Source organism: Carcharodon carcharias, chromosome 11, assembly GCF_017639515.1.
Source record: "Carcharodon carcharias isolate sCarCar2 chromosome 11, sCarCar2.pri, whole genome shotgun sequence".
Classification (NCBI taxonomy): Eukaryota; Metazoa; Chordata; class Chondrichthyes; order Lamniformes; family Lamnidae; genus Carcharodon; species Carcharodon carcharias.
In genome coordinates, this window is record NC_054477.1 from 111,536,190 (window position 1) to 111,598,512 (window position 62,323).

Below are 62,323 nucleotides of genomic sequence, written 5' to 3' on the forward strand. Positions count from 1 at the left end.
CCTAGCCCCCCGCCTCGGGTAAAATATCAATGGTGGCAGAATGAGGTCCTTAAGTGACTATTAATGCATGCCCTGTAAAATTTCAGACAGGGGCAGGTGGGTAGGCAGTTGGAAGGCCACCTGTTGGATTTTTTGTGTCCCCCTGCCTTCAAACCCTCCGGCGGCAGAATGTAAAATCCAGCCCATAACGTCTGTTTTCACATGTGCAATGACAACACCCAGTCTATCTCAACATCATTTCTTCTAACTCTGCCACTGTCACTAAATTATCCATGTATTTGTATACAGAAAGCTTAATTGGGCCACAAACTCTAACCTGTCCCTCTACTCCAATATTTTACTCATGTTTGTTATTGCTCAACCCTGGTTAATTGTGTTTTTTTTTTACTTTCCCTTCACCTGTAGTGCTTTAAGCACAATTTCTGACTGTTACTTCTACTCTTTTCCCTTTTATTTGCTTTCAAACTATTAATTGTAATACCTTCCTACCTGAGCCCTCCACACTATCCTGCCCCACCCCTTCATTTACTACTGGTCCTAGTCCACTTCAAGTGGAACCTGTCCCAAAGGTATATTCCCTTCCTAACCCAAGGCACCAGTGTCCCACGTTTTGTCCTTTTTCCACACCAATCCTTCAGCCTTGAGTTCACTTTCCTAATCTGCTTGTCCCAATGCTAATTTGCAAATGGCTCGAGTAATATCCAGGAACTATAAGCCTTGAGTTCCTGCTCCTAGTTCCTGGCACTCTCCAAATAGGGCTCTTGTCTACTTGTTGTTAAACCCAACATGGAACACAATGACTAGATCCTCCCCTTCCCTCTCCAATATTTTTTCAAGCAGGTTGGAGGTGTCCATTATCCTAGAATTGGGGAGGCAACATGCCATGTGGGATTCTCGATCCCACTTACAAAGGATGCCATCTAAGCTTCTAATTTGTGAATCCCCTACAACTACCACATTACACTTTCCTGTTTCCATCTCCTCCTTTGGGCAGCCTCCTGCCCCAATATGCCATGGTCAACATTCTAGCTTCTACCTGACACATTTTATTACTATCCACACAGGTGGCAAGTACATTGTATCTGTTGGATAAGATCAGCTTCTGTGGATTCTCTTTCTCCATCTCACCTGGGTTCCCCCTACTCTGTACACGACTGATCAAACCAAATACGCTCTGAACATGCATCTCTCTCCAAGGTGTGTTCAGAGAATTTGCCCCTTTCCTAATGTGTCAGAGTGATTCCAACTCGCACTCCAGTTCAATGACTCTGAATCAGAGAGATCTGAGACAGAGACATTTACTGCAGATATGTTCACTCGAGACAGACACCCTCCCACAAACTCCTACATACTGCAGCCCAGACACACAACCTGCTCAACCATATCTTAGCCTTGGGACAGAATTTTCCGTGCCCGTTTGTGATGGGTATGTTTGGCGGCATGAGCAAATAATATGGCGAGAAGGCCAAAATCGGCTTCACGACATTATAAAACCAGTTTGCAATCATCCACTCTGTCTGTCAATGGCAGACCACATTTCCTGTTGTTGGACATTGGGAACTTCATTGTAATACATCTGCATATCATTATAAGCCCAGCTTGCCAGAATCATCCCCCCATGCTGGATCATCTGAGCTTGTAGGCATGATTGCACACCGTAGTGTTTCACAACTGTACATAAGTGACACGCACCTGACAAGCTGGACTTTATTTGGGACTTCAATGTTTGCTTGCCTACCTTGCTTCAGGCAGCACTCGTGGTCATCAGCATCAGGCTTCGCAGGCATCACCACATCACTTTTAGTTGGGCTCACAGGCAGGTCTCTACCTACCAGACCAGCCATAAGGTGGGGGCAGCTTCTCAATGGCTGCAGGACTAGGGCTTGCTTGGGGAAGGGGGAGAAGTGGCCTCAGGCAAGGGAAGAGGCTGCAGGACAGGGGCTGTACTGGGCAAGGCAGGTATCCCAGGATGTGTGTGGGGGCACAATCTGTGCAAGTGGCCTCAAAAGGGTGAGGACTGAGGAGGCAGTCTCCAGAGGAGATGAGGCCAGATGGAGATGTGTGAGTGTATGCGTGGTGATGCCCCTTGAGCTGGCAGTGAGTGAGATGCCAGTGAATGTGAAATGGACTTGAGTGTGTGAGTTTAGAGTGATGGTTGCCATGCCCTGGCTGCACAGGTGATATCATTCATCCTCTTTCTGCATTGGATGGCCAACCTCTTCTGTGCAGCATTGGCACTGATCACCACTGCCGTTGCCTACCAAGCTGCAGTGGTGAGATTGCTGGACCTCCTGCAGCCAGAGCAGGGGTAAAGGACATCACGGTGGGCCTCCAAGCTATCCAAAAGGCATTCCAGGGATGCATCACTGAATCGGAGCTGCAGTATTCTTGCCTTTCAGGGCAATTATCTTCTGTGCAGCAGTCCTGGGCTGGAAGTACTGAGAGGTGTGAGCACAACTACACTTTAAGTATGGCACCTGGTGTGAAGAAGCAGTGAAGTGATGGGCAAATGAGAGTCTGTTCACCATCAAAACGGCATGTTTCCCAGGAATGCATGATTAATGAGGCAGGATTGGAAAGATACAGCATGAAAAGCTACTGACGCTGGCAGGTAAAACGTTCTTTTTCTCGCCTGTTACCGCACTCAAGGGCAAATCTGGGACAATTCCGCCCTTGATTATGTATATTACTTATATCTACTTTTTAGTCTGTTTTAAGTTTCTGGCCCATGTACTGTCACTAAAGCAGGAGGAAGGAAAGAGGGTTTGATGGTCCAGATGCCCTAAGACATATCAGCCTCATTTGTGCCTAAAGCCCCCTCAACATGTCCACTGAGCATGGGAGTTAACGTGAAGGCAGTTAGTGAAACCATGTCTAATGGCTCTCTCAATCCCACAACCACCACCTCAACCCCACCCACCAACCACTGAAGCCAGGCAAAACCACCTTTTGTACATTGGAGCAATCTGAACATTAATGAGATTCTCCCACAAGGGTCAGGGCTTTGGACAACCTCAAGTAGCTCTCTTGGGTAATACTACTTGAGATAACAAATCTCTTTTTATAAGCAGACATATTGAAGTACAATTCTCTAGGCTCTGTAACTGAGGAGTGACAAGCCAGCCAGTTCCTGTAACTCCACCAGCTTTACCTCCTGGTTCACGGGTCAGTGACTTATCCAATGCTCCCTCCCAAAATGTTACTACTACAGTACATATAATATTTAACTGTGCTGGCACTAGCTTCAGCTGGCTAGTTGGAGACTGAGGTGAAAGGCACTGGCATCTTCACTGTCATCAGGTATTTTTGCATTGAGCTTGGAAACACTTATGGAAACAAAAGGAATTACCTGGTTGCATGACACCCCAATATTACTTACTGGAAAATATACCATGCCTCATTTGCTTGGGTGCATGAATGAGTGAGGGGGTAAACAAATGTAAAGAAAATTCTTACAACAGGTGACTGATACTAATGAATGAACGAATAGGGGAGAGGGAGAAGAAATAAGAAGAAAGAGATTGTACTGGCAATTATTTTGATTATGGGCACAAAGGCTTAGAACTTTGTGGCATAACTCCCCTGAAGGTCTCTTCTCTTTATTATGTACCATCCTGCCTTGCAAGTCGAAAACTCGGCTAGTTTCTAACAATAGGAAATGTTATTGCTCAACCACATGTTGGTTATCTATCATTTTTGGTTCAATAATAAATTCGTCATGGTATATCGAATTTTAAATGTATTCTGGGCTTACAGTTCATATTACAGGAACGGGTATAACTGGAATTAAAAATTATATTGTTACAGTGAATCAATAATCAATGACTCAGTGAATCAAAGTTCTGATCTAATACATGCATTATATATTAGCATAACCTCTGTAGACTTGTATTCCACAGCTTGGCTCCATATCCCAAAAATGCTATTTTACATACTAACATATGAACGTACGAATTAGGAGCAGGAGTAGGCCACTCAGCCCCTCAAGCCTGCTCCACCATTCAATACAATCATGGCTGATCTGATTGTAGCCTCAACTCCACATTCCCATGTACCCCCACTAACCTTTCACTCCTTTGCTTATCAAAAATATATCTAACCCAACCTTAAAGATATTCAAAGACTCTGCTTCCACCACCTTTTGAGGAAGAGAGTTCCAAAGACTCACTAGCTTCAGAGAAAAAAATTTCTCCTCATCTCCGTCTTAAATGGGCGACCCCTTATTTTTAAACAGTGACCCCTCTTATTCCAGATTCTCCCACAAGAGGAAACATCCTTTCCTCAACCACCCTGCCAAGGCCCCTCTGAAACATGTAAAATCCTTTCAGGTCACCTCTTAATCTTCTAAATTCCAGTAGATACAAGCTTAGCTTGGGGTCCCAGAGGCCGGAGCTGATGGAGTGTAAAGAACATATCTTTTTATTTTTTGTTGGACTGTAGATTAGAATTACAATGACTGCAGTTTAAAGGACATGTCCACAGGAACATAATGAGGCATATATACAAGGTTGCAGCTCTGGAACAGAGTGTACTATGAAAGACAGGATGGTGCCAGACAGGAGTCCTGGACCAGGGGGCTGCCTGACAACAGCATTTTAATTGGCTCCTGGCCAGGTGACCAGGGTTTGTGTGTGGTAACAGTGCAGAAAGCTCCTGGCCTGCAAAGAGAAAACATCTAAAATCTTTTTTCCTCTATAGCCTGCTGTCTCTCTCTGAGGAAACCCTTGTGAAAAGGAAAAGGGGAAAATTACTGTTAGACACTTGAAAGGCAAGTGCTCAACCAGTGAACTAAATACTGAAAGTGCTGGATGACCACCTCATGTCATCAACAAGAACTGAGAGGAATTTGGAAGACATTGATCAAAATCAACTGATCGGATCCTGTGCTCCGCAACTGGTGCTATTGAACTGTTTTATCCCACCCTTAAATCCAAGATTTGTGTGTGTGTGTGTGTGTGTGTGCGCACGCGTGTGTGTGTATAGGGATTTAAGAAGGAGATAGAGTTCAAGTTATAGTGTTAGAAGTTAGCAGTTCATATTTCTTTCATTTGCCACTGGTTAATGACAAGTTGTTCAATAAACAGTAATTTACTTAATAAGTTTACAGACCTGGAGCTTGTATTCTGTTAACCTAAATTAAACAATTAGGTAGAATTGGGGCAATCTGGTGGTTTGGTCAAACTTTTCACATTTGTCGCGGCTCAGGGAACAGTAGGGCTTGATATTACAGTGCACTATCCCCTGTGAGTCATGACAGGGATCACAGGCAAAGGGGAATTGGAACAGCCAGGACTCTCAAAGAGTCCTGAGTGGAGGTCCCAGCAGTGTCCGCCTGACGTTCCTCCTCCCTTTGGGTGCCTGAAGGCACCTCCATGACTCCTTGAGGGAAAGGGCCACTTGAAGGGAGGTCAAGGTCTCCACCCCCCTCTCATGTAGCCACTGCAAAAGCTCACTCATGGCTACAGTGATAGAATGCAGGTCTGCGTGCATCTCCAGCAGAAACTGGGCATTCTGCTGGACCAGGTTCTCCATGGCGTCTGCCACCCTTCCCATAGAAATCTCAATGTCAGTACTACTTCATCTGCCAGTAGACAGACAGACTCCTCTGGCTCATATGCCACTCTGTTGAGGGCCTCTGACACCTCTGCCTGATGTCCCCCCGCCTCTCACTGTATCTTCAACATCTTGTCTAGGACCACTTCCTGAGGCTCGTCATCTGACTCAGACTTAGCTGAAACCTTTTCCCCAGCAGTCCTCCAAGTGCCAGTGACCTTGGCTGTCCCTGCCTCCTGTTGCTGCAGACACACTTCGGGAAGTGAGCACCAGTGTGTGAGAGCCTGCCTGAACTGGATCTGGTACCACCAAGGTGTGTCTCTGAGCTGGTGGAGGGTGCAAGTGACCGCGGTGATGGCTCTCCAGGTACAATATCTTCATCATCCTCTTCATCCTCGCTCCTCTACAGACTGGAACTGGCACTGCACTTAGTTTCAGGGTCAGGCTTCACCCTCTTCCTGCTGGCACCTGTAATCGAAAGAGGAGAGAGCGAGTGACTGCATGGGCTGCTCTCAACATGGCACCGAGCATAATCTTTACGTTTCTACGTAAAGACAGTAAGCATGGTTCCTTGATGGATGAAGGCCGGACATCAACCTTGCCATTTGCACATGAACGGCCCTGAACCCCTCCTGCCAGCTCGGAAGCCTGCTTTTCGAATGGTGTAAGGTGCCAGAGGTCAGCCATAGCCACTCCCATCCTTTTTCTCTTGTACTTGTTGTGCATTAACTTGTCCTGCACAAGGAGAGAAGATGGTTTGAGAGCAATTGGGATGCAGATAGTGTTCACATGATGCCAGTCTTCACTAATAACCCGTTGGCTACTGTGAGCCATGTGAAAGATGCACTTTGGCTATTCCACAAGGATTCTTTGACGGCACTCTTCAGAGTGGTGAGCTCATGCAAATAGAAGGATAAGGCCAACAGAAGCATGGCATCAGTAGCGAATGCTGGTGCTCTCTATATTAACTCACCCCAACAAAATATGAGCTCTCTGTGTGGCACAGTCAAAGTTCCGTAGACGCCTCTACCTGCAGACTAGATGGACTGCAGTGGGATTATGAGGCATCATTGCATCAGGTTGATACACGCTTTTATGCATGGGCAGTACAGATGGTGACCTTGCCACTGAGGCCCAAGTCCCACTCAGTGAGGTGAGTATGGGGAATAGAGGGTTCACTTACACTGACAGTGAGGATAAAGTCATTTATCTTTTTTCTTCATTGCAGGTCAATGAAGTTGGCACTCACCACACTGGCAACTGCATCCCATGCAGGGTTGGTGAATTGGGCAGTCCCCCTCCTTCCATCCCTTGGGTAGAGGATGTCCCGTCTCTCCTCCACTGCATTCACCCAGTGAAACATTGCTGAATCTGGGTGTCGGTGCTGCCTGATTTCTGTGTTCTATGTCCTGGTCCAGGCACCTTATAAATTAAGGCACATGGCCTCATGCCCGTCCTGCCGCAAACACTGTCGGGAAATCCCCTGACACATAATTAATGAACCCGGCATCGCACAATTTCCCCCGCCACAGGAATTCGGCCTGGAGCAGAAAATCCCGGACTTGGTATTTTTCTTGCTAGTCAAACTTAGACATAACGGACTTTTAGAGAAAAAAATGACTGTTGGCTTAACACAATCTAAAATGTTTAATAACCATACAAGTCTCTGTAATGTTTTAAACAATGCTTATTCAATCTTTCCTAATTGCCGCACAGGTAATTTCTTACAGTGGGAGCTTACTGTAACTCAGGTATATGATGATGCTTTTCCCTATGATCATTCATCTGATTTAGTATAACTCTGAAGCCCTTCTCTGAGATTCTCATGTGATCCACAAATTCCCAGATATAATCAGGGCTGGTTAAAGGGATCTGTGCAGAGTCTGTACCCAGAAACAGTTTTAACCATACTCAGGACTTGTTCATGAATGTTAATGAGGAAGGATTCAGGAATGTTATCATTAAAGTAATTCACAACAGCGGGGAGGGAAAGGCAGTTAAGAATTGGAGATCTGGCTCATTTTGAATTATAGAAACAGAAGTAGGCCACTCAGCCCTTCAAGCCTGCAAAACAATTTAATTAGATCATGCTTGATCTGTGCATCAACTCCATTTTCCTGCCTTTGATCCATATCCCTTGATACCCTTATCTAATAAAGGTTTATTGATCTCAGTTTTGAAAGTTTCAATTGACCCAGTATCCACAGCATTTTAGGGAAGATAGTTCCATCAATCCACTTATGGGCTATGGAGTGGGTGGGAAAGTGGAGTTAAGGCCGAAGGTCAGCCATGATCATATGGAATAGCAGAGCAGGCTTGAAGGGCAGTATGGTCTACTCCTATTTCTCCCGTTCTTACTAGTCTTAGGGTGAAAATGTGCTTCCTGACTTTGCTTCCATATGCCCAGCATAACTGTTGAATTCCACTTCCCACTACTACTAGTTTTCTGCTTGCCCTGCCAATGCCTAGGGTCAGGTGGGGGATCTAAATTTACCTACAGCTAGGAAGGCATCTGTATCACTCGGGAAGCATCTAGTGACTTTCGTGGAAACAAGAGAGAGCTGCCCCAGTCCTGCTTATGAGGGACACTTTAAAATTTTAGAATTAAAAAAACTCCATCTTTATTTGGCAGTCCACTATTTGGAGAGGACGACCAGAACTGCTCTCCTTTTATGGCATATCATTTTTGGGGTGGGAAGAGAATCCATCCCAACTGGCCAGGTCCATTGGCAGCTGCTTGAAATGAGAGCAGGCCTCATTTTGATACAAAAATGAGGCTCATTGACCGGTTTCTGTTCCTATTTATGACATTCATTTAAATTCATCAGAGCTTGCATCACCACAACAAAGATGGAATACACATATTTTTCAAGAATGAGGAGAAGCAATTTAAACTAAATAGTACAATTTTTAGCAGGTGTGACAAAGTGTAAGGTGAAACAGGAGTGATGCAACCTGCATATCTACTCAAATATATGAATTTCAGTTTCCTTTTACAAATGTCATCACTTAAAATATGTCATATTTTTCTAAAAGCCACAGGAGCCTAAATTCATTAATGTCTAAGTTTGATTCGTGCAGTGTGCAGCCAAAATATGTCAGAATTCACTGTCCTAAATTGACCCTTAAGTCAATTCAGCTTTGGGTATCAATTGGGCAGCTCAAGTTGGCTCCACCTTCTTTATCTTAAACCTGTGCCCTCTGGTTACCGGCAGTTCATGTGCACAAATCTTTGAATGTGGCAGCATAAGTTGATAAAGTCATTTAAAAAAGCTTAATTTTATAAATCGAAGTCTAGATTCCAAACGCAAGCAAGTTACTCTAAATCTTAATAAATCACTGGTTAGGCCCCAGCTCGAGTATTGTGTCCAATTCTGTGCACCATACTTCAAGAAAGATTAAAGACATGGAGACAGTTAAAATAATATTTTTTACTAGAATGATACATAGGATCCGAGACTTCAATTATGTTGAGTGACTAGAGGAGCTGGGATCGTTCTCCTTATAGCAGAGAAGGTTCAGGGGAGATTTAAAAGGTGTTCAAAATTATGAGGGATTTTGATAGCATAAATAAGGAGAAACTGTTTTCCCTAGGCCGGTAACCAGAGGGCACAGGTTTAAGATAAAGAAGGTGGAGCCAACTTGAGCTGCCCGATTGATACCCAAAGCTGAACTGACTCAAAGGTCAATTTAGGACAGTGAATTCTGACATATTTTGGCTGCACACTGCATGAATCAAACTCAGTTTCAGACATTAATGAATTTAGGCTCCTGTGGCTTTTAGAAAAATGTGACATATTTTAAGTGATGATATTTGTAAAAGGAAACAGAGATTCATATTTTTGACTAGATATGCAGGTTGCATCGCTCCTGTTTCACCTTACACTTCGTCAAAGTTGACAGCTGTCCAGCAACAATAGAGCTAATTCTGTTTGAAACAAGCTTTAAGTAGTGTCTTGCCCTGATCAGTCCCTGTGAAGCTGCAAACCTGACAGAACATGACTTATTTATCGTAAGTGTCAATTCTTTCAAAATAAACAGTATTGCTAGTGAAATCAGGACTTTTTAACTCCTAAGTTTCTTTTCCCTTTGCACAATGTGAAGCTTATTTATATTGTTATTCTAATATTTACGTGTTGATGTAAAAGGTTACTTGCAGTTTTGCAATAACATGAAATATAACTTTGGATTCAGAAGGCTAACTGAAGCTGGGAGCAAATAAGCTGTTTCTCGTAGGAAGTCTCGGCAATGGATGTGGTATAATTCCAGCCTAGTGAAAGGCAAAGCTTAAAAAGTGAACAGGCTGTGCATCACATGAAACAGCTTTTGGTCTGACATTGGTATCTGTGGTATAACTGTGTTTTTAATGTTGCTACCAATTGGGTTTAAACTGGACAATCCATTTTTTGGATGGCTGTCTATGATTTTCTCTTAAATTTAAAAAGCTCGGTGAATAAGAATAGTTCACATTGTGAAACACCGTGAGAGTTGAAAGTAGAAAGACCAGGTAAATCAGGAAATTGTGACTGAGTAATGCAAAGCTTGGATAACAAAACGGTAGAATGGAGTTGAGAAACTTATCAGCTATGATGGAATAACGGAGCAGACTCGCTGGGCCAAATGGCCTAATTTCTGTTCCTATGTCTTATGGTCTTATGGTCTAAAACCATGAAAAACATGGGAAAATAAACTGTTACTGTTTATCTGATTCATGATTAATACAATCCTTCAACTAATTTTCTCAGGAGCTCAGAACTAAAACAATGGTTGAACATTCTGAATGATTGCTTCCCCCAAATATTCACAAGGGAAGGCATAAGCAACATCCCTCCCAAAGCAGCAATATCAAAGCAAAATTAATGACTCAGAAACAAATTAGACACATTCAATTCCTAAACAGGCTAAGTGACTCACAACAAACTAATTCTCTGGCATAGATGGTATTTATCTCAGACCACTAAAGATAGACAAAGGAGTTATAAAAGAGTCAATGCATACTGGAGTGAAGACAGTTGACTGGAAACAAGCCAACCATAATGGTCAAGTTTTTTTCAATTAAAGATGACAAAGCAAATGCAGGCAAATACAGATTTCAGCCCTACTCTCAAAAACTCCATGCCTAAAACCCTTGGTCTCTCGAATTCTCTGCCCACTTTCTAATAACTCATCTTTTCAACAAAGCTTTTGGTCTCCTTTCCTAACTCTTACAGATGGTTCAGCAGCCACCTCTTTATTCCCCTTCTCTATTTCACCCTTTTGTCTATATAAAAAATTTCCTTCTTTAAATTACCTGGCAACCACAGCACAGTCCCAGTCTATTCCACCCAAGTGGGATGAGGGGGCGGTGGATTTTATGGAGCCTGCAAGAGCGGGAATCATGGTGTGCAGGGAGACTTCAACTGGCGGGATGTGAAATTTTGATTTCTTGACAGTGAGTTGACATGCAGAGATAAAGTCAGTGGCATGTTTGCGGCGTGTTGAGCATTGTACCAGTCTGTACTTGTAACATATTTGCATCCGTGAATATTCATTAGGGTAAAACTTTTTTTTTTTAATTATGTCCTACCTTCAAGATAAAGTCAGAGGTGCACAAGAATCGTGTGGCACCTGATTCATGATTGTTTAAAGGTGGCAAGCACCAGCTGGCTTTGTACAGTTATGTTTAAGGTCAATGGTTTTCTTTGTTTAACTCTATGGTACAAGGAAGGGGAGCAGGAAAATGCCAGCTTACATAGATGTTTGAGACTGTCAAGGGTGAGTGTCAGTGGCGAGGGGGATTGTGGAGTGTCGTCTGGGGTATGGAGGAGTGGAAGAGAAATCCAGGGGAGGCCAGAGGGTAGAGTTGAGGGGCATGGAGGAGTGAAGTGGAAGACACCTGGCGCCCTGGGTGTGATAGTCAGGGGGAGGGGTGTGGGGTTTTGGGGGTGGTCAGTCAAGGTAAGAAAATGAGGAGCCTAAAGGGCAGTATCAGTACTGTTCAAATTGTGTGTTCATTTCAGGTTGTTGGCTAGCAGAGTTCTTACAAAGCTTTGAGCTCACCTACAACATTTCAATTATCCCCACTGAGAGTGACCTCGGACAATGTCCTTTAAAGGGAGGGCCAGCTGAGCCTGCAATTCAGCCATGTCCCACATATTGGTGAGTACAACACTGAGCACTAACATGAGCACTCAATAAAGAGTGAACAAAAAAAAAATTGTTTATTCCACAATAAAAGATATTTCCCTAAATCCTCTATAACCATCAATGTGTACCATCCACAAAGCGTGCCAGTAAATTTAGCTTTCTGATTAAGCTAGTCTGAACTAATAACAATCATGCCATGTGAATAAAGTGAAACCAATGTACTGTGAAATATCGACAAACAAAATTTCATTTAGAAAAATACCTGTGCCACCTTTGCGCTCTCAAGTCTTATGTTAATGGCAATGGAATGTTTTAGCCTTGATGCAGAATATCCCTGTTTGACCAGGAGGCTGTTTTATAGCCCAGCCGTTCCTGCTGCCATGTCAGCTGGCAACGGGTCTCACCAATGAAAAACTTCCCCCACCATGCTGGCACTTAGAATTTTAATTGTAATTGTGTGAGAGGGAGAGCATAGTGGTGCACAGTTCCAGTTACAACTACAATAGGGAACGGCACGCTGTTGACAAAATCTTGGCCAATGTTTATGCTCCACATGAGCATGTTCCAACCTCTCTTCATTTAACCCAATCAACAGATCTTTCCATTCCTTCATGCATCTGCTTAAATGCAGCTATGCTATAATATCATAGACTTTGTTTTAATGCTTTCATGGGATGTAGACATCCCTGGCTGGACCAGAATTTACTGTTCATCCCTAGCTGCCCTTGAGAAGGTGGTGGTGAGCCTCCTTCTTGAACTGCTGCAGTCCTTGTGGGTAGGTACACCCACACCGCTGTCAGGGAGGAATTCCAGGATTTTGACTCAGCAACACTGAAGGAATGGCAATTTACTTCAAAGTCAGGATGGTGTGTAACTTGGAGAGGAACTTGTAGGCAGTGGTGCTCCCATGTGCCTGCTCCACTTGTCCTTGTAGGTGATAGCAGTGCAGGTTGGGAGGTTCTCCCAAAGAAGTCTTAGCGATTTGCTGCAGTATATAGAACCATAGAACACTACAGCACAGAAAAACAGGCCATTCGGCCCTTCTAGTCTGTGCCAAAATATAATTCCGTTAGTCCCATTGACCTGCACCTAGTCCATAACCCTCCAGACCTCTCCCATCCATGTATCTATCTAATTTATTCTTAAAACTTAAGAGTGAGCCTGCATTTACCACATCAGATGGTAGCTCGTTCCACACTCTCACCACTCTCTGAGTGAAGAAGTTCCCCCTAATGTTCTCCCTAAACCTTTCCCCTTTCACCCTAAAGCCATGTCCTCTCCTGTTTATTTCTCCTAATCTAAGTGGAAAGAGCCTACTCGCATGTACTCTGTCTATACCCCTCATCATTTTGTAAACTTCTATCATATCTCCCCTCATTCTTCTACGCTCCAAAGAATAAAGTCCTAACCTGTTTAATCTTTCCCTGTAACTCAACTCCTTAAGACCGGGCAACATTCCAGTAAATCTTCTCTGCACTCTCTCAATCTTACTGATATCCTTCCTGTAGTTTGGCGACCAGAACTGCACACAATACTCCAAAGTTGGCCTCACCAATGTCTTATACAACCTCACCATAACATCCCAACTCCTATACTCAATACTTTGATTTATGAAGGCCAGTATGCCAAAAGCTTTCTTTACAACCTTGTCTACCTGTGATGCCACTTTCAGGGAACTATGTATCTGAACTCCCAGATCCCTTTGTTCCTCGGCACTCCTCAGTGCCCTACCATTTACTGCGTATGTCCTACCTTGGTTTGACCTTCCAAAATATAACACCTCATACTTTTCCGCATTAAATTCCATCTGCCATTTTCTGGCCCATTTTTCCAGTTGGTCCAGATCCCTCTGCAAGCTTTGAAAGCCTTCTTCGCTGTCCACAATGCCTCCAATTTTAGTGTCATCAGCAAACTTGCTGATCCAATTCACCACATTATCATCCAAATCATTGATATAGACAACAAACAACAATGGTCCCTGCACAGAGCCCTGAGGCACACCACTAGTCACGGACCTCCAGTCTGAGAAGTAATCATCCACTACCACTCTCTGACTTCTCCCACACAGCCAATTTCGAATCCAGTTTACAACCTCTCCATGGATACCAAGTGTCTGAACCTTCTGAACTAACCTCCCATGTGGGACCTTGTCAAAGGCCTTACTAAAGTCCACAGCCTTTCCTTCATCTACTTTCTTGGTAACCTCCTCGAAATCTCTACAAGGTTTGTTAAACATGACCTACCACGCACAAAGCCATGCTGACTATCCTTAATCAGCCCTTGGCTGTCCAAATAATTATATATCCGATCTCTCAATTCCAATAATTTACCTACTACTGAAGTCAGGCTCACTGACCTGTAATTACCTGGTTTACTTTTGGAGCCTTTTTTAAACAACGGAATAACATGAGCTACCCTCCAATCCTCCGGCAGCTCACCCGTGGCTAAGGACATTTTAAATATTTCTGCCAGGGCCCCTGCAATTTCTACACTAGTCTCCTTCAAGGTCCGAGGGAATATCATGTCAGGCCTGGGGGATTTATTTACCTTTATTCGCTGTAAGGCAACAAGCACCTCCTGCTCTTTAATCTCTATTTGTTCCATGACACTACTGCTTGTTTCCCTTCTTTCTTTGTACACTATGCCAGTTTCCTGAGTAAATACTGATGGAAAAAAACTGTTTAAGATCTTCCCCATCTCATGAGGCACCACACATAGACAATCACTCTGATCTTCAAGGGGACCAATTGTGTCCCTTACTATCCTTTCAATATACTTGTCGAAACCCTTCGGGTTTACCTTCACATTATCTGCCAAAGCAACCTCATGTCTTCTTTTTGCCTTCCTGATTTCCTTTTTTAGTATTTTCTTACATTTCCTATACTCTACAAGTACCTCATTTGCTTCTTGTTTCCCATACCTGCTATACACCTCTCTCTTCTTCTTAACCAGATCGCCAATATCCCTTGAAAACCAAGGTTTCCTATGCCAGTTAACTTTGCCTTTAATCCTGACAGGAACATGCAAACTCTGCACTCTCAAAATTTCGCCTTTGAATGCCTTCCACTTACTGAACACATCCTTGTCGGAAAACAACTTATGCCAATCCACTCTTCCTAGATCCTTTCTCATTTCTACAAAATTGGCCTTTCTCCAATTTAGAATCTCAACTCGAGGACCAGACCTATCCTTATCCATAATTAGCTTAAAACTAATGACATTGTGGTCACTGGACCCAAAATGTTCGCCTACACATACTTCTGTCACCTGACCCGTCTGGTTCCCTAATAGGAGATCAAGTATTGCATCCTCTCTTGTTGGTACCTCTATATATTGATTTAGAAAACTTTCCTGAACACATTTGACAAACTCCAAGCCATCCAGCCCTTTTACAGTATGGGAATCCCAGACCATATGTGGAAAGTTAAAATCTCTTACCATCACAACTTTCTGTTTCTTACATCAGTCTGCTATCTCTCTACAGATTTGCTCCTCCAATTCTTTCTGACTATTAGGCGGTCTATAATACAACCCTATTAGTGTGGTCACACCTTTCCCATTCCTCAGCTCCACCCATATGGCCTCTGTAGACGAGCCCTCTGGGCTGTCCTGCTTACGCACAGCTGTGATATTTTCCCTGACTAGTAATGCCACTCCTCCCCCTTTCATCCCTCCCCCTCTATCACGTCTGAAACAACGGAACTCCGGAACATTGAGCTGCCAGTCCTACCTCACCTGCAACCAAGTCTCACTAATAGCAATAATGTCGTAATCCCACGTGCCAATCCACGCCCTAAGCTCATCGGCCTTTCCGACAATACTCCTTGCATTGAAATAGATGCACCTGAAAACATTTTTATCACGTACGGACCCTTGATTTCTGTCTATACATGCATTCCTCACTTGACCTTTATCCTCCTCCACCTCACTATCTGCTCTAACACTCTGGTTCCCCTCCCCCTGCAAATCTACTTTAAACGCCCCGGAGCAGCACTAGCAAACCTACCCGCCAGGATGTTAGTCCCCCTCCAGTTCAGGTGCAAACCATCCTGTCGGAACAGGTCCCAATTGTCAAGAAACATGAAGCCCTCCCTCCTACACCATCTCCTTAGCCACGCATTTAGCTGCATTATCCTCCTTTTTCTAGCCTCACTAGCACGTGGTACGGGTAGCACTCCTGAGATCGTAACCCTGGAGGCCCTGTCCTTCAACTTAACACCTAACTCCCTAAACTCTCTTTGCAGGACCTCCTCCTCCTTCCTATTCAAGTCATTGGTCCCTACATGGACCACGACATCTGGCTGCTCACCCTCCCTCCTGAGAACTCGATCTGAGATATCGCGGACCCTGGCACCAGGGAGGCAACAGACCATCCGGGATTCTCAATGTCTCCCAGAGAACCTCCTATCTGTCCCCCTAACTATCGAATCCCCTATCACTACTGCTCTCCTCTTTTCCCTCCCTCCTTTCTGAGCTGAGGGTCCAGCCTCGGTGCCAGAGATGCGACCACTATAACTTGTCCCTGGTAGGTCGCCCCCACCAACAGTCCAACAGTATACAAAACGGTATTCCTATTGTTGATGGGAACGGCCACAGGGGTTCTCTGCTCTTTCTGTCTACTCCCCTTCCGTCTCCTGACATTCACCCAGCTGCCTGCCTCCTGACTTTTAGGGGTGACTGTCTCCCTGAAACTCCTGTCTTTAACTGCCTCTGCCTCACGTATGATCCGAAGTTCATCCAGCTCCAGCTCCAGTTCCCTAACTCGGCTTCTCAGGAGCTGCAGCTGGATGGACCTTTTGCAGGTGTAGTCATCAGGGACAATTATGCTGTCCATGACTTCCCACATGCTGCATTCGGAGCACTCGACTGCCCCAACTGCTGCCTCCATTACCTACTCCTAATTTACTTAAAGGACTTTACCCGGACCTACCCCGCCGGGAGCAAGCTCGTCCTCAGCCTCTGCTCGCCAAAGCCTCTCGAGTCAAAGCCTCAAAGCTCCACTCCTTCACTGGGCCATTCACACGCTGGCCGCTCCTCTTCAGCTTCCCCTCCTTTTATTTTCAATCTCCACGCTCTTTTTCAACTGACCTGCCTTCAAGATCTGCGCTCTTTTTCAAATGTTGAGTGCAAGAGTCCTTCTCCTCGATTCCCTCCTGAGTCATGGTGACTGCGCTGACTTCTCCCAGAATGCTTCAGTCACTTTTCACCAGCGCCCTCTGTTGTATCTTGTGAAGGGTATTTACTGCAGCCACAGGCAGCAGTGGTGGAGGGAGTGAATGCTTAAGATGGTGGATGGCATGCCAGTCAAGCAGGCTGCTTTGTCCTGGATGGTGTCAATCTTCTTGAGTATTGTTGGAGTTACACTGATCCAGGCAAGTGTAGAGTATTCCATCACACTCCTGACTTGCGCCTGGTAGATGGGGGAATGTCTTTGGACCTGTACTTGCAACCACAATATGTATGTAGCTGGTCCAGTTAAGTTTCTGGCCTATGGTGATGCTCAGGATGTTGATGGTTGAGGATTCAACAACAACATCTACGTGCACTTATACTGCATCTTTAACATAAAGCACCTTGAGATACTTTATTGCAGGAGCATCATGGAGCAAAATTTAACATTGAGCCTCAAAGGGAGTTATCAGGTCTGATGTCAAAAAGGTTTATCAAAGGGGTGGATTTTAAGGAACATCTTAAAGGAGCAAAAAGAGGAAGGGAGCTGGTGAGTTATGGGAGGGAATTCCAGAGCTTAGGACCTAGGCAGCTGAAGCCAATGGCAGAGTGATTAAAATCAGGAATGCTCAAGAAGCCAGAATCGGTGAACCTGAAGTCTGAGGGGGCAGGGGAGGGGATTGCAGGCGTAAAAGATATTTGAAAACAAGGATGAGATTTTTAAAATTAAGGCATTGCTTTACTAGGAGCCAATGCAGGTCAGTGAGCACAGGGGAGATAGGTGAGCGGTATTTGGTGTGAGTTAGGACATGGGTGGCAGGGTTTTGAATGACCTCATGTTTGCAAAATGCAAGACAATTAGGAGTGCATTGGTATAATCAAGTCTAGAAGTGACAAAGGCATGAAGAAGGGTTACAGTAGCAGATAAGGTGAAGCAAAGTCAAAGCCATGAGGTTTTATTTTAGTCTTTCATGGGGCGCGGGTGTCACTGGTGAGGCTAGCATTTATTGCCCAACCCTAACTGCCCTTGAGGAGGTGGTGGTGAGCCACTTCCTTGAATCACTGCAGTTCATGTGTTGTAAGAACACCCACAGTGCACTGAGAAACGGAGGGAATTCCAGGATTTTGACCCAGCAACAGTGAAGGAACAGCAATATAATTCCAAGTCAGGGTGATGCATGACTCAGAGGGGAACTTGTGGTGTTCCTATGTATATGCTGCCCTTGTCCTTCTAGGTGGTAGGGATTACGGATTTGGAAAATGCTATTAAAAAAAGTTGACAGGTTACTGCAGTGCATCTTATATATGGTATACACACTGCTGCCACTGTGAATCAGTGGTGGAGAGAATGAATGTTTAAGGTGGTGGATGGGGTGTCAATCAAGCAGCTGCTTTGTCCTGGATGGCGTCGAGCTTCTTGAGTGTTGTTGGAACTGCATTCACCCTGGCAGGTGGAGAGTATTCCATCACACTCCTGTCTTGTGTCTTGGTGGACAGGGTTTGGGGAGTCAGGGGATGATTACTTGCCGCAGGATTCCCAGCCACTGACCTCCTTTTGCAGCCAGCGTTTAGATGGCTGATCCAGTTACAGAGGTGGAAACGGTGGTCTTATTGATTGTGCACATTAAGGCTGGAAGCTCTTCACAGGGTTAAGTATAACATCAAGGCAATGTGGTTCAGCCTCAGACAATTGCCAGGTAGAGGGATGGAGCCAGTGGTGAAGGAAGGGTGATTGTGATGGGGATCAAAGACAATGGTCCAGTTCTTCCAGTGTCATTAGCGAAGAACATTTAGATATTCGCTGCTATTGAGGGCTGCAATGGAATTGGAAGTTCCAGGGAGCCAACTTACACTAGAACCCTGAACTTCCGGTTTGCGAGAAATGGCTCCACAGGAGCCCCTGATGATAGACCCCGCCAAAACCCACACCACCACCACCAACCCCATCACCCCCCACACCCCCGCCCCCCCCCCCCCAACCATGCCAAAACTTCTCAACATGTAAACTTCAGCTGTTTTCCTGGTACTTAATTAGCTTTTACCCTGATTTGTTTAGCACTGTTCCTAGCAGACTTGGAGCTGGCAGAAGTAGCCCACAAAATTCAGAGTATTTTCACACTCCTGTCTCCCCAGTGCTGCTAAACCCGCAGCTGCAACACTGGCTCAGCCCCCATCTGTCACCCACCACATGCACCTTGGGCTCACCACCCCTACACCTGTCACCCACCACATGCACCCACAGCTTACCCCCCCCCCTCCGTATCCACACCCTGGCTAACACCCTACCACTGGCTCACCCACAAACTGACACCCCTCCTCAATCCCCCACTAACACCCTCCAGCTCAGCCACACACCCCCCGGCACCCCTCTCTTTGGCATCCCTGACTCCTTACTTCTGCTGATGGAGCCATTGCAAGGCTAAGCAGTGACAGGGGTTGAGATGGCTGATGACTTGAGGGGAGTGAGCAGCACAGGGGATGCCAGGATGGGGTGTGGGGTGAGCAGCAGCAGCAGGATTTGGGAATTGGGGTAGTGAGCAGCATGGTGGGAAGGGGTTGGTGAATAGTACTAGGAATGCGGTGGTGGGGGAGGGGGGATCTATGATTTTAAAAATTGATTAAAAATCAACTTTTAAAGACTTAAGAACACTGAACTGAAAACAGACATCAAAGGATGTGAGGAGTTGCAAATGGAAGTTAACATTATGAACTTAACATCACCAAATTTCCCAACGTTTGATCTTATAATTGGGGAAAGATCATTGATAACACACCTGATGATAGTTTGGCCTAGTGCACTGCCCTGAGGAAAGCCTACAATGATATCCTGGGGCTGAAATGATTGGCCTGAAGTAAGGAGTGTGAATGGAATACTCTTCACTTCAACACTCCAGAAGCTCAACACCATCCAAAACAAAGCAGCCCACTTGACTGGCACCCCAACTACCCCCTTAAACATTCATGTCCTCTGCTGATACATGGCTGTGATGTGTACCATTTACAAGATGCACCACAGTAACTTGCCTAGGCATCTTCTGCAGTACCTCTCAAACCCACAAATTCTACCATCTAGAAGGACAAGGGCAGCAGACGCATGGTAACATCACCTCTTGCAAGTTCCACTCCAACTCATGCATCACCCTGAATTGGAAATATTTTGCCACTCCTCCATTGTCCCGGGGTCAAAATCATGTAGCTCCCTACCTAACAGTGCTATGGGAGTACCTAAACAACATGAACTGCAACAGTTCAAGGAGGTAGTTCACCAGCAGTTTTTGAAGGGCAGTTAGGAATACATAATAAATGCTGACCTTGTCAGCAGCATCACATCCTGTGAAAGAATGAACAAAAATAATGTTCTAGGTATGACAACAACCAATGGAGAGTTTTTTTTGATCCCCATCAACTTCATTTTCACAAGGGCCCTTGATTCCATATTTGGTCAAATGCTGCCTTGATGTCAACGGCATTTACACTCACCTCATCTCTGGAATTCAGTTATTTTGTCCACATTTGTACCAAGTTTGCAATGAGGTCTGAAGCTGTGAAACTGGCAAAACATTGTTGAGCAGGTTATTGGTGAATAAGTGCTGTTAGACAGCAGTGTCAACAACTCCTTCCATTACTTCAAAGATGGGGTTGGCCTAAATAGCCAAGTGGTTATGGTACTGGGCTTGTAATCCCAAGATCAAGAGTTCAAGTCTCACAATGGCAAACTATGAAACAATGTAACTTCATCTGAAACAGATGGAAACAGGTTTGTACTCGAAAGATTTACTCCATTGATAATCTAGACTGATCGTATGGTAATTGGTCAAATTGGATTGGTCCCGCTTTCTGTGGACAGGACAGGGCAATTTTCCACTTTGTCGGGTTGTTGTTTTAGAAGAGGTAGCAAAAAGGAAAATTTAGGCCCCGATGCCAGGTAGTTCGTCACATGCAGGACGATCGATCCATGTTTGAACTTCGAGGTAGAGAAGCAGAGGTGACGAGATTAGATGCTGCAGTTGGAAAGCAATTTTTGCGAGGTGGATAATCTGTAGAACAGCTTGCCACCCTCAGTTTTTCAAATTTTGAAATGAACATACTTGACCTCAGCTAATACCCATGTGTGTGTTTTTCTGATCTCTCTTTTGCTCTGTTCAACCATGGTCGTTCCTTATGCCCTCATCAATTGTTGAAGAGGAGCCTCCTTGAGCCGAAGTAGTTCGGCAATGTCCGGAGGAGCGCGAGGCGCGGTGCACTGTGGGTGCAGGTGTCGAGCTCCTTTCCCATATTTACCCGAGCCGCCATTTTGTTGCTGTTTCCGCCGCGTCTCCGGGGCCTCGGGGAATCTGCGAGTTGGAAGCCACCGCGGGAAGCTCGAGTTGGCGGACGGGCTCCTTCCTCCGTTACCAGTAGTCAGGGTGGTGCCGTCCCGGGCCCCGACTCCTCTCTTCTCCAACCACCTCCCCCACACCCCCCCTCCTGTTCCCGGGATCGGGGGGCTGCGCCGGCAGCGATGGGCAGGTCTCGGAGTCGCAGCTCGTCCCGCTCCAAACACGCCAAGAGCAGCAAGCACGGCAAGCGGCGGACTCGCTCCCACTCGCGGGACAAGGAGAGGCCGCGCAAACGCTCCAAGTCCCGGGAGAAGAAGAGTCGCCGGCACGCGGCCAACCGGGAGTCGCGCTCCCGCTCCCGCTGCCGAACCACCCCGGAGCGCATCGACATCTTCGGCCGCAACCTGAGTAAGAGGAGCAGCCTGGATGAGAAACAGAAGCGGGAGGAGGAGGAGAAGAAAGCAGAGCTGGAGAGGCAACGCAAGATGTGAGTGGGGACAGGAGACAGAGCCGGGGCCTCGCCTTGTTAACACGCCGCGGCCTAGTCCGAAAGGAGGAGAGGATGGTTCTCCTTCCATAGGCTTTGGCCTCGATTTTAAATAATCCTGGGCTCGGAAAGGAGGGATTCTCGATAACTTCCTGACTGGAAAGGGGCCAGTATTTAAGTAGCGATGGTGGGGGGCGGGGGGGCAAGGAATGACACAGGCGGACTAATGCGGTGAATTTGGAGGTGGCCTAGGGCTCCGGATGATTGTGATGCTTTCTGTTTAGTTACTAATCTAAAATGGCAGCCTGGGCCATATCCCTCTTTATTAAAGAACAACATTCGCAGTCTATAGTTCTTGCCTTTTGACAAAAGTCTGACTCCACCTGTGTTGGAGAAAGCATTTATACATAGAACAGGAATAGTGCCATGCAACATCTTGCTGATTGTAGTTTACCTCCTCAGCTATTTCTGGTAATCAGTTGCAGATTATCACTGGCTAACCTTGCAGCGATTACATGAAAACCATTAACCCTTAGGTAAAGATTTTAACATACTCTACCAACTCTGTAAGTTATTAGGAGAGGTTTTCAGAGTGTCATTGTTAGTGAAAGATTATTTTGCACTGGTTGATGACAACATGATGAGAAGTTCAGGAAAATTGGATTGGAATGGACTCCATCAATTGAAAAGCTAACATGGGCATGTTATGGCTGAAAGGGCACTATGATTCCATGAGTGTTCTGGCACTTGTATTGAGTGACACTTCACAAATTACATACAAAAATGCTTTCTATTAAAATATAACCCTATGTATGCCTACTGCTCGAGTTGCAGTCTGCAGGCAATTCCAGTTTTATATCTAGGATCTTGATGTACACGCTGTCCTTTTGCAGGTTTGTGTGCACACTTCTATTTTAGGGAATAGGCCTATATCCCTTAGAGTCTAGAAGAATGAAGGGTGATCTCACTGAAATATATAAAATTCTTAAGAGCTTGATGGGGTGTGTGCTGGAATGTGCAGCCTTGAATGTGTGGTGGAGGTAGATTCAATCAAGACACTCGAGGAAATTGGATTATTATCAAAAAGGAAGAACATGCAGGGCTACAGAGAGAAGGCAAGGGATACATCATGGTAGGAATACATCATAGAGCAGCAGGAGGGATCTCATGAACAAGATGTGCTTGGAGTGCAGAACTGAGAACATAAGCAATGGGAGAAGTGTTAGGCAAATCAGTCCTTCAAGCCTGCTCCATGACTCAATGAAATACCTCAAATCGTACTTGGTGTATTGCTCGTTAGCGAGCCGGTGCAGACATGACAGGCCAAATGGCCGCCTCCTATGCTATAACAATTCTGAGATGTTGGGAGGATTTTCCCCTGGTTGAGGAACCTCTAACATTGGGGCACAGTCTCAGGATAAGAGATTAATCATTTCGGATTGAGATGAGAAATTTCTTCATTCAAAGGATTGTGAATCTCTACCCTATAGTATCCTTGAATATATTGAAGACCTATTGATAGATTTTTGGACATTAAGGAAGTCAAGGCAAATAGAGACAGCGTGCGAAGTTCGATTTGAGGTATATCATTGAGTCATGGAGCAGGATTGAAGGACTGAGTTGCCTACTACTTCTCCCATTGCTTATGTTCTCAGTTCTGCACTCCAAGCACATCTTGTTCATGAGATCCCCCCCTGCTGCTCAATGATGTATTCCTACCAAACTGTTGACCACTTAATTTCTTTTCCTGGCTTCAATGTTAACTGCTTTCCCCAGGTACTGATCCACTCCTCTTCAGATCTGCTATCGTCATCTCTCTCCTCAAAAAGCTGACCCCTGATACGCTGCCCTTTCAAACTACCACCCATCTCTATCCTCCCTTACTTCTCAAATACTTCAAATTTGTGGCCATCTTTCCAGGAACATGTTTGAATTACTCCAATCGCCTTTCCATCCCTGCCACAGTAATAAAGCAGCTCTTATTAAAGCCACAAATGACATCCAATGTGACTTTCACTGTGGTATATTATCCCTTCTTGATCTGTTTGCAGCCTTTGACATAGTTCACCAAACTTCCAATGCCTTTGTTATCCAGTTGATTAGGGCTGCACTCATCTGGTCCCATTATTCTCTATTCCATCATAGCCAAAGAATCATCTACAATTGCTTCTCTTCACACTCCACATCATTATCCCTGGAGTCCTCCAAAGTTTTATCCTTGGCCCCCTCGCATTTCTCATCTACATGCTGCCCCTTGGTGATATCATTGAAAATCACTCACGTTCCAAATGTACACTGACAAATCCCTCTTCCTCACCCCTCCCACTGTCTCTAAATTGTCAGACTGCTTTCCTGACATCCAGTACTGGTTAAGCAGAAATTTCCTGCGGTGAAATATTGGGTCTCTGTCACAAACTTCGTACCCTGGCCACCAACTCTATCTCTCTCCCTGGCAACTGTCTAAGGCTGAACCAGGCTATTTGCAACATTAATGTCACTTATGACTCAGAGTTAAGCTTTTGGCCACAACATGCCTGCTATCTCCAAGACTGCTGACTCCCACCTCCATAACATTCCCAGACGCCACCCTGCTTCAGCTCATCTGCTGAAACACTTATCCTTGCCTTTGTTACCTTTTGGATTTAATTATTCCCATGCATTCCTGACTGGCCTTCCACCCTCCATAAACTTGAGATTATTCAAAACTCAGCCTCTCGCATCCTAACTTGCACCAGCTCCTAATCAACCCTTACTCCTGAACTAGCTGACCAGTATTGGCCTCTGGCCTGACAGTGCCTCATTTTTAACATTCTCATCATTGTTTTCAGATCACTCCATGACCTGACAACTTCTTGTATCAAACTTCTCCAGTCCTAAACAACCCTTAGAGATTTCTGTGCTCCTTCAGTTTTGGGCTTTTACACATCCCCCTCAATCACTCCACCTTTTGCAGCTGTGCTTTCAGCTGCCTCAGCCTTCAATTTCAGAATTCCCTCCCTGAAGCTTTCCATGCCTTTCTCATCCAACATAGTCTCTCAGACCAAGCTTCTGATCATCTGTCCTAACATATAGGTCCCTGTTAAGTTACATTTAATGACGCTGCTAAGCACCTTGAGATCTTTTACTACATTAAAGGTGCTTTATGAATGCAAATTTTTATGTGCACATCCGCTGTTCATTTTTTGCTTTAAAAAAGTAGTGTTTAATGTAAAATTAGCTGTTTAATCTCAGCAAATCTGCCAGCTGTGTACTGAATTTGTGTTGTGTGTGCATTACAAATGCTGGCAGTCTGGACTGTAAGCAAAGCAGTGTTAAGAAAACGTGGGGTTGGGGGGAGTGTGCAGTGGTATGGTAATAACTCATAATTGCTAAATTTGACGTGTATACTTATTTCCAGGAGCTGCTTTTAAGCTGAGCAGCTGGAAGTTTTGTTGTATTGGAAGGCATCCCCACCACCCTGAGCCCATGCTATTGTACACAACCCTTCTCCTTCACTCCACCCTGTATTTGAAAAATCCACTGAACCCATTTTTCCATCTAGTAGTATCTACTGCCAATCAACCTGTTCTCTCATACTTTTTTCAAAAATGAGTCCATTGGTAAACAAAAATGAGACACAAACTGAGGAAGTGGTAACAACAAAGGGAAGCTTACAGAGAGGAAAATTGGAGGGAGATGACAGGCGATACAGAGACCACAATAATAATACACGTCGAGAATCCTTTATCCCCAAATCCCCAAACCGAATGCATCCAAAAACTGCACTTTTTTTTTTAACCTCGTTGACCTTTAGCGTGAGAAGTCTAGTTGTTTGTTTGCGCTGTTTACCTTGCAATTTTTGTGGTGAGCATATCAAAAACTTATTACACGTACCCTGTATTTATAGTTCAGTGATAAGTCTTTTCTAGCCATTTTATTTACTTTCGACTATAGCTAGCCTAGGCTTAGGCTATTGTAATGTAAGTTTATATTTAGTATCTGAAATCCTAAATGCAATCAGCCCCAAGGATTTCTGATAAAGGATACTCAACCTGTAACATGTGAAAGTCATCAAGCGAAAGAGGTTGGTAGGCAACAGACTAAGAATTAGAGAGTGAGGGAAAAAAAGTAGAGACAACTAGACATACTTTTGTTTTGTTTGAATAGCAGTATGGGAGATGTACAGTTATGATTAATAGAAGAGAGTAATTTCAAGACTGTAAATCCCATCATGGGGTAAAAATGTTGGCTTCACGTAAGAATTTAAGCATGGACTGAGGAAAAACTGTGTTTGGTTCTTAAAGACCAGTCTTTTCAGATTGTGTTATCTACACACTTCTCCATAAACGGTCCCTAATCCTCCAGGGGTATTCAAGCAAAATTCTGTAACACCCCCTTACACTTTTAAATCTAATGTGATATCCTGCACAGTCAACAACTCTTCCCTGTAGTACAGGCCCATTGCAATTGAAGTGTGGCTGTTAATTTTATTCACTTGCCTAAGAATCAATAAGCAGGATTGATTTTTTTTTCTACAATTCAAGTAGCTCCTGTAAAACTAATTGGACACTAGAGCACCGTGCAACGCTATTCCTATCTTAAGATATCTATAGATTGTGTATCAGTCCTCTTTGAGTTACGGGGGAATCAGGGTTGGAGGGGGCGTGGTGTGGAGTTCTGGAATTGTTCTCCAAGTAGTCAAACAATTTGCTCAACCCAGGAGTGATACTGATGATTGTGTGAACTAAGCTGTTTTCATTTCCTTTCAGAAGTGTATGGGTCAAATAGATGAAAATAGAAGCAAATTACGAGAACTAATTTGGAAACAAAGGAAGATACTGTCCATGCAAATGCTTTGAGTACCAATCTGTCAAAAGTGTTCGTGTATGACTGCAAGTGCGAGCCCTCTGTTTAGATTAAGACAAACCTGTTCAACTCCCCTTTACCTAGCATTACAGTTCCCCTTGTCCCATGTCTAATTAACCAAGGAATGGAAAAGCAAAGAAATAATGTATCAACAGCCTACCACATACCTCTTTCTCCTCCATTTTGCCTATAATGCTACTGATGGTGTCACCAGCCATAATCTGGTGCTCCCTTCCCATGCTTAGCCCCTCAACTCCGTTTATTTTACAATAAACTTTGAACTACATCCCCTGCAGTGTTAATTTGACATTTCCTGTATAATTTATCACTCTTCTCCGAAGTTGCTGATCAATGCTGAATTACCAATGCTATTGTGCTGTATATTCTCGTAGGCTAAAATCCACCACATTCTGTGCACTTATAACCCCATTGCTTCTCACCTCATCATCTCCTTCCCAACCACCTTAATTATGCAATAATAAACAAGATGTGCATTATTCAAGATATTTTCATTCTGTTTTTTAGTATGAGATGAAACATGCAGCTTTATGAAATTTTATCTTAAGTAAAGCAAGATGAATTTAATAAGTGATAATGGGGAAGCAAAGTACTGTGGTCGTTGGAAATTTAAAATAAAAACAAAAGTGCTGGTAGTATTCGGCAGGTCTGGCAGTATCTATGGAGACAGAAACAGACATAATGTTTCAGGTCTGTGATTTTTCATCAGAACTCCATCTTATTTGTGTGGTTGCTTTCTCTTTTTGTCTTTATTTGAGTATAATCAATCAAAATAGTAAGATAACCAGAACACATGTCTACATAGAAACAAGGATCTATTCTCCAAAAATCAAAATGATCTATCAGGAGATGACCTGAAATTAGCAAACCTGGATTTCTACAATAAGTAGCTTTGTGAAAGTGCCTCAGTCTCTTCAAAAGTTATATTGTTATCGTACAGTAATTTAACAGCCCAGTCTTAAATAATTTCTGATGTTAGAGACTTTGGTTGTTGAATCATACACCAGAGTTAGGAAGCACATATGGCAATAAAGAGGTTCATATTGCTTGTGAGCATATTTCAAACTTCCAATTTTTTTGTCATCTTTTACACACCCAGTAAATATAAATATGCTATATATTAAATGAAGAGCTGTATTATATTTGAACAATATTTAACTCCCTCCATTTTCTTCCCTTATGCTTCCTTCCCCTTATGAAGGTGCAACTTTTGCTGGAGAGCAGCAACTATGTATTTTGGTGGCTAATGTACCAAATCATAAAAATGACCAAACCCTCCTTAGAAAAGGGATTACTGAACAATGGTCAGGGCTGAAAATCTTTCTTCCTCCACTGGAAGTTTGAGAGCATTGTAACTAATCTCATTGCTACCTTGGCTGAATGGTAAATTTGGGATCTTATTGGTCTGTTAAACTAGGTGTGGTTTCACGGGGTGTGTTTATCTACTGAACTGTGTGAATGTTCTCAAATATCTCTTTATAAAATGCTACTAAAAACCTCAGTAAATTGTTTCAGGAGATTGAGTTCACAGAAATAGATTTCAGAATGAGAATAATACTGAAAGCAATTCAGGATCAATGTAGAGGGAATCCACCATCAACAGAGTTTTATATCATTCATTTATATCAAAATCAGGAGTTTTGATGAACTCGTTGTCCCGTTCCTTTGCATCATTTTCACATCCATGTCTGTGCTGGATAAGTCCCTCAGTACAACAATCCAGTGAGGAAGGGATTCCTTATCATTCAAACTAGCTCAAGGCTTATTGGTGCTTCGCTCCAGACAGTTCTATGCAGGCCTTGAGCCTGATGGAGTAATTGTCCTCATGGTTTTAGACATTGTAGTCTGTAAATGGTGTATTAAGAATCCTCTAGCTATCTAGCTGTCTTCATTGATCTGAAGACAAAAGTAAGTGGTTCCAAGTACTACATAGCTGGCCTTTGTTTATGATAGAAGCTTCCCAGTAGGATAGTATCCATTTCCTAGGACTTGTGGCATTGGGCACAGCCTCTTTTTTAATGGGGAGATGGAACTTTGAACAGTTCAACTCCTGGCAGCAAATCAGTGAACAGACATTGCCACCCGAATGTAAATGCATGATTTGTTGTTATGGGCCACGAGGTTCTTTTCTGAATGCCTTGCTGGTCTGATGTTAGCAGCACTGAAGCCACATCCCTTAACAGCAGGATTCAAGAGCATTTTACACCTCTAAGTTTGAGAAAATAACAATTTTCTGGCGCTTGTATCTATCACGAGTCTGGTGTTTTCTTTCCCTCTTGTGCTTGTTGTTTTGTATAGATGGTATCCCAAAATACGAGACTTCTGCAGCTCTTTAAGCTACATAGTGCAAATAATTCTCTCCTTCAATATAAATGAAAAAATAATCATTTATAAATGAAAATTCTCACTCACTGATGATGAATAACAAAGCTATTAGGAACTATGGTGTCAATTCCTGAGAAAGGTTCCAATGGGAAAAAATAGCTCCTCTGGGCTGAAATACAGATATCAGCCCAGCATCCTATTGAGATGGCCAGCAAACTTGTTTGATTTATTCGCACAACCCCATCAGCAGATCATCCATTACGAGGGTAAGCAGTTGCCTCAGCTTATGTAGCATTATATAGAAATTATAATACAAAAATAGACCATGCAGCCATATGACTGTGTTATTAGAACAAGCACAAGTACTAATCCCACAGGCCTGCGCTGTTCGCATATCCTTTAATTTCCTTTTTCTTTTAAACCCATTTCCCATTTAACCTTAAAATGTTGACATGGTTTCTCCTTCAATCAATCAAGTCAATACATTCCACAGCTTCACCCTCCGCATTAAAAAAAGTTTCTTCATCTCTCAGTCTTGAATTTTAATTTTGTTGTGTCTCAACTTGATTGTTTCAGGTGCTTTCCTGGCTGACCTCTGCCTTCTACCATATGTGGGCCTGTGCTCATCACTCTGCTTGTATCAGTACTAAGTTGCAGTTACCCGTCTGGCTCGCTAACCTATAGTCACTCTTGATCTGGCAGTACATCAGTTTTAAAATTCTCATCCTTGTTTTTCAAATCCCTCCTTGGCCTTGCCTGTCCATATCTCTGCGACTTTGTCCAGCTTGTCAGCCCTCCAAGATATCTGCATTTCTCTAAACCTGGCCTATTTTAATCACTTCACCATTTGGTGACTGTGCCTTCAATTGCCGAAACTCTAATTTTGGAATTCCCTCTCAACCTCTACTTATCTCCCCTCTTTTAAGATACTCCTTAAAACCCCTCTCCTCGACCACAGTTTTGGACATCTGACCTAGTGTTTCCTTATTTTGCTCATTGTCAACTTTTTTTTTGGTCACACGATGGGATGTTTTACCATGTTAAATGTGACTTATAAATGAAAGTTGTCCTTAAATGTCTTACACTTAATCTTATATCTAAATCCCCTCCTTCAAGATTCCTCAGACACTGGAACGGTTTCTGTCTTTTTTTCCTGTTCCTTTTGTAATTTTATTTGATGTTAAACTTATATCAAAATACCCTGTGTTGCATGAAGAAACAATCCCAGTTTTCTACTTAGTCTTTTTATTGCCTCATGGCAGGCAGTATCCAAGTAAAACCGCACTGCACTCCCACTTCACTATTCTTTCGAGCTTTGTGTTCCAACTTTGTCTTACTAATGTTTTATATAGATTCACCATTATGTATTGACTATTATATTCCACATTTCTTGCCATAAAACCCAGTATTCCATTAGTTTCTTTATGGCCTTATTTACTTGAGGTGTTCCTTTAATGTCTTGTGAACATAAACCCTCAAATTCCTTGGCCTTTCTGCATGGCTTAATCATCTCCAATTAAAAACAGTGATACTACTTTGATTACCAAAATATCCCACCCCATCATTTTGCCCACTCCCCATTTGTGTTGAGTGAGAGCAATCATTAAGAGATTGAGTTTGTACATTGAAGTGCTGCTCTGAATACTGGATGAAATTGGAAAACAAACTTAATTAGAGCCATTGATTTAACACCGCCACATGGAATATGTGCCAGAACTACTGCATTTTAGATTTTCTTACTTATGTGGTTGTGCTATTGGTTTGGAAAATGGACCAGTTTTTCTTTCAGGCACATCTTTGTGCTGAGGACCCACCTACCTTTTCGGGTGAGCGTAAAAGATCCCATGGCACTGTTTGAAGAAAATAATTTTCCCAGTATACCTACCAATAATTACCCCTTAACCAATATCACCAAAACAGATTCTGATCATTTGTTGCATTGCTATTTGTGGGACTTAACTTCTGCAAATTAGTTGCCATGTTTGTCTGAAATGGTAACATAAGTAATAGGAGCAGGAGTAAGCCATATAGCCGCTTGTGCTTGCTCTGCCATTCAATACGATTGTGGCTGACCATCTGTCTGAACTCCGCTTTGCCACCTGCTCCTCCTTTGATTTCCTGAGAAACCAAAACGGCCGCCCATCACAGCTTTGAATGTACTCCTTGATGGAGCATCCACATCCCTGTGAGGTAGAAATTTTCAAAGATTCACAACCTTCTGAGTGAAGAAATTTGTCCTCATCTCAGTCCTAAATGATCGACCCCTTATTCTGAGACTTGCCCTTGGCTCCTAGATTCCCCAGCCTGGGGGGAAAAACCTCCTCAGTGCCTACCCTGTCAGACTCCTTCAGAATCTTGTATGTTTCAATACAATCACCTCTTGTTCTTAATTAGTATTCACTACAAACCCACAGCTACCTTGACTACATTTCCTCACACCCTGCTTCCTGTGAGGACTCCAATCCATTCTCCTAGTTCCTCTGTGTGTCTCACATCTGTTGTGATGATGCTACTTCCTCACCGCTTCTGATATGTCTTCCTTTTTCCTCAACTGAGGGTTCCCAGCCACCTGGTTGACAGGGCACTCCACTATGTCTGATCATTTCACGCACTTCTGTTCTCACCTCAAGCCCTCTCCGTCAGCACCATAAAGACTCATGGTCCTCACCTTCCACCCCACCAGGCTCCATATTCAGTGAATCATCCTCCACCGTTTTCGTCAGCTCCAGTGTGATGCCATCACCAAACACATCTTCTCCTGTCTGTCCCTTTCAGCATTCTGAAGGGACCGTTCCCTCTGTGACACCCTGGTCCACTTCTCAAGTCACTCCTAACATCCACTCCCTTTGATACGGCATTTATCCATGAAAGCACAGGAGATATAATACCTGTGCTTTCAACTCCTCCCTTCTCACCATCCAAGGCCCCAAACACCCCTCCTAATGGAACAGTGATTTACTTGTACTTCTTGTAAAAAGCAGCGCCTCTTTCACCCTCTGCACCAAATTCTCACTTGCACCAAAATCCTGACACACTGTTTACGACACACTCTGTTTCTGAAAACACTGCAGTAGCAAAATCACATTGGTCCAACTGTAACTGCACACCAATTGGCTGTAACCTGCTTTGGGACATTTTGAGGTCGTGAACAGCACTATATAAATGCAAGTTCAATTTTCGGACTGATATTGTTTTATTTGATGGGATTTCCTCTTTTCTAAGGTACTTTTCACTTGTTTTGATCTTCCTTTTTTGCTGTAAATTGGACAGCTGTAACAGATGCTTCACTGGTAATATAGCCAAGGTCAAAAACCCATTATGTAAATGTGTCAGACACAAAGATTGCCATACATTGAGATTTTGGGTTTATACACTTGATGCAGCAATGCCTCAGAATAAAGTAAAATTGAAAACAAAAAAAATAGTAAGTTGTACACTGTGGTGTTGCTTCATTTTCCAATGATTTTTCAGCTTTGTTCCAAAGTGTAATACCTTAGACTTACTTATATTGAAAACTATTTGCCATTTATCAATGTCGTCTTTCCAGGATGGATGTATAAATGGCAAATAGTTTTCAGCTCTGGCATATAATTCCAGTGTGTACGTAGTTTTGATCTTGTTTAATATTAAAAATAACTCCCAGATATGCAAAGTGTGCCTTGGTGTGAAAGATTAGTTGAAATACAATTTATTTTTCCTATTGTATTTGTGCTTTAGGATAATATAAATATTGCATGCTCCCATTCCTCAATTTCCTGATGCACTCCCAGAACCGGAAAGCTTTGTTTATTACTAGTGAGGTTTCTGACTTGTACTATCTTTAATTAACATAACTTCATAAACTAGCAGAAAGTACATCATAAAATACTTGTTTATTTACTCAATTTTCAAGTTCATAAACAGTTGTGTTATGTGTGTATAGCATATAAGCTATTCAGAGGAGATTTTTTTTAAAAAAAACAATATGTAACCGAAGGAGGTAATTGAGTTCCAAAACAAAATGAGAATTCTGAAACAAAATTTGGAACTGGATTCAATCATTTGTAGCATGGAACCAGCTGTTGTAGGGTTAATTTAAACTTGGCTACATAAAATACAGGACTGGGAGTTAAATATTGCAGGTTATAACACATTCCAAAAGGATAGTGAAGGAAGAAGAGGGGATAAAGATGCTGCACTAATTAGAGATAACGTATTGGCAGTGGAAAAAAAAAGAGGGCGGAACTAATATGATAGAAACAGAAGCCACAAAGATTAGGATAAAGGATAAGAATGGATTATTCATGCTGATGAGGGCAATCTACAAACCACTGATCTGTAGAATAGTGTCATAGTGGTGTAAGAAGAAATATGTAAGTAAATTTTTGAGAAGAACAAAGGACATAGAATAATCATGGGAGATTTTAAACACCTGCAAATAAACTGGCAATAAGAAATAGAGAATGGAGTTTTGATGGTGTGTTCAAGTTGCCATTCCTAACCTGTATTTAAGAAGCCCAACTGCAGAGGAATCACTGCAGATCCAATAATGTGAAATGAAAAGTGCTGTTAAGAGAAATAAAGGTAGGGGAACATCCAGACACTAGTGATTGCGTCATTAGGTTTAAAATAAAAGTTATTAAGAGGTTAGAAAAGTCTAAAAAAAAAAGGCAAAGAGGAACTATGAAATTAAAGGAATATAAGTAACAAAGCATAAGACGGGCACATAAATAGCTAAAGGAAGCCAGTGTTAGGCCACAAAGAAATGCAGAAGGTAACGCATAAGGACAGTAAAATGACAGAAATAAAGTCAACGTGGATTTTAAAAGGGAACATCATTCTTGACCAACTTTATTGAATTATTTGACGTAGTAATAATGGAGAAGGATAATGCAATCGATGCATTATACTTAGATTTTCAAAAGGCCTTTGGTAAGGTACTGCACAATAGACTCATGGCTAAGGTAAGCTCATGAGTCGTGACAGATAGAATGGATAGCAAGCTGACTACAAAACTTAGAGTAGGGGATAAAGCTAGTTACTCAGACTGACAAGGTGAGAAGTGATCCATTGGGATTGGTACTGGGACCCATTGTTATACACTCTTTAAATGTGCGATTTAATCAGTATTATAATTTAAAAATTGGTGGGTGACACCAAGTAGGGGATATTGCTACTAATGAGGAAGCCTACAAAATAAAAGATGACATTGATAAATTTACAGGATGGATGTATAAATGGCAAATAGTTTTCAATATAAGTAAGTCTAATGTAGCACAAAGCTGCTGAAAAATTGGAAAATATGAGTAAATAGGGTAATGGGGCAAAGAGGATATAGCATAATACACATTCACAAATCATTAAAAGTTGCAGTGCAAGTTAACAAGGTTATAAAAATGCAATCAAAGCACTGGCGTTCATTCCTAGAGAGATAGAGTTGAAAAGCAAGGAAGTTTTATTAAAGCTATTTTGAACCTTGGATAGATTCATACACTTACTGTGTATCTCCTGTGTACAGTTTCGATTGTCATATTACAAAAAGAGTATAGAGGTGCTGGAGAATGTTCAAAAATGTGCAAGGGCGATGTCAGAACTGAGAGGTTATACATATCAGGAAAGACAGGTGGGGCATTTTTTTCTCCAGAATAAAAAGGCTAAGTGACCTCTTGGAATACAGTATAATTAGGAATTGATTTGCTAGGATAACTGTAGAGATGTCTCCACTTGATGGAGTCCAAAACTAGGGGCATTAATATAAGATGGTCACTAATGAATTCAGATAGTCACCAATAAATAATTCAGGAAAAACTTCTTTCCCTAGAGAGTGGTTAAAATGTGAAACCTACCACCACATTGAAAATTTGAGGTGAATAGCATAGATGCCTTGTTGGATAAGCGCATGAGAAAGAATTTGACATTGAATTTACCCACTCTGAGTTACGCTTCCTTCTTCGCCTTTTATTTCACAGTCCTTCAATCCGATTGGTTCAGGAGATAAACAGTTGCCTGTCCTGTTCTCTGGAGTCCTAAATGTCCTGTTTCCCTCACTGCATTGTTCTCAGTTTACACTTTCAGTAACTTGCCACACAAGAAATATAAAAACTTAAGTGTGCAGGACAAGTCCAACAGCAGATACCGTTGGATGCCCTGTTCCAGCAAAATTTGGTCCAATTCATTTTGGAAGTCTTTTGAAATGTAGTTGCTTTGCAATCTAATTCACACTGCTTATTTCTTCCATGATTCTGAAACATTCTGTCTTCAGGAGATCTGCTCATTTTCTGTAATCAATTTATCAAGTTGACCAAAATAGTTGGCACAGCATTAGTGATAGTAATATGCTAGTTTGAGTTGTAAGCTAAACTATTGATCTGTTAAGTTTTCATAACCATGGTTTTAGTAGGAGTGTCAAAATATGTATCTGATTTCCCCGTATACACTTCCTGGCATGATCTAAGAATGTAAGAAATAGAAGCAGGAGTAGGTCATTCAGCCCCTTAAGCCTGACCCACCATTCAGTAAGATCATGGCTGATCTGCCCCAGGCCTCAACTCCTCTTTCATGCCAGCTCATAGCCCTCAGCTCCACAATATTTCAAAAATCCATCTACCTCCTCTTTAAATACTTTCAGTGATCTAGCCTTCACAATTCTCTGGGGTAGAGAATTCCAGACATTCACTACCCTCAGAGAAGAAATTCCTTCGCATCTCAGTTTTAAGTGAGTGCCCCCTTATTCTGTAACTATGTTCCCAAGTTTGAGATTCCCCCACTAGTGGAAACTTCTTCTCAACATCTACGCTGTCAAGCCTCCTCAGAATCTTGTACGTTTCAATAAGATCACCCCTCATTCTTTTAAACTCTAAACTCTAATGAATGAAGGCGTAACTTGTTTGGCCGTTCTTGATAAGTTAACTCCTTCATCCCAAGAATCAGCCTAGTGAATCTCTTTTGAATTGCCTCTAATGCCAGTGTATCCTTTTGTAAATACAGGGACCAAAACTGTACACAGTACTCCAGGTGCAGCCTTACCAACACCCTGTACATTTATAACAAGATTTCCCTATTTTTAAACTCCAATCCTCAAGCAATACAGGCCAAAATTCCATTTGCCTTCTTAATTACTTGCTGCATCTGCATGCTAACTTTTTGTGTTTCATGCACAAGAACACCCAGATCCCTCTGTGCTGCACTTTTTTGGAGTCTCTCTCTATTTAAATAATAGTCTGCCTTTTGATTCTTCCTACCAAAGTGCATAACCTCACACTTTCCTACATTCAACTCCACCTGCCAAGTTTTTGCCCACTCACTCAGCCTATCTATATTCCCTTCCAGATTCCTTATGTCCTCATCACAACATGCCTTCCCACCTATTTTTGTATCCTCAGCAAATTCGGATACATTACACTCTGCCCAGTCCTCCAAGTCATTAATAAAGATCGTAAATAATTGAGGCCCTAGAACTGATCCTGATGGCACTCCACTAGTCAGGTCTTTCCAACCTGAAAAAGACCTATTAATCCCAACTCTCTTGTCTGCTGTGTGTTAACCAATCTTCATTCCATGCTAATACATTACCCCCAATACAATGAGCTCCTATCTTGTGCAAAAACCTTTTGGCACATTATCGAATGCATTCTGGAAATCTGAATGCACTACATCTACCGGTTCCCCTTTATCAACTCTGCTTGTTGTATCCTCAAAGAACCCTAGCAAATTTGTCAGACATGATCTCCCTTTCACAAAACCATGTTGACTCTGATTGCATTAAGCTTTTCTAAATGTCCTGCTATTTCTTCCTTAATAATGGACTCTACTATTTTCCTACCGACAGATGTTAGGCTGACTGGCCTTTAGTTTCCTGTTTTTTGCCTCCCTCCCTTCTTGAACAGGGGCATCACATTAGCAGTTTTCCAATCGCTGGGACCCTTCTGGAATCCAGTGAGTTCTAGAACATTTTGAACAATGCCTCCACTATCTCTGCAGCCACTTCCTTTAAAAACCTGTACTGTACATTTCCTTGAGCGTGCAGGCAGGTTGTTTCTTGTACCAATACAATTTTGAGTCCGTATTTTTCTGTCATGTGATTCTGTACTCTTCTTGAATTTAAAACTTTTCCTAGTTCCAGGCAAAAATTTGTATGGAATACTAACAGAAGCTTTGTGGAGAGAAAAGAGGGAGTTGTTATCCAGATGTTAAACTCACCAGCCAAAGCACCTCACCTCTTTAAAAGGCTCTGCTGCTTTTAGAGTTTGTGGGTTGAGAAACTTTGCTACAAATCTACCATAATAAGTCATGTTTATCCCACCCCACTACATGTGTAGTCTTACCAGTGAATGCTAATGCCTCAGAAGCCAGGCTGTTGACAACCCATTGTGTATTGGCCAAAACCCAGAATTCAGGAAGCATGAAACCATGACTTGCAGCCATGTAGTTTGAAATAAAGTGGTTTAGCCCCAATCTTAAAACTGCTTCTGAGGTTATATTATTGCATGCTAATATTTTGTTCATAAGTTGAAGCACAATAAGGAAAATATAAGTTGTACTTATGTAAAACTGTTTACCTTCTCAGGATGTCCTACAGTGCTTCAGAACCATGAATCACTTGGAGGTGTTATCTCTGTTGATATGTACGTAATGCAGCATCCTATTTGTGCAGAGTAGTTCCAGCAAACAGTTATGAGCTCGAATGATTATCTTAAACTGGTTGTTCATGCAATTATTAGCACATTCAAGATTGTTCAGCAAGTGCTGCCCAATTGTAGAATTACATCTAGTAGTAGGCATTTTGTTTTGGGTTTTGCAAGTGCAGGCTGGTGAGTATGGTGCCTATTACAAACAACTGAAGGAATATGCTGTATGATTTGATCAGACGGTCGCTGAGACATACAGCCTACGTACTTGGCATAGCACCGACACTGAAATTCATGTAAACAGTTGTCTAATTGTGTGGTAGGCAGAAAGTCTTTTTGGATTGACAGCAGCATCCTGTTAGTGAACGTAAGAACAAGAAGCAGAAGTAGGCCATTCAGCCCCATAAGCCTGCTCCGCCATTTAATAAGATCATGGCTAATCTGATAGTAACCTGAAATCTGCATCCCATCTACCGCCAATCATCTATCACCCTCTTGCTTACCAAGAATCTACCTCTGCCTTAAAAATATTGAAAGGCTCTGCTTCCACCACCTGAAAAGGAAGAGAGCTTCAAAGACTCCAGACCCCCTGAGTGAAATAATTTTGCCTCGTCTGTTTTAAATGGCGTCCCCTTACTTTTAAAAATTCTTCCACAAGAAGAAACATCCTCTCGACATCCACCCTGTCAAGACCCCTCAGGATGTTATATGTTTCAATCACGTTGGTTCTTACTCTTCTAAACTCCAGTGGATACAAGCATAGTCTGTCCAACTTTTCCTCATTAGACAACCCACCTATTCCAGGCATTAGCCTGGTAAACCTTCTCTGAACTGCTGACACATTTACATCCTTAAATGAGGTGACCAGTAGGTCTCACTAGTGCCCTGCATGTCTGAAGCATAATCTCCCTACTTTTGTATTCACTTCCCCTCACAATAAATGATACCATTCTGTTAGCATTCCTAATTACTTGCTGTACTTGCATACTAGGCTTTTGTGATTCATGCACTAGGACACCCATACCTCTCTGCGCCTCAGAGCTCTGCAGTCTCTCACCATTTAAATAATATACTTCTCTTTTACCCTTACTGCCAAAATGGGCAATTTCACATTTTTCCACGTTATACTCCATCTGCCAGATCTTTGCCCACTCACTTAACCTATCTATTTATGTTTGTAGCCTCCTTATGTTCTCTTCACAACTTACTTTCCTACCTATCTTTGTGTCATCAGCAAATCTAACAACCATCCCTTCAAACTCCTCATCCAAATCATTTATATAAATTGTAAAGAGTTGAGGTCCCAGCACTGATCCCTGTGGCACGTCACTCATTACACCTTGCCAACCTGAGAAAGATGTATTCATGCCTACTCTCTGCTTCCTGTTAGCCAGTCAATCTTCTACCCATGCCAATATGTAACCTCTTATACCGTGAGCTTTTATTTTCCAAAATAACCTTTGATGTGGCACTTTATCACATGCCTTCTGGAAATCGGCGTACAGTACATTCACCCCTTTATCCATAGCACGTTAGTTCCTCAAAGAACTCCAATGAGTTGATTAATCATGATTTCCCTTTCACAGAACCATGTTGACTCTGTCTGATGACCATGAGCTTATCCAAGTGCCCTGCTATAACTTATTTAATAATAGCTTCTAACATTTTCCCTACGACAGATGTTAAACTAACTGGCCTGTAGTTTCCTGCTTGCCATCTCCCTCCCTTTTTGAATAATGGAGTTACATTTGCGACCTTCCCCGAATCTAGGGAGTTTTGTAAAATTAAAACCTATGCATCATCCATCTCACTAGACACTTTTAAGACCCTAGGCTGAAGTCCATCAGGACCTGGCTCTTGTCAGCCCACAGCTCCAACAATTTACTCAATACCACTTCTCTGGTGACTAATTTTCCTGACTTCCTTCCCCACTTCCATTTCCTGGTTTATAGCTGCTTCTGGGATGTTACTTGAATCATCTGTAGTGAAAACTGATGCAGAATACCTATTCAATTCATCTGCCATCTCCTTGTATTCCATTATCAATTCTCCAGATTCACTTTCTATAGGACCAACCTTACTTTGTTAACTCTTTTTAAAAATATTTATAACAACTCTTACTATCTGTTTTTATATTTCTGGCTAGCTTTCTCTCATACTTTAATTTAGTGGAAAGTACCACTGCGTAGCACCAAGAAACAGCTTTCTTAACCTGGTCAAAATTTTGGGTAGACTGGGCACTCTACAGCAGTAAAATTGTAGGCATTCAGATTAAATTGACTGGGTTTTTCTCCTTTCACGCTGACCCTCCAACCAAGATAGCAGGCAGACATCTAGCAAGCTACAGTACAACAATACCACACCAATGTTAAATTTTGAAATTGTAAATCCAGAGTTATTGCCCAACCTGACTAAAACAAAGTGCAATTGTTTTGGTTTCAGGAAAATTATTTCAGAAAATAGATATGCTCATACCTACTAATTTGTTTTTTAAATTTATTCTTTCATGTGGGCGTCACAGGCAAGACCAGCATGGCCATGGTAGGATTTGAACCCATGGCCTCTGGATTACTATCTACTACTATACTGCTGTCTCCCCTGATGTCACATAGTGCAAACTATCCTTTCCATACAAGCTAAGACTTGAAAACAAATCTTTACTGCTGAGTGTTTTTCAGTTATAAATGTTGGCATCCATTAGTCTTTGCGGAAGTCCTGTTGACAGTGCCATATGGATGCCTCTGCAGTTATTTGAATTATTTTGGATTTCCATTCTTATCTTGCTACAGAGGGATAATTGACCATGGTTGTCTTTTCCAGTTTGTTTAATTTTGTGGTTTTAAACTAAAAACTGTTTATTATTACTTTGGGATTGTTTATACTGGCAGTTGGAATGAGTTATCTCAAGGTTAAGGACAATCCCTTAGCTCGCTTATGTCCTTTGAAAGAACTAAATGTCGTCAGAGCAGTTCTGCAGGATATGAAGGTTGTGCAGGATTGCACTATACCTTGAATGATGTCATTCCAAGTAATGTTTTCTAATAATTTAATTGTAAAATTTCTCCCTTGGTTACCAAATCAGCTAATAGCCTACCAGACAACTTATGGGGTAAAGCAAAATACTGCACAAATTCTGGATATCTAGGCAGCAGATACACAGTTGATATTAAGTTGCAATTTCTTTCAGTCAGATTGCTGATTCAGATAAGGTTTCAACTATTTGAGGCTGATTTTTATATACCAGTGCAAGTCAGTTCTAATGTGGCCAGCATGGTAATGTGTTCATAGTGCTCATAATTCATGGGTTGGCCCAGGTGCAAATTTGGATGGGTGTACAAAGTACATTGGGAATGAAAACAGGAAGTTTGGAATCAGTAAAATTGAGACATAAGGACAACACTGCTTAAGAGCAACACAAATCTTGAAAGCCTTTAGAAAGAGTCAGGGTGAGTTATAATAGTATTTTAAAAACTTGCCTTTCAACTTGAGGTATGAGAGTCCAAACCTAGTCAGACTTATAGGATGAAAGTTTTCCCATCTGCAGATTGTAAATGCCCTTTCACAAAGGAGTTTGTGTAGCCTTACCCAGATATTATTGAATATGGGCAGTTAGCACAAAACTGTCCTTAATTTTATCAATAACTGATGAATCCAACTCAGGCCACAAGATGGCTGGTGTGGAAGGTTGAAAAATTACCATTTGTGCAATAGGGAGTGATCTTTTGATTTAGGATAAAATGAAAGTGAGAGATCAGAGGGAGAAAGGGAAAGGGCTCTTACAACCTCAGCAATAAGGTAGTGCAATCCTGTGCTTTCTCAAATCTAGGACATAGCTAAGCTGGCACTAAGAGACCACGACTCTTTCATTACTCTAGCGATCTGGAGAAAGAAGTGAAAGAGGACAGTAGTATCAATAATTAGGGTGAAAAGATATGTTAAGTCTGACGTGTTCACACAATGGTTACAGCACAGAAGGAGACTATTTGGTTCATTATATTCATCTTTTCAGATAATCAAATTCCTTCTTGACTGCCTCAATTGAACCTGCCTCCATTACACTTTAAAGTGGTACATTCCAGATCATAACCAAAAGTTTTTCCTCATTCCACCATTGATTCTTTTGCCAATTACCTTAAATCTGTACCCTCTGGTTCCTGATTCTTCCACCGATGGGAACAGTTTTTCCCTATCTATTCAGTCCAGACCCCCGTGATTTTGAATACCTTTATAAAATCTCTTCTCAACCTTCTCTTCAAGGAAAACAGTCCCAACTTCTCCAATGAGACCACAACTGAAGGTCCTCATTGCTGGAATCACTCTCTTGAATCTTTTCTGCAATCTGTCCAATGCCCTTGCATCCTTCCTAAAGTGTGGGGCCTAGAACTGGATGCAATACTCCACCTGAGGCCGAGCCAGTATTTTATACAAGTTGAACATAACTTCCTTGCTTTTGTATTCCATGCCCCATGAATAAAACCTTAAGATACTGCATGCTTTATTAACTGCTCTTTCAACCTGTCCTTCCACCTTCAATGAATTAAACAAATATACACCCAGGTCCCTTTGCTTTTGCACCTCCTTTATTTATTCACTCACGGAATGTGGCATTATTGGCTTGGGCAGCATTTATTACTCATCCTTAATTGCCCTTGAGAAGGTGGTGATGAGCCATCTTTTTGAAGTGCTGCAGCCCATGTGGTGTGGGTATACCCACAATGTTGTTAGGGAGCTTGACAGTGAAGGAAGCAGGATATAATTCCAAGTCAGCATTGTATGTGGCTTGGGGAGGAGCTTGCAGGTGATGGTGTTCCCATGTATCTGCTGCCCTTGTCCTGCTAGGTGGTAGAAGTCGTGAGGGTGGTAGAAGTCGTGAGCTTGGAAGGTGCTGTTGAAGAGGCCTTGGTGAGTTGCTGCTGTGCATCTTGTAAATAATACACATTGCTGCCACTGTCTGTCAGTGGTGGAGGGAGTGAATTTTGACAGGTGGATGGGGCGCTAATCAAGTGGGCAGCTTTGCCCGGGATGCATTTTTTAAATTCATTCATGGGAAGTGGGTGTCACTTGGTAGGCCAGCATTTATTGCCTATCGCTAATTGCCCAAGAAGGTGGTGGTGAGATGCCACCTTGAACTGCTGCAGCCCACGTGGTGTAGGCACAACCACAGTGCTATTAGGGAGCGAATTCAAGCATTTTGACCCAGCAGCAATGAAGGAACAGCGATATATTTCCAAATCAGGATAGTGAGTGGCTTGGAGGGGAACTTCCATATGGCAGTGTTCCCATGTGTTTGCTGCCTTTATCCTTCTAGATAGTAGCAGTCGTGGGTTTGGAAGGTGCTAAGGAGGCTAGGTAAATTCCTGCAGTGCATCTTGTGGATAGTACACACTGTTGCCACTGTACGTCGGCGGTGGAGGGAGTAAATGTTTGTAGATGGGGTGCCAATCAAATGGGCTGCTTTGTCCTGCGTGGTGTTCAGCTTTGAGCGTTATTGGAGCTACACTCATCCGCGCAAGTGGAGAGTGTTCCACCATACCCCTGACTTGTGCCTTGCAGATGGTGGACAGGCGTTGGGGAGCCAGGAGTTGAGTTATTGTCTGCAGAATTGCCAACTTTGACCTGCTCTTGTAGGCACAGTATTTATATGGCTAGTGCAGTTCAGTGTGTGATCAGTGGTAACCCACAGGATGTTCATAGTGGGGAATTCAACGATGGTAATGCCATTGAATGTCTGGGGCGACGGTTAGATTCTCCCTTGTTGGAGGTGGTCATTGCCTGGCACTTGTGTGGCACAAATGTTATTTGCCACTTATCAGCCGAAACTTGAATATTGTCCAAGCTTGCTACATATGGACACATCCTGCTTCAGTATCTGAGCAGTCGCAAATGGTGCTGAACATTGTGCAATCATACATAAACATCCCCAATTCTGATCATCTGGTAGAGGGAATGTCATTGATGGAATAGCTGAAGATGGTTAGGCCTAGGACAGAACCCTTTGGAACTCCTGCAGCGATGGTCGGGAGCTGAGATGATTGACCTCCAACAGCAACAGTCACTGTCCTTTGTGCCAGTGGGGAGTTTTTCTGTGATTCCCATTGACTTCAATTTTGCTAGGGTTCCTTGATGCAGACTCGGTTAAATGTTGCCTTGATGACAAGGGCAGTCACTCTCACCTCACCTTTTTTATCCATGTTTGAACCAAGGACATAGAGAAGCCAGGAACTGAGTGGAACCCAAACTGGGTGTCAGTTATTGGGAAGTTTATTGGTGAGTAAGTGCCACTTGATAGCATTGTCGATGACACCTTCCCTCATTTTGATGATCGAGAGTAGACTGATGGGGCAGTAATTGGCTGGGTTGGATTTGTCCTGCTTTTGCATGGCTGGTTCTAGAGTTCAAGCCTTCAGTGCTATTGCTGGAATATTGTCACGGGCCAAAGCCTTTGCACTACCCATTGCCTTCAGCTGCTTCATATCAAGTGAATTGAATTGGCTGAAGATTGGCATCTTTGATGCTGGAGATCTTAGGAGGAGGCCAGGATGGGTCATCCAGTTGACACTTCTGGCTCAAAATGGTTGCAAATGCTTCAGCCTTGTCTTTTGCACTCATGTGCTGTGCTCCCCCATTATTGAGGATGGGGATATTTGTGGAGCCTCCTCCTCCAGCGAGTTGTTTAATTGTCCACCACCGTTCACATCTGGATGTGACAGGACTGCAGAGCGTAGATGTGATCCGTTGGTTGTGGGATCGCTTATCTCTGTCTATCACTTGCCACGCAAGTAGTCCTGTGTTGTAGCTTCTCCAGGTCAGCACCTTATTTTTAGGTGTGCCTGGTGCTGCTCCTGGCTTGCACTCTTCATTGAACCAAAGTTGATCCCCTGGCTTGATGGTAATGGTGCAGTGGGGGATATGCGGAGCCGTGACGTTAGATTGTGGTTGAATACAGTGCTGCTACTGATGGCCCACAGGGCCTCATGAATGCCAAGTTTTGAGTTGCTCAGTCTGTCCAAAATCAATCCAATTTAGTATTGTAGCAGTGCCACATAACATGATGGAGGGTGTTCTCATTGTGAAGGTGGAACTTCATGGTGCTACCGAGCCATTCTTGGTGATGGCCATTGAAGTCCCCCATCCTGAGTACATTCTGCGTCTTTGCCACCTTCAGTGATTCTTCCAAGTGGTGCTCAACATGGAGGACTACTGATACATCAGCTGAGGGGGAGTGGTAGATGGTAATCAGCAGGAGGTTTCTTTGCCCATGTTTGACCTGATGCCTTGAGACTTCATGGGGTCCGGAGTCAATGTTGAGGACCCCAGGGCCCTCCCGACTCTTTTTATTCACTCACACGATGTGGGCTTCACTAGCTGTGCTAGCATTTACTGTCCATCCCTAGTTGCTTTTGAGAAGGCGGTGGTGAGCTACAGTCCATGTGGCGTAGGTACACCCACAGTGCTGTTTGGAGGAAAGTTCCAGGATTTTGACCCAGCGATTGAGGCGACGTATTTCCAAGTCAGGATGGTGAGTGACTTGGAAGGGGAACTTCCAAGTGGTGGTGTTCTCATCTTTCTGCTGCCCTTCTTCTAGATGGTAGTGGTCGTGAGTTTGGAATTTGCTGTCTAAGGAACCTTGGTGAATTCCTGCAGTGCATTTTATAGATGGCACACACTGCTGCTACTGTGCGTTGGTGGTGGAGGGAGCGAATGTTTGTGGATGTGGTGCCAATCAAGCAGGCTGCTTTGTCCTGGATGGTTTCGAGCTTCTTGAGTGTTGTTGGAGCCACACTTATCCAATCAAGTGGGGAGTATTCCATCACACTCCTGACTTGTGCCTTGCAGATGGTGAACAGGCTTTGGGAAGTCAGGAAGTGAGTTACTCATTGCAAGATTCCCAGCCTCTCCCCTGCTCTCGTAACCACATTATTTATATAGATAGTCCAGTTCAGTTTCTGGTCAATGGTAACCTCCAGGATATTGATAGTGGGGGATTCAGTGATGGTAATGCCATTGAACGTCAAGAGGCGATGGTTCGATTCTTTGTTGGAGATAGTCATTGCCTGGCACTTGTGTGGTGTTAATACTACTTGCCACTTGTCAGTCCAAGCCTGGATATTGTCCAGGTTTTGCTGCATTTGGACATGGACTGCTTCAGTATCTAAAGAGTTGTGAATGGTGCTGAACATTGTATAATTATTATTGAACTTGCCCACTCCTGACCTTATATAATTATTATTGAACTTGCCCACTCCTGACCTTATGATGGAAGGAAGGTCATTGATGAAGCAGCTGAAGATGGTTAGGTGGAGGACACTACCCTGAAGAACTCCTGCCGTGATGTCCTGGAGCTGAGATGACTGATCTCCAACAATCACAACCATCTTCCTTTGTGCTAGGTATGACTCCAACCAACAGAGAGTTTTCCCCCTGATCCCCCTTGATTCCAGTTTTGCCAGGTCTCCTTGATGTCACACTCGGTCAAATGCGGCCTTGATGTCAAGGGCAGTCACTCACCTCACTTCGGGAGTTCAACTCTTGCCCATGTTTGAATCAAGCCTGTAACAAGGTCAGGAGCTGAGTGGCCCTGCCAGTGAGCAGGTTATTGCTAAGCAAGCGCCGCTTGATAGTACTGTTGATGACCCCTTCCATTACTTTACTGATGATCGAGAATAGACTGATGGGGCACTAATTGGTTGGGTTGGATTTTTCCTGCTTTTTGTGTACAGAACATAGCTGGGCAATTTTCTACATGGCCGGGTAGCCTTATGTTGTAGCCTTACTGCGCAGTAAGTTTTGGAGCACAAGTCTTCAGTACTATTGCCAGAATACTGTCAGGGCCCATAGCCTTTGCAGTATCCAGTGCCTTCAGTCGTTTCTTAATATCACGTGAAATGAATTTAATTGGCTGAAGATTGGCATCTGTGATGCTGGGACCTCTTCTGAAGGAGGCCAAGATGGATCATCCACTCGGTACTTCTGGCTGAAGATTGTCGCAAATGCTTCAGCCTTATCTTTTGGACTGTTGTTCTGTGCTCCCCCATCATTGAGGATGGGGATGTTAGTGAGTTATTTAATTGTCCACCACCGTTCATGACTGGATATGGCAGGACTACAGAGCTTAGATCTGATCTGTTGGTTGTGGGATCGCTTAACTCTGTCTATCACTTGCGGCTAATGATGTTTAGCATGCAAATAGTCCTGTTTTATAGCTTTACCAGGTTGATACCTCATTTTTAGGTATGCCTGGTGCTGCTCCTGGCATATCCTCATGCACTCTTCATTGAACCAGAGTTGATCCCTTGGCTTGATGGTAATGGTAGAGTGGGGGATATACTGGGCTAAGTGGTTACAGATTGTGTTTGAGTACAACTCTGCTGCTGCTGATGGCCCACAGTGCCTCATGGATGCCCAGTCTTGAGATATGTTCAAAATCTATCCCATTTAGCACAGTGGTACACAACACAGTGGAGGGTGTCCTCAATGTGAAGGTGGGACTTTGGATCCACGACTGTGTGATGGTTACTCCTACCGATAATTGTCATGGACAGATGCATTTGCGGCAGGCAAGTTGGTGAGGGTGAGGTCAAGTATGCTTTTCCCTCTTGTTGGTTCCCTCACCACTTGCTGCAGACCCGGTTTAGCAGCTATGTCCTTTAAGACTCAGCCAGCTCGGTCAGTCATGGTGCTACTCAGCCACTGTTGGTGATGGGCATTGAAAACCCCACCTAGAGTACACTCTGTGCCCTTGTCTACCTCCGTGCTTCCTCCAAGTGGTGTTGGAAATGGAGGAGCACTGATTCATCAGCTGAGGGAGGGTGGTACGTTGTTACCATAGGAGGTTTCCTTGCCCATGGTGCCATGAGACTTCATGGGCTTCTGTGAGGATGACTATGTCAGGCTGTTGCTTTACTAATCTATGAGACAGCTCTCCCAATTTTGGCACTAGCCCCCAGGTGTAAGTAAGGAGGGCAGGATCGACAGGGCTGAGTTTGCTGTTGTCGTGTCTGGTGCCTAGGTCGGTGCCGGATGGTCCGTCCAGTTTCGTTCCTTTTTTGAGACTTTGTAGAGGTTTGATACAATAGAGTGGCTTGCTAGGCCATTTCAGAGGGCATTTAAGAGTTAACCGCATTGCTGTAGGTCTGGATTCACATGTAGGCCAGACCAAGTGAGGACGGCAGATTTTCTGCCCTAAAGGGCATTAGTGAACCAGATAGGTTTTTACAACAATCGACTATGGTTTCATCGTCACCATTAGACTTTAATTCCAGATTTTTATTGAATTCAAATTCCACCATCTGCTATGGCGCGATTTGAACCTGAGTCCCCAGTGCATTACCCTGATACCCTGGATTACTAGATGATTACGCCCACTGTGTACACCATACCGGTGGGACAGGACATAGATGTTGAGGGAGGTATTTGGGGCTTTGTCTCTAAGTTATGATTCTGTGAGTGTGACTATGTCAGGCTATTGCTTAACTCATCTGTGGACATCTCTTCCAATTTTGGCATAATCTCCCAGAAGTTAGAAAGGGAAACTTTGGTGGGTCGACAGGACTGGGTTTGCTGTTGTCATTTCGGGTTCCTTGGTTGATGTTGAATGATCCGTCTGGTTTCGCTTTTTAAAGACTTAGTAGCAGTTTGATACAACTGAGTGGCTTGCTGGGCTACTTCAAGAACAGTTAACAGTCAGCCACCTTGCTGTGGATCTGGAGTCACATGTACGCTGGACCAGGTAAGGATAGTAGGTTTCCTTCCCTAAATGACATAAGCAAACCAGATGGGTTTTTATGACAAAAAACAATGGTTTCTACCAGTTGCCATGGTGGGATTTGAACCTGTGTCCTCGGGAGCATTAGCTTGGGCCTCTGGATTACTAGTCCAGTGACATGACCACTACGCCGCCACCACCTCCCCCAATTCTGAACTTTCTGCACTCATTCCAGCAACTTGTCTATGTCCTTTTGAAGTTCTACACTATCCTGACTGTTCACAATACTTCCAAATTTTGTATCTTCTGCAAATTGCCCTGTACACCGAGATCACTTATATATATCAGGAAGAGCAAAGTTCTCACCCTAATCCCTGGGGAACACCACTACAAACCTACTTCCATTTTAAAAATGATTCACTAGCTAGTACTCTGTTTCCTGTCACTCAGCCAATTTTGTATCCATGCTATTACAGTCCCTTTTATTCCATGATCTCTAACTTATTCACAAGTCTGTTGTGCAGCACTTTGTGCACTCAAGTGCCTTTTGGAGGTCATGTACAACATTACTGTTATCGACCCTCTGTTACCTCATCAAAAAGCTCAAGCAAGTTAGGTCAACATGATTTACCCTTGTCAAATACATGCTGGATTTCCTTAATTAACACATATTTGCCAGATTGAGTATTAATTTTGTCCCAAACTATCATTTCCAGTAGTTTCCCTGCTGCTTTGGTTAAACTGACTGGCCTGTAAATGCTGGGCTAATCGTTATACTCTTTTTTTTAACAAGGCAATTTTTTTTAACGTGCAATTCTCCAGTCCTCCGGCACCACCCCTAATTCTAAGGAAGACTAAGAAATTGTGCCCAGTTCCTCTGCAATTTCCACACTCACTTCCATTAGTCCATTGATGCATCTCGTCTGGTCCCTGTGCGTTATCACCTTTTATAAGTACAGACAACCTATCCAGTACCACCTCCTTATCAATTTTAAACTCTTCCAAGTGTCAGAACGATCTCCACTTTCACCGTGACTTGTGTAGCATCTTCTTCCTTGGTAAAGACAGATGCAAAGTATTCATTTAATACCTTAGCCATACTTAAATTCCCTTTTTGGACACTAATCAGTCCCACTCCTCCTTTTACCACCCTTTTACTATTTATATGCCTATAGAAAACATTTAGATTCCTTTTAAATTAGCTGCCAGTTTCTTATCCTCTCTCTTCTGTTTGCTTTTTCAATTCCCCTCAGAAACTTCTGTATTCAGCCTGGTACTCAGTTGTGTTATCCACCTCATAAGCACGTTTTTTCTTCATCTTAATCGCTATTCCTTTTCTCATCCAGGCAGCTCTGGATTTGTTTGCCCTACCTTTCAAGTTGTAGGAATATACCTTGACTTGCCTAAACTATCCACTATTTAAAGGCAGCCCATTGTTCAGTTACAGTTTTGCCTACCAACCTTTCATTCCAATTTATTTGGATGAGATCCATTCTAACCCCATTGAAGTTGGCTTTCCCCAAGTTAATTATTCTTCCTTTGGATCATTCCTTCTCCTTTTCCACACTCAGCTTAAACCTTATGGTATAGTGACTTCTGTCCCCTAAACATTTTTTCGTAGACATTTGATCCACTTGATCCTCATTCCCCAAGAGCCATGAATAACAATACCTCCTTTCTCATTGGACTGGAAAGATAATGCTATAGAAAATTCTGCTGAACATGCTCCAGGAACTCCTCTCTGCCCTTTACAGTATGACTGTCCCAATCTGTATTTGGAAATTAAGGTCCCCATTATTACTGCTCTATAATTCTTGCACTTCTCTGTCATTTCCTTGCAGATTTGTTCCTCTACAGTTTTTCTGCCAGTTGGTGACTTATAGACTATTCTGAGCAATGTAATTTTTGTTCCTTGGCTCTAGTCAGATTCTGTTCTTGCCCCCTTGGGGTACCCTCTCTTCAGCATTGCAGTGTTCCCTTTAATCAATTACTGCCACCTCTCTCCGTTTCCTATCTTTCCTGAACACCTTGCATCCAGGAATATTTTAAATATTCAGTCCTGCCTTCTTTGAGCTAGTTCTCCATTAAAGCCACAATCTCATATTTCCACTTGGCTATCTGCACCTGCAACTCACCAATCTTATTTACCACAGCGCATTCACAGAAACCCCATTTTAGACTTTATTACTTTCCCTCTTACTCTGAACCGGGGAGAATGCCCCTGCTCATTTTCAAGATAGTGTTAAGGGCTCTTTTCCACCTGAGACGGCAGATTGGATTTCATTTTCGCTTAAACAATGCGATGCTTCCTCAATTCTACAGTGCATTGTTAACCTACATTATGTGGCTGAGTCTTGAGCGTGACTGAACCACAACATTCTGATTTAGAAGCGTGAGTGCAACCAGTGATTTAAAGCTGGAATAAAAATAAAATACTGCAGATGCTGGAAATCTGAAACAAAACTGAAAATGCTGGAAAAGCTCAGCAGGTCTGACAGCATCTGTGCAGAGAGAAACAGAGTTGACGTTTCTAGTCCGTATGACTCTTGGTCCGTATAAGTCATACGGACTTAAAACGTCAACTCTGTTTCTCTCTGCACAAATGCTGTCAGACCTAAGTTTGTCCAGCATTTTCCATTTAAAGCTGGAACCCTTGGTTATTCTTGTTCACTTTTCCCCCGTTCAGTTTTTTCATATAAACTTTGTTACGGCCATGTGAAGAGGAATAAAAATGACTTATTATACCACTCCAAGTCTGAACTTAAGGGGAATTCTAGGACGAAGGTATTTACTCATGTCCGTGCTTAGCCATTTATGTGCTGACTAGTCTGGCAGGTTTCCTTGAGTTTAAAACGCAAAGGGGTTTTTATTGAGTTAAAAACCCACCCAGATAAAGATATTTTAAAAAGTAAACGTGCGTCTTGACCTTCACAATACACATACCCACACACACAAGCATGCAGAATTACAAGTTATGCAGTAGGAATTTAATTTCTTAGCCAAATTAAAGTTCAGTACAAAAAGGAAAAAAATTGATTTCATTGTTTGAGTCTTTTGCTGGTATCTTTGACTGCGACAGATTTTTTTTCTCCACAGTGTTAAAATTCCAGGAGTTGAAGCCCATGTCAAGTGCAATGTCTGGAGACAATCTCTTTTTAGAAACGTATTCCGTCTTTTCCAAAAGTCAATGATTTTTATACTGAGGTTCCTTTGATGGAAATTCTCTATCTCTGTGCAGAGATGGGGTCTTAACTTGGGATAGAAGGGGGGAGAGAAAGTATTACTGCCCCATTAGGTTTCTTCCAGCTGAGCAGCTTGCATGCTGTAATAAAAGACATTCAGAAAATGGTTGTTCTGGTCACATGACCTCTCCCCATAATTATTTCTGAAGCTATTTGCTTAGCTCATGTCTGGTCAGACCATACCTATTGTTTAAAGTGATTAGATTCTGTAATGCTCCAGTCATTAACTTCTGAATGATCCGTTATCTACCTTGATGGGATAGGAGGAACACCTTTCCACATAATTATTGTCCTGGTAGACTTTTGCCTCTGCTTGAGAGGTAGCTTTATAGAAATGCAAATTTGAGGTCCAGTACAGTTTCATTTAATCTCTTGAAGTAGGCCTTGACACCAGCAGGTGTGAAATTCCACAAGAGGATGTCTGGGCATGTCTTAATTGGACACATTGAAAACTAGTCAACTTGTAATACCAGATGTCAGGTGACGTATGTCAGCCATCCTAAGTCAGTGCCTTTGTTTTCTTTTTTAAAAGTCCTTTTTAAAAGAATTCAATATATGTTTGATCAGCCGATGGAATTAAAGATTAATATCACACTTGCACATGTCGCATCATCATGATAACTTGTTTACTAATTGTTTTCCCTCATTTACTTAAGCCGACAGCAGGAAATAGAAGAGAAGCTAATTGAAGAAGAAACTGCAAGAAGAGTGGAGGAACTTGTGGCTAAACGTGTTGAAGAAGAGTTGGAGAAACGTAAAGATGAGATTGAGCGTGAGGTACTCCGGCGTGTCGAGGAGGCCAAGCGCATTATGGAAAAGCAACTGTTGGAGGAGCTTGAGCGACAGCGACATGCTGAGCTCGCTGCACAGAAAGCTAGAGAGGTAACGCTCGATCGTTGGAAAAGCAAACGACAGTCCATGGCAAAACTTTCAGTCACAGTCAATGGTCACCACTTAATCTTCATCAGTAAATGGAATCTGAATACGTCTTTCCCTTTTCCAGCAGTCTGCAGTACCACAGCGTCGTTTTTTTAAGTTGTATTTCTTTTGATGTACAAACCAACATTTTATGATAGTTTAAGATGCTGAATGTAGTATTTAATTAGGCTACACAAAGCATTGTTCCATGGCATTTGCTGTTTAAATTCAAGAACTTTGGGTGAAATAATAGTAATGTGCCAGCATATCAATAGCTGTTGAAAATCTTTTTCCACACTTAAGTTTAATTGAAACTTTTGCCATGGCTGCAGACTTTGAGTTAACCTAACCATGCAAAAGCTTTTTCTTTAAAGGCTTTTCAGGCTAGCAATTTGCCCTTCATTTGTGTAAACACTTTGTATTCCATCCTTACTCCAAGTGGCTTAGTCTTTTCAATGCTGAACTAGGTCAAAGTGGCTGAGTTTGCAGTACTTGCTTATGGCAAGTGGTTTATGTTTGCTGTTTATCCATCTTGAATAAGAATATAAAGGGGAAATTTTATCATGAGGTTTCTGATATCAGCCTCCATTTTATTCAAAGGATTCTTGTGGGACTGGAGCTAGTCCTTTATAACCCACCTCCAGCGTGTAGTTATAAGTACCTATTCCTCCCAAGAGGGCTTTGACGACTGGTGAGTCCCTCCTTGAAGCTAGACATCCTGTATGTTATATGGTCTAGAAGCTGGAAGATATCTTCCTGTGAAATAGTGAATTGCTACTATATTGAATTCTGCTGGCACTCGTCACCCCTGGATTCTGAAATGAAATGCTTAGTCTTACGGAGGAGTGCAGTACCTAGCTGTCCATAGCGACTTCAAAAATCTAACATTAACCCTTTGAGTATGAAGTAACTTAGCTTTCACCAATGTGCGCATTTTCTTTCAAGTAGTTAATTTAACCTTTAACGTTGGACATTGCTGCATAGAATTAGAAAAAAGGCACAAAATTGTGCTTCATTCATCATGTGCTCTGAACAAATCAAAATTACTTTGTAAAGCTTTATACTGTATATGGTCCTACGCGTTTATGGCGACACCCCACTTAGTGGCAAAAATTGAAGTCCCGATTCTTTTTCTGCACATTCATGCCAAATATTTACTGTGTATGTCAACGACATTGTAAATGCTGGTGTGCTTAATTTGCCAATTTTTCGTAATTATCAACTCCTTTTATTATAACTGTCGATCAGTCCTTATGTTCAGGTAAGTTTTTTGCATCATGGATCCGATTTATTTGTGAATGGCAGAGAGACAGAGAAAAAATGCTTTAATTTATTTCTGAATCAATTCTAAACCTCAGACTTAATTTTGTTGTTTGTATCCCCCACCACCCCCCTCAACCTTTGTATGTCTGTCCCTGTACCCCTCTCTTTCATTTCATGCACTCCCCTCTATCCTATGCCTTTACATCTCAATTCCACATGCTAGATTAAAGCTTCGACTTTTAACTAACACACGGTAGCCATATTTTATCATTTAAAAAAAAACCTTGTGTAAAATGTATTACTTTATTCAAAAAAAACTCAATATAATTTTACTGTAATTTTTTCCCTTACCTTTTTTAAAGGTACTAATACTGTAGACTGAGACTGTTTTATGTTGCCTTTTGCTGGCAAACCACATTAACAAAATTAGAATGATCACCAATATATCATCATAGATGAGTAGGACTATATTTTAATGTTCTGTGAAGTCTTCAAAGGGTTAGTGATTAGTTTGTTTTACTAGTAAAGATATACTGGTTATTGCTTTAGAAGTAAAACCACCGGTATTTTTGGCTACATTGCCTTGTAGTTTTATCTTACTAGTATTTTTAAGTTTTGTTAAATTAACCTGAAATTTCTTGTATTAATCTGTTGACATTTAGTGAAGGAGCATTAATTTTTTTATTTACTACATTAGTTGGCCTGTTGGACAAATTTTCATTTCAGAATGTTCTTATCTGCTGCCTTGAAGGGAGAATCAGTCTATATTTTATTTGCATTTAATGCAACCAAGGGAGACAAAGTATTTGAGGAAATTAGTACAGTTAATTAATATGCCATTTTCATAAAGTTAAGGAACACCTTCAAATTGAGTTTATATTATGAACAGTACTGTATTATAAGCTGCATGATAGTCAGTGCTATCTTATTTTAATGTCTTTTCATTTCATTTTATTTAAACACATATTGAAGTTGTAAAGTATTCAGAGTGTATTGATATACTGTTAGATAATGCCTATTGTATTATGATTTGCATTCTAACTTGTTTGTATCCAGGTTATTTGAAGTTCCAGGGTTGATGAGTGTCAGCTTGTAGCACATTACTAATCATAGTAAGATTATTTTTCTTTTTCTTGTCTCTTGATAGTTTCGCTTGGCTTCATGTTAGCATTGTCATCCTACAGACAAAGGGCAAATTTCCTGGGCCATTCGCAGTACTGAAAATGTATTTTTTCCGTTCTGTACACATTGTGAAATTATAAGTGCTTGGTGGATGTTCTGTTTATCTGAATTTTGTAGCAGGCTAATCTGCAAACTTGCAAGTGCATGTAATAACTAAAGTAGGTTATTATAAAATTGTTTGACCAAAGTCAATACAATTTATTCAGCATTTACTCATTAACTTGTAATAACAAACAGTGCCTTGACTTTGAAAAGTTACTAGATCATCAGTAGCTTAAATGGCACTTACATATGTGTTCTCAGAACGGAACAAACCATCATTTCTCCTACTGTGAAAGATGCTCTCAGTTCCACAAAAGGATGGATTAAAGCTTGTATTTTTCACTAACAGTAAATGTATCTTTCTTATTAATTGTTTGCCTTAGGAATGGTGATTTATATTGTTTCTTCTTACCGTAAACATCTGCATTCCTCAGCTCAGCCTGCGTTGTGTTGTGTTTCTTGTTATTGGCTGAGCTGCTGATGCAGGTGTTGCCAAGCTAACAGTACAAATCAGTTTAAAGAGGAAGCTGGCGCATATGGCAGCCGAGGAACACACTCTGCAGGACACTGGACGAGACAGTAAATATTCAACTTTTAATGCTGATTAATGGAGTTATAGGTAAAGAATACGTAGGTATTTGTAATTGATGAGAAAAAAACTATTCTTTTTTTATTTTTGTTAATGTAATTGGTAAAGTTTCTTTAGCAGTTGTATTATGTGTGGTTTAAAAAAATTAGTAATATCAGCAAGCCTGACGAAGGAGGGTTTGGGTCATTGCTGTTTGAGGGCTGGGGTGGGTTGGTTTAAACCCAGGAAGAATTTAACTAAGGGCAAAATAGTTCTCATGAATGGCAATAAAAAAGGTGGCTGTCTTGGGGATAGTCAGAGGAAGGAAAGTATACTAAGGGAAGGAGCAGCTAGTGTAGATGCAATCTTAAAATGATTTCACTTTATTAACATCATATTGTCTCCTATTTAGGAGGAAGAACGAGCTAAACGAGAAGAACTTGAGCGAATATTGGAGGAAAATAATCGAAAAATAGCAGAAGCTCAAGCTAAATTGGTAGGCATTATTAAAATGATTATAGGATTGCTTTGTTTAATGCCTTAAATGTGGTTTCCTCTGTTTACATTAGACCATAGGGACCCACAGAATCTTTGCATAATATGTCCTGATAAGATGAAACTAAGAATGGTATATTGGTTTTCGTTGGTAAAGATGAAAGTTCCAATAAATTAACCTCCACATGCACAAGATACCGTCATTATCCTGTAAGGATAGGAGGGGGAATATATCTGTATACTTAGGTTGCTTTGAGAAACGATGACAGATCTTGATCACATAGGAGATATTACTTGGTTTACCTTTCTTACAGTTACAATGCACTTGTGTATTTTTTTCACCACTTTTAAGTATCATCCACTGAGCCCAAAAGTGTGTGTCAGTATCAATGGCTCATAACTAGTACTGACTCTCATTGCATGTCTTCAGCCTTATATCTTTGAATGAATTTCTGTGTTGGAAACCTCTGGGTTTGGTACAAATGTGTGCTTCACTGGAGGACCATCTTGACTATTAATACATCCAAAGTTCCAGTTCACTAGATAGACTGGAGAGTCTAATTTGACACATGGGCAACCCTATATTCCTCAGTAAGAAAGGGAATAATGTGCTCAGAGCAAATTCTCAGGCATTCCTGTATGCCAATCAGTTTTCAATTTTGGCTTGTGCAACCAAGAAAGTGGCATTGTGACTCTCTCATGCTCCTACACAGCTTCTCTCAACATCACTCACAAACTGAAATTAGTGCCAGTTCAAATCAAGTGACCAGATTGCCCTGGTTGCTAAGTGGAATTGTTTTTTTTTTGCTTCTATTATACAGACTTGGCTGTTGTTGAAAACAGTTGACCTAGCATCAAACCAGGTCAACTCCTTCAAGTTCCTGAGCTAGTTCACTAACAGCACATGCTTAGCTCAAGGGGAAAGCTAGTTGAATGGACCACCCCCCACTCCAGCCAAAGGAGTCATTTAATAACACATTCTCATTCAAGATATAGTTATCTTCATATGCATGGGGCTTGCTCCTAACCAAAGTATCAGCTCATCCTTGGCCACGTTGTTTGATCTCAATTCTGTATTTACGCAGGCATTGCTTGAACCTTGTGCAAGTTTGGCTTTGCCCATCAGTTTGAAGTCATTTGCAAGGACCAATAGCCAATTTCTTTACTGTAATTTCTTTGACTAATGCCAATGATCTTCTTTGGGTTATTATGGATGACATTGCCCAAGCAGCAAAACAGTTATAATAGTAAGAAATGGACTGATGAGATGAAGGAACCAGGAATTCTGCTGGAGTATTATCTGGCTCTGATTAACTTAAACAAAAATGCCAAGTTTTTCGCCCACTTAACCAAGAATTGCTGTAGGGTTGAGCTGTTCAAGCTTGAACCTTTGCAGTCATCATGCTGTAACATTTCAGAGGGTTTTCAAAAGGCTTAACAGTTTAGGAGCCAGTATGGCAGAGTCTGTAATGATGCAGGATGGGGAAGACCTCTTTGTAACAAGGATGTAAACCCCTTTAAGGGGAGTAGCAGCTTTTCCCTTGCGGTGCAACACCTATCAGAATGATCACTAGGGTTCCAGAGGATGCTCCTGTCATTTCTAACAGTTACCTCTGCCATAGTTCTACAGGAAAGGACTAACATGTGCGTGCATCCAACTACTGTGTAGCAAATAGTTGCTAATTTTGCTGGCCCCCTGGATAAAGTCCAAAAGCATCTTTAAACAAGTTGTATTATACATTATCTACTGTCTTTGACAATAATCTTAATACTGTATCAAAGAACAAGTTGCAGAATGAAGAGTCATACGGACTCGAAACATCAACTGTATTCCTCTCTGCAGATGCTGTCAGACCTGCTGAGTTTTTCCCGGTATTTTTGTTTTTGTTTCAGATTTCCAGCATCTGCAGTATTTTGCTTTTATCTCTCTTTCCAGAGATCCTATTTCTTCGGACTTTACTTTTCAGCATCCTTCTTTCAGCACTCATATCTTTTATTTCTAGTATTTCTTGCCATGATGTTATTTGGCTCAGTGGTGACAGCCTCACCTCTGATTCCCAACCCTGAACTTGAACTTGCTTCAGTGCAGTATTGAATGTATACTGCACTTTGGAGGCAGTGTCTTTTCTTAGTACATCTGTTCAGGTAGATGTAAAAAAGATCCCAAAGGACTATTCAAAGGAGAGCAGAGTTGTTCTGGTATCGTGGTCAACATTTATCCCCTCAACTGACACCATGCATAACACTTAGTGGTTATTTATCTCATTGTTCATGGGACCTTGCTGTGTGCAAATTGGTTGCTGCATTTCCCTATAAGGCAATGTTCAAGCACTTAAATTGGCTTTGGGAGTACTTGGGAAATAAAAGGGACACAAACAGTGCTAGGGTATATAAATGCTGGGTATTTCTACCCATTGAGTCAGGTTAAGCCTTGATTTAATCTCAAATTTTAAATAGGCTCAATTTATTGATACCTGTCCCTTAACCTGATGACAAGTACAGAACGTGGATCTGTTCAATAGACTGATCTTAAAGGTATTATTCTTTTGTCCATCTGCCACTCAACCAACCAAAAGAATCAGAAACTTCAGGATTGTGGCTATTCTTGAAAACTTAGGGGTAAATAAAACAATGCTGTCTTGCCAACTATTTTGCAGATCTGTTGTGTCCAGATATCTTCGGATCTATTGCTCTTCCTAAAATGCTAGCTGCACTAGGTGCTATGACACATAACCACTGAATACCTTTCAATTATGGAAGGCACAGATTTGAGTGAAGATTTTCTATATTCAATGGTGGATACACCCTCATAAAAAGGAAGTACATTTATTGAATTGCTTCAAATTCAGAATGTAACTGAGGAAGGAATGCAGGTACCTTTATCAGTGTGTCTTCGTTATCAAGTGTCTCTGTTATAGACTTGCGCAGAACCTATCTTGTGACAATGTATGAAAGTCTACCAGTAATCCAATATCTAGGATTCAGAAAATTAATGACACAATCAGTAAAGTTACTAGCATGTACAAATGTTTGTGGTCGAAGTATTCAACCTCCATTAGCCAGGGAGCCGCCTTTATTTAAAAAACCTGTATAATTGCATAAAGTAAAATTAATGTTCATGGAAATGTTGACCAGCATTGAATTAACAGTAACTTCCATTTATATAGTGCGTTTAACTTATAAAATGTACCAAGGTTCTTCACACACAAGTGTAATCATACAAAAAAAGACACTCAGCCATAGAAGATGGTATTAGGACAAGTGACCAAAAGCTTGGTCAAAGAGTTAGGGTTGAAGGAGGGAATTTCAGAGCTTAGGACCTAGATATCTGAAGACACAGCTGCCAGTGGTGAAGAAAATCAGGGATGCACAAGTGCCAAAATATGTTTGAATCTGACAGCCAAAAGACTAGCATCTAATATTCAGAATATTTCCTCTGAATATTTTTATTTAAATGAGTGTTGTAGAAATGAAGTAGTTTCAGAACAAGTTTGCCTGAGCTGCCATTTTGAGCCAAACACAAAATGTCAACTTGTTTTCTATAAAGGAAGCTACTGTTGATTTTTAAACTATTGAATTACCTTTTTAATTATAATTTACAGGCTGAAGAGCAATTGAAAATTGTTGAAGAGCAAAGAAAAATCCATGAAGAAAGGATGAAGCTAGAGCAAGAAAGACAGCGTCAACAAAAGGAAGAACAAAAACTGATCCTGGGCAAGGGGAAGTCCAGGCCAAAGCTGTCCTTCTCACTGAAAAGCTCTGTTGGATAACTTTGTGCTTGTGTTCTTTTTTTAACCTTGTAGCTTCATGTTGAAGTGTTTTTGGAAAAGACAAAGTTCGAATGATCAGATGTGGGCTGTGCTCTACAACATTTCTTAGCAGAATGAGAAATGTGATTTTAAAACTGAAATTCAAACATCCTGTTTATCAGTACAATGGAACCCTGTATAGAGCATCTCTGATTTGCAGATGTAAAATGTTCTCGAGCAGAAATCATCCTCATCAGTTTTCTTCACAAATTGGCTGTAATAGATTGGGACTTTGAAAGATTAAGGGGATCTTCACAGAGATGATCTAAAGATGGGTTCCGCTGTAGTTAACTTAGCAAACCCAATGTGATGTAAATGTTAAGTAGTATTGGGATGATGTAGTAATATCAACTGTAAATGAAGCAAATTAGCAATGGTGCCCATTTTAAATACATTTGATCTGTAATCAAAATTGATAGCCCAACAAACCCTGAATTAACTGTGGAGTCTGTCTGTGGTGTGTTAACAAATACAATGCTGTTGTCAGTAGAATGGCTCCTGACATTCACAGGTAAGGAAAATCACCACATTTCTGGGGGCACGGAGAATTATTGTCTGGACCTGCAGTACATATACCTCTTAATGTTCTGATTTGTTTTCATCATTTAGCAAAGTTAGCCTGCTTTTTCCCCATATTGTAAATGTACAAACTACACAAATAAAGTAAGATTTTAAATGCACTACAGCGCTGGTATATTATTACTAACCTTTTTATTTTTGAAAAACTTTGCTAAACAGATTGCAACTGCTGATCATATTGTATAGTTCAGTGTGTGCAAAAGTATACATGCAAGATACTGGATAGATATTGTATGCATTTATATAATGCATTTAGCAAGTGCGCTTTATGACCAAATAATACAGGCATATGGTGTGTTGTAACATCATAATTAATGGTTGCTTTTACCACAGTTCTGCGACATCCATTGCTGTGGAAAGGCATGTCAGCCTTATATAAATTGAGTAATACAAGTGCCGATGATATTTGAGACCCATAATTCTGCTGTACATTGTTTTACTTTTCAATCACATGCTGTCTGTTCAGTGTCTGTTGCGCACATTACACTTCACCATAGGATTTGGATGACCACTTGAGTCTCAGCCTGCATTTCTCTTGTGCACTAAGCTTGTGAACTTGGCGATAAAGAAATGCATGGTAGGAGATCATGTTACTAATTTGCCATTAATACCTTATTGGGTTTAATGCCATCAGTCATTTCCTTAAACTGTCTGAGGGTCTTAATTTACTCAATGCCCTGTTATCCATTTGTATAATTACATGATGCAAGCATCCGTTTGTGATTTGTATCAGATAGTTGTGTCTTTCACAAATGTATTTCTTCAATTTTTTTGAAGCTGGACTGATTGAACACTTGGTAAAGGAAACATTAAGCTATTTCCTTATAAGAAAACGGAGCTGGAGTAAGCCATTTTGCCCTTTCAAGCCTGCTCCATCATTCAGTAAGATCATTGCTGACCTTGAACCTCAAAGCCAGCACTATCCCGTAATTTCTTTAGTACCCAAAATTCCACGTAATGAATATACTCTTTGACTAAAAATCCACGGCTTTGAGGAAGAGAATTCCAAAGACTCGCAACACTTTAAGTGAAGAAATTTCTCTACTAGACTCTCCAGCCAGGAGAAACATTCTCTCCTCTTACCTTGTAGATGCCATAATTGCGTCACCTTGTGGTGTGGTTTACTCGTGCTATTAGTGAGATTTAAACTGACTTGGCAAGGGGATGGAAATCAGGATGTTGCACTTGAAAGGAACAAGATGCATAAAGGATTGTGAGAGAGAACACTAGATTAGGAAGTAGTAAGGTATTAGGTGGAGTCAGACTAAGTGTAAATACAGTAAGATCTAATTCAGGTTTACAGTGCATGTAAATACACAAAGCATGGTAAATAAAGTTGATGAGCTGCAGGTGCAAATATCCACATGGAAATATGATGCTGTGGCAATAATAGAGACCTGGCTCAAAAAGGGGCGTATGGACAAGGAACAGAAGCAGCCCATTCAGCCCCTTCAGCTTGCTCCACCATTTAATAAGATCATGGCTGATCTGATAGTAATCTGAAATCTGCATCCCACCTGCCCCCGATAACCCTTGCTTACCAAGAATCTATCCACCTCAGCTTTAACAAAGATTCTGTTTGCACCATCTTTTCAGGAAGAGTTCCAAAGACTCACGACCCTCTGAGTGAACAAATTTTGCCTCATCTCTGTTTTAAATGGGCAACCCCTTATTTTTGAACAGTGACCCCTAGTTCTAGATTCTCCCACAAGAGGAAGCATCCTCTCCAAACCCATCCTGTCAAGACCTCTCAGGATCTTAGATGTTTCAGTTAAGTTGCCTCTTACTCTCCTAAACTCCAGCAGCCAGACTGGGTATTAAATATTCCTGGACACAATGTGTTCAGGAAAGATGGATAAGGAAAGAAAGGAGGAGGGATAGCAGTACTGACGAAGTAGAATATTGGTGTTGAAAAAAGTGGATGTATTCTCAAGGCACCAACTAGTGTAAAGATATGGAGGATCCAATTTGCAGGGAAATTACAGAGATGTGTAAGAATTAGAGTAATTTTGATGAGGGACTTTAGTTATCCTAATGTAGTTTGGGGTATTGTAAAGTGCAGAGAGGGAGAA

General features: G+C 42.0%; 1 protein-coding gene across 2 annotated transcripts; it reads left to right on the plus strand.

The window, feature by feature from the left end:
- Positions 1 to 21,103: 21,103 nt before the first annotated feature.
- arglu1b (arginine and glutamate rich 1b) lies at positions 21,104 to 60,352 on the plus strand. 2 transcript variants are annotated; one of them, XR_005944435.1, is made up of 4 exons: positions 21,104 to 21,654; positions 52,052 to 55,379; positions 55,781 to 55,864; positions 59,466 to 60,352. XR_005944435.1 is itself a non-coding variant. In XM_041199271.1 (4 exons), the coding sequence occupies exons 1-4, from the start codon at positions 21,350 to 21,352 to the stop codon at positions 59,631 to 59,633; spliced, it is 783 nt and encodes a 260-aa protein (XP_041055205.1). In that variant the 5' UTR covers positions 21,109 to 21,349; the 3' UTR covers positions 59,634 to 60,352. The 2 variants fall into 2 exon arrangements, 1 of the variants encoding a protein (XP_041055205.1); XM_041199271.1 differs by having other exon boundaries at positions 21,109 to 21,654; positions 52,052 to 52,277.
- Positions 60,353 to 62,323: the final 1,971 nt, after the last annotated feature.

Excerpts from the sequence above, each read along its gene's own strand:
- arglu1b (XM_041199271.1), top strand. The coding sequence starts at position 21,350 with ATGGGCAGGTCTCGGAGTCGCAGCTCGTCCCGCTCCAAACACGCCAAG. Across the intron at positions 21,655-52,051 it reads CTGGAGAGGCAACGCAAGAT|CCGACAGCAGGAAATAGAAG; the intron begins GTGAGTGGGGAC and ends CATTTACTTAAG. Across the intron at positions 55,865-59,465 it reads CAGAAGCTCAAGCTAAATTG|GCTGAAGAGCAATTGAAAAT; the intron begins GTAGGCATTATT and ends TATAATTTACAG.